At 44.5% G+C, this 72089-nt stretch overlaps 3 protein-coding genes across 3 annotated transcripts; 1 reads left to right on the top strand and 2 right to left on the bottom strand.

Moving 5' to 3' along the window:
* Window positions 1–27289: 27289 nt before the first annotated feature.
* LOC310779556 (E3 ubiquitin-protein ligase TRIM21-like) lies at window positions 27290–28936 on the top strand (the record flags this gene model as incomplete). The annotated part of the gene is made up of 1 exon (XM_083640080.1): window positions 27290–28936. One exon carries the CDS (start codon window positions 27290–27292, stop codon window positions 28934–28936), a length of 1647 nt encoding a protein of 548 aa, XP_083496206.1.
* Window positions 28937–32706: 3770 nt separating this feature from the next.
* On the bottom strand, window positions 32707–44634 carry LOC310779099 (carboxypeptidase Z-like). Its single transcript, XM_083639597.1, has 11 exons — window positions 44393–44634; window positions 43895–43924; window positions 42615–42989; window positions 37957–38184; window positions 37634–37863; window positions 37061–37222; window positions 36360–36518; window positions 35847–35979; window positions 34945–35084; window positions 34358–34457; window positions 32707–33409 (listed from the first exon to the last, which is right to left on the bottom strand). The coding sequence occupies exons 1-11, from the start codon at window positions 44505–44507 to the stop codon at window positions 33057–33059; spliced, it is 2025 nt and encodes a 674-aa protein (XP_083495723.1). The 5' UTR covers window positions 44508–44634; the 3' UTR covers window positions 32707–33056.
* Window positions 44635–52538: 7904 nt separating this feature from the next.
* On the bottom strand, window positions 52539–54880 carry gpr78b (G protein-coupled receptor 78b; the record flags this gene model as incomplete). The annotated part of the gene is made up of 3 exons (XM_083639889.1): window positions 52539–52776; window positions 53955–54068; window positions 54213–54880. The coding sequence occupies 3 exons, from the start codon at window positions 54878–54880 to the stop codon at window positions 52539–52541; spliced, it is 1020 nt and encodes a 339-aa protein (XP_083496015.1).
* Window positions 54881–72089: the final 17209 nt, after the last annotated feature.

Below are 72089 nucleotides of genomic sequence, written 5' to 3'. Positions count from 1 at the left end.
GCTGTCTTGAGGGATCCCCGTTCGGATCGATAGCGGGTTATTAGTTGCTCATTAATGACTTATAACATCAAGTAACTATTTTTTGCTTAGGGCCTGGATGACCTGTATGTGTTTGCAAATATTAAAATGTCCGAAACACTGCTTATGTGCAATGCGCAATGTTGCAGAAGATTATGAAAATCCTGTACGTTTATTGCTACTAAATGTATATTATAGATCTTGGTGCGATGTGTCAGATTAAAGTATGAATTGTATTGGCTTGGTATCCTGTGTGAGATTTTCAAACAGCCCCTACTGAAAAAATGGTGTAGCCTATAGAGTGATTCTGTATAGGGAATACCTGCATACTTTGCTGTCGTGATCATTTATATGTTTGCTTTAATTGAAATAGAAACACAAAGCTCGCATATTTGAGTTGATGCTTCACTAAGTCAGCAGTATACTGGTTCAATCAGCGTGTCATTTGTAGACACATGCATGACCTCAAAGACAAATCTCCCCTCAAACTCTACTACTACTACTACATCCAATCAAACAAATGTATGCCAGGTAGATGAATTAGCAATAAAAGAAAAGAAAAAGAGAGGAAATCTTCACTCAACTAAAAAAAAAACGCCAGGCTATGGTTTATTCCCTATGATGTAAACCTATACAAACTGCTGACTCAGTATGGGGTTGTAAGTGTGAAAGTGACAGTTAACTGACGGCTGGTGTGTTTCCTGTTGATTTACCCTCTTTGCTTCCAGACAATTGGCGACAGGACGGTAACCTGACCCACATCTCTCACCACGAAGACCCAATCATCTGTGCTGGAGCCATTTGGCTTCCCCTCTGAAATCGGCGGCGTGCGCTCGCTCTCCCCCCCGCCCCCGAGGGCCGCGCAGCTGTGCATCGCTCGCCTCATCCTGCGTGACAGCTTCAATAGCCCGTGGGATAGTCCTGGGAATTTATCATGGGGAAAAAATACATATCACTGAGCAATCAGTGGCTGAGTGGAACATCAACAGAGCTGTGTGGTTGATGCAGTGTAAAAAGGACAACTCCTACCCAAACAGGGAGCGTTGGATTGTGGGCTAACCGCCTCGGTGGCTGCCTGCCAGGTAGATGCACCTGCTGCCCCGAAGCCGGCTGCGTCATCGCAACACTAAAACCATTACATATGGCCAGAGCCGCGTATATAGAAGAGTCGTGACATCTCCATTCACTCCAATGGACCAGTTTTTTTTACTCTCAAGAGTTCCAGGAAGTAAGGTCCTGGATTAAGCAGCACTGTCGAGTTGCAGCAAAATGGACAGTTTGTGTTGTACTTTATGTTTTTTTTTAAATCAAATTGTACATTATCAGCTTTATTTTAGCATTCAAAAGTAGCGCGAGACCCGTTCCTGGCTGTTCATTGGCTAATGAGTCGCGCATTTTGGTCCTCCGCTGACGCCACTCTCTCTCTAGAGGACACTATGGCTACAAAGTACAGTAGCAAGGATCTCCATCTCCATCAACTCACAACTCCTGAGAAACAACCTGCACAAATGCAGGCTTTCTGAACGTCTTGATCTCTATTCCTACTGCATTTCATATCATAAACCTGCTTATTTTAGTAGTAGCAAAACAACAAAGTTTGTTATTAAACTACAGCTATCACTAAAGCGGCGTTTTACTTGACGTCATTGCAAAGGAGGGCCAACCACCCTGATTTATTCGAGTGTAAATAAATTGAATAGAATGATGGTTGTCCTGTTGTAACTGGAAGGTCACAGGTTTGAGTCCTGCTGCAAGTAACACCAACGTGTCCATCAACGCAGTGTCCAAAGTATCCCCCATTAAAAGTCTGGATAAGAGCATCAGCAACGACATGCCTAAAATATAATGTGAATCAAATGACAGCCACAACCAGTGATCATGGTATGGCACCGTGCCATATTGTTTGAAAACAAACTGTGATGAGAATGACTGTAGATTGTCGTCAGAGTCGGTTGAATTGGCGGCACGACGAACCAATGGGACGCTTTGCCCCCCGTTCCACTTGGCCTCTGAGGCGGGTCTGTGAAGCGGCGCCGGGCACATCAGCGCTAAAGAGCCACGTTGTTGCCTCTGTGCCGGGGCTTTGACCCGTTCACCAGCTCCGCGGCCCTCGCCGGAATCCCAAGTGAAACACAATTTACACTCCAGCTAGTTCTGCTCCAAGCACTCATCTGAAACAAATCCAATGGGGCCCGACTGATATGAAGATACAGATGGTGCAACAGAACTAACCACACATGACATTGCTTCACAACAGACACACTACTGGGCTATTATCGCGCTTCCAGAAAAGTGGACGCCGACCTGCCGTACTTGTGAAATGATTCCCATTGGAACATGCAGACAATATTATAAGTATTCTCATTTCAACAGAACCGGAGAAGTATTATTCCGTGTGACAGCTCGCACAGTGGGATTTATTTAGCGGGCTCATATATTATGTGGCTGCAACACACAATAGTCAGTTTGAGCTAAAGGATGCCCCTCGTGACGACGTGATACGTTGAAATTAAGTGGTTTCCAAATCCGTTTTGACGCCTCCTCGGTTTGCTAGACGCTAGACACACACACTGCCTTATTCAATCTGCCATCTGAAAAGAATACAACTTAGGGGGATTTCAACTAAGGAGGGAGTTTACACTAAGTCACGCACATTACGTCATGCAGCATCAGCCATAAGAAACCAGTTCAGATTGAGAATGTTGGTCTCATGGTGTGTGAAAAATGGCGGGAAGAGCTATTGCCTATAATTAGTGTAATCACAATCTACATAATATATTCTGTTTACTACAGATGTTTTGCTTTTTCTCCCATTTTCTCCCCAATTGTCCTTGGCCAATTCCCCCTGCTGTCCCGGTCGTGTCGTCGCTGCCGATCTGGGGAGAGCCGTAGACTAGCACATGCTTCCTCCGATACATGGGCAGTTGCCAGCCACTTCTTTTCACCTGACAGCGAGGATTTGTGGGAGCATGTGGGAAGATCACGCTATTCCCACACAGTTCCCCTCCCCCACCCAAACAGGCACCCCCCGACCGACCAGAGGAGACACTAGTGCAGCGTCCCGGACTCACACACCACCGGCTTCCCACCCGCAGACACGGCCAAATTGTGTCTGTAGGAACGTTTGACCAAGCCGGAAGTACCGCTGCGTGCCGGGATTTGAACCCGGGTCTACGTGGTGGTGGTGGTAGGATTTGAACCCGGGTCTACGTGGTGGTGGTGGTAGGCGAGTGCTTTACCTCTACACGACCCAGGTGCGTGTCCCGGTCATCGGTCCTGGTGAAGCTCTTAATTGAAAAAAATTAATCTAATTGAAGCACTTAATGTAATAGAGAGCCAAAGTGAACGTCACTTCCTGCTTCAGCGCTGTACCAGAGATTTTCATCTGCCATTTATTTTCCCATAGACATTTCATAAAATGCTTATAAAAATAGTTTTACTTGGTCAAACCAAACGGTTTCAGCTATATTTAGAATTGGGAGAGACCATAGAACAATTCACTCGGACCAAAACATTAAAAAAACAACATTGAACAAATATTTTCTTTAAATCCGCAATTTTTTAACGTTTTGGTATGAGTCAAATGTTATGTGGTCTCTCCTGTTTCTAAATATATCTGAAACGTTTGGTTTGAACAAGTAAACGTATTTCTATAAGCATTTTACGAAATGTCTATGGGAAAATTAATGGCGGATGAAAATCTCTGGTACAGTGCTGAAGCAGGAAGTGACGTTCACTTTGGCTCTCTATGATATGAACACAAACCAACAAAACAATGCTGCAGAGAACGGTGGGGAAGTCACAGAGATCCTCTCTCTCTCTCTCAACATTTCACTTGACAAGTGGAGCCTGGCTGACAGCAGCCTGAGGTTGAACTCTCCTCGACGTCACGATCTGCACCAGCAAGAGACGCTCCAAATGCGCTCATGCAATCTGTCATCTGCTATTCAAGCCACTATTAACGCGCCTGTCGACATCGCTCATCAGCTGAGGCGAGCGATGTGCCGCAAAGGTCAAAGTTCACGACTACTTTAGACGGTCCACAAACGTCTAAGTCTGAGTCATTTCACTTGGAGCGAGGAGAAATACCGGTTGATATAGACGGTTTTCACGGAATTGTGTTGTGCAATAGGAAGTAAACTGAGGGAAATATAGACCCCCCCCCCACCCCCCATTTTCTCCCCAATTGTACTTGGCCAATTTCCCCCTGCTGCCCTGGTCACTGCTCCACCCTCTGCCGATCTGGGGAGAGCCGTAGACTAGCACCATGCTTCCTCCGACACATGCGCAGTTGCCAGCCGCTTGAAATTTAGAATGTTTATGTCGTTGAGTTGAAACCGTCTACTCTATACAGCTTTCACTTTGACCATTTCTTTATTAATTTTTGGCGACTTTTGTTTTTGTGTTGTTGTTTAAACAAAACTCTTTTTGCAGTTGAAGCTCAAGAAGAGTAAGGTTCACAAAATAGTGGGTGATTATCATCAGTTCCAAGAATGCCAAGTCAGCGCTTGTGTCCTTGCGGAAAATGTTCTTCCCAAATTGTCTCGGAGAGAACAATCTTCTCATTGTCTCCTCTCAGTGTGCAGTCGATTAAGACACACCGCTGTTCAATGTCCCTGTCTGTGCCATCAATTATAGCACTGCTTGGACATGATGCATTCTTCCTCTGGGACTTTCCTTTTGTTGTAACTGGTCAAGTCAGTCATCGTTTGTTGGGAAGTAAACTTCCGGGATCTTTATCCATCCTCCATCTTTGTGTTGTATTTTTTGGAATGCTACTTCGGCAATTAGATATGACGTAAAACACATCAAAATAATATAAGAAAGAGCCCATGTCTCTGGGCAATCAGGCATTATTTCAAAGGTACATAAATGTACAGAAGCAAGATGTCACATTTAGCATTTGAGATTTCAGTGCTACTGTGCTAGATCTTCCAACATCTTAAAATAATTTTGTTGACATTTTGGTACTAGCCTAACTTCTAACTTATTAGAACACAATGCTTAATGCTTCATAGTTGAGATTTCAGTGGTAGATCTACGACATGGTGTCTTTGCACAGTGCAGTGCAGTTCTTTTCTTTTTTTGCTCCTGCAAACAATCAACTTTTTTTGGGGTATCTGCAAATGTCAACAAGAGAATGTGCAGTAGCTTCTATCACGTTTGATATGGAAGAAAATCACCACTTCTTCTGCTAGATGAACACCATAGAAATATTTACATTGAAAACGTTCTGAATATTTGCTAAGCTCTTCATTCCTATTGTACATCGCTCGATCTAATCCACAGTCCAAGACCCACAGACCTTTACTCAAGTATCTCAGTTGTGTTCCTAGGTTTGCCTCCTCACACGTACGACCTCACCTAGCCCCGTTTCAGCATCAATTAGTCACTCAAGTTTTTTGGACCATCTCCTATTCATGAGGCTATTAGAGATGGAAGGAACTTTCCTAAAATGCCTCGTCTACCTGGTGTTCTCCACAACGGGAGGGAGAGTTTCTCAGCAAGAGTTTAAGTGATAGCACATCTGTTTGTTCCCAAACCAAACACTTTATAAATATCGGCGCTTCCTTCCCCTAGTGTCCAAGAGAGGATGCAACTGAGGGAGAGGGATGCTTTTTCAGCCATGTATTATTCACCACTTTAATTCCACAACCATAGAAAAGAGAAAACAGAGTTTGTGTTTATTTTATATGTCTCTTAAATCCATAAATAGATGGAATGAATAAAAATGTTAAAAATGTACTTATCAGACGGGTAGTGAAGCTTTCCCTCTTAAAAGATTATGACCAATATTTCATCAAAAATCCCACAAACTCGGTCGTTGAGTTGCCAAAATAAGGCCTTGCAGTAATAAAGGACTTTTTCAGGGTAAAATGAACAGATTTCAAGTGATGGAAATCCCAGCATGAGCTTTCCACTCCATGTTTTCAGCCTTTCTTACAGCCCACAGCACATATGAGATTTACACGTCTCAATTGGCAATGGTGGATATCTTTTCATCTATTGTTGATTTATACTGTAGTTGGTATTGGGAAAGTTTGGTAGGATTTGTGACTGAGAAGAAAACGTTATAGGCTAGGGTAGTTATAGCCGCTGTAATAGTGCAAGTACATTTCTAAACAATAACATAAAAGATAACGCTGTTTTTTAATGCATTGTTTACCATCAACAAATCCTATGAAAATAACAGGTAGCGAGCTGGTGCCCAAACATTTCCCCCCATCTTCTTCCCAATTGTACTTTGCCAATTTTCCCCCTGCTGCCCATGTTGCTGCTCCACCCTCTGCCGATCTGGGGAGAGCCGTAGACTAGCACCATGCTTCCTCCGACACATGCGCAGTTGCCAGCCGCTTCTTTTCACCTGGAAGCGAGGAGCTTCACCGGCTTCCCACCCGCAGAGACAGCCAATCGTGCCTGTATGGACGCTCGACCAAGCCGGAGGTAACACGGGGGCGCGAACCTGCGACCCTCATGTTGGTAGGCAGGTAATGTACCGCTACACTATCCGGACGCCCTAGCTGCGACCACATCATGCGAATTTCTGAAATGCACTGCCCCCTTTTTAGCTAATTGGCATGAACACAAACATGCATTCCTTCCTTCACACACACACACACACACACACACACACACACACACACACACACACACACACACACACACACACAAACCTTCATGCCAAATTTCAACCCCTGCCATCCAGCATTTCAAAATCCCCTCCCACCCACTGCCCCCTTTTAGCTAATTGGCATGGAAACAAACGCACACCTTCACACACACAGACACACACACACACACACACACACACACTTGACCTCCATGTCAAATTTCAGCCTCCTAGGGCGAAAACTGTGGTCGTTAAATCGTGGTGAACTTTTTGTGGACCGACAAACCAACCAACTGACAGAGTGACTATAGAGGTGCTGGTCAACTGACAGAGTGACTATAGAGGTGCTGGTCAACTGATGGAGTGAGTATAGAGGTGCTGGTCAACTGACAGTGACTATAGAGGTGCTGGTCAACTGACATAGTGACTATAGAGATGCTGGTCAACTGACAGTGACTATAGAGGTGCTGGTCAATGGACAGAGTGACTGTAGAGGTGCTGGTCAACTGACATAGTGACTATAGAGGTGCTGGTCAACTGACAGAGTGACTGTAGAGGTGCTGGTCAACTGACATAGTGACTATAGAGGTGCTGGTCAACTGACAGAGTGACTATAGAGGTGCTGGTCAACTGACAGAGTGACTATAGAGGTGCTGGTCAACTGACAGAGTGACTATAGAGGTGCAGGTCAACTGACAGAGTGACTGTATATATGCTGGTCAACTGACAGAGTGACTGTAGATATGCTGGTCAACTGACAGAGTGACTGTAGAGGTGCTGGTCAACTGACATAGTGACTATAGAGGTGCTGGTCAACTGACAGAGTGACTGTAGAGGTGCTGGTCAACTGACATAGTGACTGTAGATATGCTGGTCAACTGACAGAGTGACTGTAGAGGTGCTGGTCAACTGACATAGTGACTATAGAGGTGCTGGTCAACTGACATAGTGACTAGAGTGCTGGTCAACTGACAGAGTGACTATAGAGGTGCAGGTCAACTGACAGAGTGACTGTAGATATGCAGGTCAACTGACAGAGTGACTATAGAGGTGCTGGTCAGTTGACAGAGTGACTATAGAGGTGCTGCTCAACTGACAGAGTGACTGTAGAGGTGCTGCTCGCAGCAAAAAAAAACATTAAAACACATCACAGAGCCATGCTGTTGCTCTGGGCAACATATTTCATCATTGCGATGCACCGGGCCAACCAAAATGAAGAATTTGTTTCCATTTGAATTTGATTCAATTCCGTGGTAAGGTAACAGTTAGCAAATTTAAAAATGGAAACTATGTCTTTGTGGGCTGTATTCCAAGGTTTGTAGCTTACAATTGGAGCCAATGACTTTTGGGTTGAAGGCTAAAACGGTACGTGGGAACTCAGAAAGTAACAGGGGTAGAGCCAATGCATTGTTATTCTCATTGCTGATTTTGTTACTGTATCTTCATAGGATTTGTAACACCAGCCTTAATCTTTAAAAAATGTTGCGTAATGTTTAATTTTTTTTTTATCCGGGTGGTTTAATATTTTGACCTGTAGCAATACTGTAAAAGAAAAAGGTATAATAATAAAAGCTATCATATGATAAGCTGGTCAAAGCCGTCTTTCAAATTCAAGTTTTGTTTGAATTCACTCACACCGAAAGATTCTCAAATCCAGCTCATCCTTTAGAAAGAACGACGCAGTCTCCAAAAACCCTTTGAGATTTGGGGGCGAAAGTGGCCGAACAGATTGTTATGTCACCATTAGTGGAGCTGTGATAAAGTCATATTTCTTTTGCATTTTGCATGACTGGAGGGCCTTCCACTCTCGCCTGTCTGCTCCTCTCACATCAGCCTGCTTTAAGTGGAGCAGTTCTGGGCTGCAGGTTTAGCCTCGCCGCCGCCAGAGAGTGTCTGTGCCAGATAGCGTTGCGTGATCACACTCGGCAGCGCAATCTTTTGTAGACAGCATCATAGCAGGAGAATCAAATCTCTTTCGGCCTCATTACACGTGACACACGCCCACACTTGGAAATTAGAAACCAGTTATTTTCATTGTAAGGGAAATAAATAATGGGAATATAAACATTTGGATCTTTGATAACAGGTTATAGACAAGCTACAAGGAAATTAACTGTTTAATAAAAAAACAAAATGCCAAATGCGGATGTTTGGATGTATCAGAAAATCCCGTCTTGATATTAGTGAGATCAGGTTATCACCACTGTGACCTAAGTGCTATCACCATGCCTTATCTTCTCTTGAGCGTTTGCCAGAGGTCTATTGATGTTCCATGAGAGTATAGGGACAACTTAACACGTTCACTGCCAATGACGTGTTAATACGTCAAAAAAAAATCCAACGGTTGACTGCCAATGACGTGTTAATACGTAAAAAAAAAAAAAAAAAAAAATTTGACGGTGGGACGTGGATCAACGCCCCCCACGTCTCTTATAAAAATATTGGAGCCACCGAACGTGTACAACCCATTCCACCGACCCACTAAGTGGCGACAGTGCTCTCCAGACTAGAAAAAGCAGAGCCAAAACTGCAGGGGAACGCGCGAGGAAACCATTCTCTCATACTGTAAAATGGATTGGCGAAAACGCTTTCGCTTTCGCGCATTATCGCGCTGGGAGCTGGCGGTGGGGGATTGCAAATTTGCATAATAGATTATGCGTGCAACACACTTTGAAACACCCGCAGAAAGCCCACAATCGCACGCAGCTTCATTCCAGCTGAGCTGCAACCGAAACGACTCATGCAGACTCGCCCAAAGAGCAGCCGCCAGCAGCCAGGCAGCACAGACAGGCAGAGCCTCGCTTGTGACAAACGCTGCAAAGCCACTAGAGACACACCCACGGAGGGAGGAGTTTGAATGAGAGGGGGGTTTCCTGCTGCTATGGAGGAAATTACTGTTCAAAACTATTGTTTAGATGTCTGACGTCTTACGCCAAAAATAAATGGTTAAAGTGACTGTTCTATCGAATTTCACAAAAAGCCATTTATCTCAGAATAAATTTTCAGACGCTGAAACCATGCTGTATTCTACTGCTAATGCCTACATAACTACTAACTCTACAAACTAACTCTTTTAGACAGAGAAAGCACACCTTCTATTAGTTCTTTTGAGATCATTTGTGTTCACAAAATCTTAGCAGAAAAGAATCCTCGGGTCTTGAAAGATGAGCCAGAATCCTCAAAAAAACCCTCTGGCAGAAGCTACCTACAGTAAAAAAAAAATGGCTGGCAGTGAATGTGTTAAGCAACGGCTCTGCGGTCTGTGTGGCGAAGGAGGGACGAGGGAAACCTGCCTGGAGCACAAACCCTAACCCAGACACCATGATGTTTTCCTGAAGAAGAACTGGGATTCGTTAACATTCTACTTTTTGCCAAAACACATGCTAACATCCACAGGTATGGAGTAATCAGTACATACTGTAGATATGCTACTTGAATTTACAAAAACCTACTAATTAAGGATTAGCAGTCGTTAAAATTAGGCCTGCCTTGGAGGTTTTGAGGATCATTTGCATAATATTGTTTGAAAGAGTATAAAAATGCTGTACTTTACTCAGATGTCTACAAATCTGTGACATTTTACTTCCACACTAGTTAGAATACCTATTTTAAAAATTGCCGAAGAAAACTGTAGATCACAAAAAAAGTAAACAAACTCTGCCCTTTCTTCAATTGAGGTTCTTGTACCTATTATAGGCCTACCTTATATCTGAACCTAAAGTGAAAATGCTCCTTTTCTTCATGCTAAATAAGTAGTCAGTTGACTTGCCCAGCCTCACTCTAACATATAGGCCTAATATATATGTGTGTGTGTGTGTGTGTGGGTGCGTGTGTGTGTGTTTGTGTGCGTGTGTGTGTGTGTGCGTGCGTGTGCGTGCGTGTGTGTGTGTGTGTGTGTGTGTGTGTGTGTGTGTGTGTATATACTGTATATATATGTGTGTGTGTGTGTGTGTGTGTGTGTGTGTGTGTGTGTGTGTCACTCTAACATATAGGCCTAATCTAACATATAATAATAATAATAATAATAATAATAATAACAACATATAATAATAATAATAATATAATAATAATAATCTAACATATAGGCCTAATCGCCCAACATTGTACATTAAATGGATGATTCCTAGCTAGCAGGCATCAGCTATTCTAACATTAGCGTGGCAGAACACGACCGTGTTTGACTGAACAGGCAGTCAGATTCATGGAAGTGACAGAGTAGCTTTACTTTGACCACAGAATCTGTCAGGTTTCCCATCGCTCTCGTCAGGAGAGCTGCCTTCATCTCTTCTATGGAGAAAATACATTAAGGGCACTCGCTTGCTAGTTAACGTTAGCAACTGAAGCATTAGCAAAAACAGAGCATTACATACAGTACATGCAGCACTGCTTATACAACATTGTGATTGAGCATGTGTTGTCTTATGCTCAAGAAATGATGTATTTTTTGGACGCATTGCCTTCATTATCTCATCTCCTTTAGCTACACTGCCATCGTACTGTGGACTCCTTTTTTTATTATTATTTGTTCTTCAGATTTCCCCCCATTTTCTCCCCACCACGTTCCTCTGATACATGCGCAGTTGCCAGCCGCTTCTTTTCACCTGACAGCGGGGAGCTTCACCGGCAGGACGTAGCACGTGGGAGGATCACGCAATTCCCGCCAGTTCCCTTCCGCCCCAAACAGGCACCCCGGCCGACCAGAGAAGGCGTTAGCGCAGCGAGCAGTACACATACCCTTCTCGGCTGTGGCTTCCCACCCGCAGACACGGCCAATCGTGCCTGTATGTATTGGACGCCCGACCAAGCCGGAGGTAACACGGGGGCGTGAACCTGCGACCCTCGTGTTGGTAGGCAGGGAATCTACCGCTACACTACCCAGTACCGGCCGGGACACCCGTACTGTGGACTCCTCGATAAATACAGTTACCAACGAAAATGAAAAGAGAGTGTCAGGCCGATCGATATCATCACGTTTATGATCCAAGCTGGACCTGTTAAGGGTTCTATTACCAACAGTTCTCAAGTTGGCACCGCTTCTACTTGGTTCTTCTTCGTCCCTATCTGGGTTTGATTTGAGCCAAAGAGCCACGGGATCCAACTTCCAAAGCATTAGCATTCGCAGCAGTCAGCCAGCAATATTTCAGATCACACTAGTTTAAAGTGACAGGCTGCTTAAACTACAGTGCGTGGAGTGTGAAACAAGCGCCTCGTGCTAACTACAAACATATTATGGAAGAAACAGTGATGGGCCCATGCCTTTTCATCTGCCCGGCGTCTGCTGTTTCAGACACTATTTCCCAACACTATAGAGTTACACCTCCCGGGTGAGGGCACGCTAATGCCATTTAAGTGCTTGTGATTCTCCGACACGGTTCTGTGCAACTGGGATCATGTGAATGTGAAATTGGGTAGGGACTCTAAAAATGGAAGCCAAAATCAAGAGCTTTTCCTGCGGCCGTCGTCGCCACCGGTGCGGTCTCCTTCCTACAGTAGTGCTCGGTGTTCACGGGGCACGTAATACTTCCAACTATTTCCTTTAAATGCCCTTTGAGGTGAAACGTTAGCTTGCGGAAACTGACCGCCATCGCTTTTATTTTGAAAGTCTCGAAAAGAACAACAAGAGCTCTCTGCCCTGCAGAAACAATTAGGCCTAATTACAGCATGGGGTGAACGCTTTGAAGAGCCAGTTCATCTTAAGGCAGCGAGGTTGATTAGACCTTGTTCACTTGTCAATAGCAATAAAGAGGGCAACCGCATTTAGAAAGCAGATCTCTGTACCAAGCACAAATACGCAGCCCGTATAAGATATTAGCTTTAACGCCCTATTTATAATGGGACAAGATCTTATTTCACTGATTATAAGATGATATAATAATTTAGGCTTATTTGGATATTTCCAACGGCCGGAATTATCTAAATGACAGACCGAGAGGACAATAAATTATGTAGATCGAATACAAGATTTACATTCTAGCTACAGGGGGGGGAAACAGCTTCCTATCACCTTTCAATGGCAAACGAAACAATATACTACAGGAGTTGACTGGAGGCTTGAAAGGCTACTGCTCGCGCCACATGATATAGATTACCTTTAGAGAAATCTGGCTCTCCCATTAGCACTACTGTTTGATCTCAATGGCACAAATTGATCCAAGGTGAAGAAATTGTTACGTAATTATGATTGATGATGACAAGAGGAGGAAATTATTTGTGCCTTTACATTCTCAGTGAGAGAAGCCGTCTTCATTTGAAAGTCTGCGGCGGCGGGGGCTTTTTCGTGGAGTCGTAATGAAATGTGAAGATGCATCTAACATGGGAAGAAATCGATAGCCAAAGCATTAGCTTAGACGACCTACAACGCAGCGTGTATCGCCGTTATCCACGCGTCCCGCTGGAACCTCATGGCACAAATAGTACTAGAAGCTGTGGAAAAAGCCGGTTGATTTCCCCCATTGGCACTCGTGCATTTTCTAGATGTTTAACAAAGCGTTTTTAATAGTTTTGGCTTACGGCCCTAAGGTCATAAAACAGTTTGTGCATATGGAGGACGATGTCGGCTTGTAAATCATGAAGAAACCGGGTAGTCCCACTGCACCGTTTTTGCAGGAATGTGACAAATGTGGAACACATTAAGACACAACATGTCCGGAACACATGAATACATGTACATTTAGGTTTATGGACAAGGCTCAAGGCCAAACAAGAGTGTGAACAAGAGCATGTAAAGGGTCCTGGCCAGTTAATGGACACATTTGTAACCGTCGCGCACATCGCTCGAGATGATGAACAGAACCACTCACCCCATTCACATGTCGCGTCAGGTGAAGAGTACAATATCGCAATCCAAACGATACATTTGGATGATTGTGACTAATGTTGTGCTTATCCACACTGATACTAATAGCTCACTGTCTCAGAAGGAATGTAAATGTCTGCAGACAGACTAATTCTGTGACCCATTTACACTAGGGATCTAACAGTTCACAAAATGCATGGTTTGGTTGGATACAACACAGCGGTGTCACAGGTTGGTACGTTTTCGACACAGCAAAAAGAAGAAAAAAGTGCCAGAGAAAATGTCCTTGATTTAATGTATGTATGTTGTTTTTCTCCTTCAAATTATATTATTATTGCTCTTGTGTGGTTTTGATCATATGCCATGTTTCATGTTGTGTTATTTTTTTGCTCATATGTATGTCCTGCGGAGCCTCTCGGCCTAAGAATTTCACACGAGTGTACTTGTGCAACCGGAGTGACAATAAACATCTTGAATCTTGTATTTATTTCCAGTTTAAATGTACTTTTCGGGTGTGTGTGTTTTTTTCCAACGTTATTTTTTATTATCGGGGTTGCAGATACAAATACAGTGTCCAGAAGAAACAAATATCTCCATATGACAATGTTTTCAACACTTTTCGTCTTTTTCGTCCCAGTTTTAGTTTTCCACTTGCACTATTCAGCAGTGAAAGATCTGTTCGGTTCGCAATGCGTATTGAACCTAAAGCCTCGTAGCTAAAGGGTTCAATACGAATACGCATATTTACACCCCTAATTTACACGTGTGAAAAAAAAAACATGTTCAAAAGACATGAAAAAGCAGGAATGCATTTTTTGTTACATTCCCGTAGAGACCGCGTGCCTTCCACGTTTTCTTCCAACAGCCTCAATGAAGCAGGGAGTGCTTTAGAGTGGGAGAGGGCATCTGTGTGACTCAGTGTCTAGAATAACTCTCTAAATAAAGAATAAAAGCAATCTGCTCTCCTTTCACTCAATGCACCTTTTCCTTCCCTGTTGCCAGGGGGATGACCACATGCATTTCATATGCAAGCGCGTGCGCTTCACTGCCCCTGAGCACGGAACAGAATCGTGTTCCACTTTAAAAAACGTTAATTTTACATTTTTAATGAGTGGCTGATGGCTTAAGTAAGTGAGTAGCACCAGTGCACCACTTACAGGGGGGGATGTAACGCTCTGGCAGCGCTCCTCTTCCTACACTTACAATTCCTCATCCTGGATTAAATTATCTATCTTGGCGAATAAACAATGGATCTGTGGCTCCCTTTGTGGTCACTGACTCCTATACACAAGCTAAATCCAAACCTCCCGCTAATGTCCAATATCATTTACATTTTAAGCCGTTTGAACCTACATTTTAAACGTAATACTTCCTACGTTATTGTTGCACACAATACGTGTGTTGACCTGCACTCTGTTTGTTCCAGTGGACTCCAAGCTAGTCAAGGAGATCTCTCAATTTCACGGCTGATTAGCCTGATGCCAGGATTATCTCTTGTTATTTTAAGGCAGATAATACATGATTATAACTTGAGGGGATCTGCGTGAAATCAGATGGAAGATACCGGGGGGCCTCTCTCAGAGAAATGTCTGCAAAAAGCAGTTCATACTAATATATTTCAAAATTGCAACTTGGTGGGGGTGATGTAGTTGACCGCTACTCTGTATCCAGAGGGACTGTTTGACACATAAAACATTTATGCACCACACATTAGGCGCTCAGATGAAACACCCTCCACCACAGCTACCGAATACACCCACTATAGCATGTTTTGTTAATAAAACGCCAACCCAGATAACGGCTTTAGAACCTATAGTCACACACAATTTTGCATTCTCGCCGCCCAACACCTTCATCTAAATTCTCCACATAGCAAGAGCTGCACTTTGTATGAAAGAGAGGTTCCAACGTGTCTCAGATATGAGCTAAGCGGTTTATTACAAACTCTGATTTTCTTTCTCTCTCTCCCTCTGAAGGTAATTAGCTTCTGCTCGCTGCTGTCATATCCATAAGTGCAGTTGCTTTTGAAAAAAACAGGGCAAGAAAACAAGAGGCCAGGTCCTCCCCAGGGTCAGTGCCCACCACGGCCTGGATTATGGCACCAAAGGAATCCTGGGAAGCGTGTATTGATTTGGCCTGACACTTGCTGCTACATTTAGCCTAGCCGCAGCTGACTCGCAGAGGCTTCAAGCGGTTATCTGCCATATTCTCTCCTATCTTTAAAGAGCACTGAGAAATTACCCCACGCCGTAGAAGATTTATCATCACATAATTAGCTCGATGCACCTAACGGCAGATCTCTTTCGACTACTAATACAAGCTTAAAGTTCATGTGCAGAGGATTATGCTTCGTTAACTTGTTAGCTTGAGCATGCTGTGATGAAAACATTCATAAACTGCATTGGTATTACAAGTTGCCCGGGTGTAGAGCTGGAGCACAGGCAATGATTTTGTGTAATAGGGGGAGCACTATGTGGCAAAGCAACTTGTTAGTCTTATTTTAATCATCACTGTCTCACTGTACATTCCCCCTTTAACATATTCCTTTTCCCATAATAACATAAACAATATTAGTGATAGACCGGGCCGATTATTGGCATTTTGAGATAATCAGCATCGGCCGATGCCTGCACTCACGAGGCCGATAAACAAAAAATGTCTGCTGGGTGCATTAACATTGTAAAAAAAAAAAATTACATGTAAGTTTACGTTGTGTCTCAAAAACAAGGAGATGCTGCTATCTGCTGATACATTCTGGAAGTGCACTAAAACTTTATTTTTCATTCATAAGTTTTTTTTTTTTTTTACAGTTTCTAAAGTCTGTCTCAAGAGATTAATCAAGGGGTAACCTCGGGTTCTGAAATTATTTTGAATGGCCAGCAGGGGGCGACTCCACTGGCTACAAAATGAAGTTTGATTCTATAGGAGTCAATGGGAAAATTACCCCTACTTCTCACTTGATTTATGAGCTTATGCAGCTCACCAATCGTGGACCAATAGCTGCCGCCGCTGTGGCTCTGGGGGAAACCCCTGGTCTCACGCCGTCACGGTGGCTACATCCATATTTTTATACTGTCTATGGTCCAGATCTAACAAAGCAAACAGAGACAATGCAGCCAATAACATTACATGTAGTGTTGTTCAATAAATGTTCATTTAAGTTCGTCAATTTAAGTAAATTGTTGTATTTTATCAGATGCAAAAAAAATCGACATGATCTCAGCATTATATATTGGCCATTGGAGGAGAAAAAAACATATTGGTCGATTGCTAAACAATATTTCAAACACAGTTCAAAAGTGCATCTAAAGCAAGAACGTGTTTGTAATGTCTGTAAAAAAGTATAGTGGTTGTTGTGTTTACAGAGGGAGACATTCACATGGAGGTAGCAGTGTTAACAGCAACTAAGGCTGACTTGGATTCAGCTTCTTACCTATCAGCATCAGCCAAACCCGAGGCCAAGCCATGCATGGGTTTAAGTTGTTGGGGTACAGTACATGTGTAAGAATACCGGTAAATCAAATTGAATAGTGATAGTACTGTATTACCCTATCCGCTCTCCCACATATTCTACAATTAAAGTAAAGGTAAGGTAAAGTCCCAATGATTGTCACACACGTGAGTGTGCGAAATTTGTTCTCCGCATTTGACCCATCCCCTGGGGGAGCGGTGAGCAGCAGCAGTGCCGCGCTCGGGAATCATATGGTGATCTAACCCCCCAATTCCAACCCCTTTGATGCTGAGTGCCAAGCAGGGAGGCAAATGGGTCAAATTTCTATAGTCTTTGGTATGACTCGGCCGGGGATCGAACTCACAACCTCCCAGTCTCAGGGCGGACACTCAAACCACAAGGCCACTGAGCTGGCTGCTGTTCACATCTCATAACTATGAGTGGATGAAAAGTAGCCAATTTCAAGCCCTCCATCTTTTTTCTGGAATCATACCATGAAGATCTAGTGGTAAGAAGGTCTCCAATAAGCTTGACTTTGTCAGCTCCAGATGGTTTGTTCCACAAACAGCCATATAAAGTCCAATACTCAAGTAATACTCCATTAGTAATTTCAGTGAATTCTTTGTCCAATGTCATGAGCAGATTTCTCCCCATGCCCAGTGTTCACGTCTCTATTCAATTGTAGACATCACAACATCTCATCACTCAAGTGTTTGTGGCTATGAATGATTCTGGGCAACAACTACTGCAATGTGCAAAGACGATCACATCTTGGCAATCTAGACAGGAATCATCCAACACTTTACCCCGTTGCCATCTTATTTTATTCATGTTACGGCACTTCTGCACCCTTGAGTCGAGCACTCAACAGCACAAGCCTCACCTGAATCCTTCTACAACTGTCGCCCAGATATATATTTTTTATCATAGTGTTTTCCATTTAATTTAATTCTCCGGGCAGCATTTGTAACATCATAAGGCATCTTCCTCCGCATTTCTGTCAGCTACAAAAGTACCGTAATTTCCGCACTATAAGCCGCACCGGAGTATAAGCCGCAGCAGCAAAATTGCCTGTTTGTTACATAGATAAGCCGCACCGGACTATAAGCCGCAGGTGTTTTAATGTTTTTTTTATTTTTTAATTGTGTTTTAATGTTTAATTACCATATGTAAGGGTTCATGCACAGAGGGGATTGTCGGGAAAGAGATGGCTGTTTGAGGAAGCTCCCATTTATTAACATTTCAACAAAACAACATAACACAACACCACCTGTGTTTTTTTTTACAGTGCACACAGTGTCCGCGGTGTGGTGAAAAGAGGGCAAGAGAGGAAATTAAAACAGAAGTGGATTTATAGTTAGAAAGAGTGCTAAAAAAGAGAGAATTCCGTTTTTTTTTCCGAAAAAATCCATAGATAAGCCGCACCGTTATATAAGCCGCAGGGCCAAAAAACGGGGGAAAAGCCGCGGCTTATAGTCCGAAATTTACGGTAGTTACGGGACCACGCCGGAATAGAATGTGCAAAGACGGCGTCACACCTCAGGGGTGTTATTCTAAAACGAGGCTGCAATCAGAAGTTTTGTCGGTTTCAGTTAACCAGGGCGCTGCTAAATGGCTTAAGCCAAGCATCAGTGCACCCCTGCAAAGGCACTGAGATCTTGCTGCATGACAGCTAAAGTAGCTGGGCGCATCATGGACATGTACCCAGCCTGAGGAGCCCTCCGGCTTCCTCTTCTTCATGAGTGACTTTGAAGTGTTTTTAGGCCCGGGACACGGCGATAATGTGCATTAAGATCAAGAACACTTATTTCAATTGAGCTGTATGTTTTATTCTAGCCTTTCAATTTGGCGGTGTCTAGACTGTGCTTTGCTGAGAATAGCGCACATGGGGAGAGCCCCTACTACTGCAAGAGAAGGGTTGTCTACTATGGCATGTGAGCTCCAGTATATTAGCGAGGGTCTTCCCTCTTTCTTAGTTTGTTGCCAAGAAGGCATTGGGAAATCTCATATTTAATGGCACAGGCATTGCAACGTGTCGATACGTTGATGGGATCAATACACATTAAACTATCAAAAATGACTTGCATTCATTACTTGCATGTGAGAAAAATTGCCAGTGTTTCGGTCAACAGCAAGGCCTGGTTAACGTTGCCAATAATTGCCAGTGTTGCAGTCAACAGCAAGGTTTGGCCGAAGTAGCAAAAGCACCAGTGTGCTCGTGTGTGCAAACTGTTTCATAAATGATGCACAATAAACTGTGATATTATTTTGTGTTCGATTGCCTACTGCATGTCTTAAACAGACTCTCTGTAGCTACTCTCTCTCTCTCTCAGTGGGTTTCTGATGGTGTGGGAGTGGGAGGATTTCTGACATGGTTTTGATCCACCTATGTGCTAAGGCGGGGCAAATGCTTACAAATGCTAGTAGCTATGTGGCTTCTGACCAATTATTTGGGCATTGAACTTTATGATGGGAGTGGAAAACAGTAACAGGGTTCTACGGTTTTGTTTATACTGGGCTACAGAAAAGGCATTGTAATACGGCTAAAACCATTACGCAGTTCAAACCATTTGATGTTACTTGCTGTTTGTGGATATATCGCTGTTGTGCTCCTGGAAGATTGTGGTCAGACTGTGTGAATGTGTTTGAGTGTTTTGAAATAACCACTGAACTTTCTTTAGGTTGTATTTTCTACTAAAATGTCTTCAATGAGTTTATAAAATAATTATTCCATCATATCATGCTTTTACTTTGTACTTTTGCCCCTCTAAATAACTTCTTGTCTTATCAAGATTGGCACAAAATATTGTAATTTCCAACATGGTGTACAAAGCATAATGTTCACAACCTTACACAGGGTTCTACATGTATGTAAGTGAGAGCTTCTGTGATCAAAAGGGCTGGAGCATTGCTGGCCTCAGGGCTGAGCAGCTAATCTGCATTAGCTTCATGCTAAAGACTTGCTGATGGACAGACCTGGTTAAATACTATTAAATATTATTATCATGGTGTATTAAATACTACACCACTGCTACAATAATAGCAGCAGTAACATTATTTGCCATTTTAAGGGACATAGTTACATTGATTTACACTTGGGTGGCTCAAGCGCTTGGTAACATTTTGCTTCTAAATGTCAACTCAAGTATTAGTGGTGTCTCTGCTGCACTGTATGCATAGTTGTATTTCACACACACACACACACACACACACACACACACAAACACACACACACACACACACACACACACACACACGCATGCACACAGACACACACACACACATACACACACACACACACACACACACACACACACACACACACACACACACACACACACACGGACGTCACATCACAGATGTGTATGGGAACCTGTAATTATTCCCTGCTATGTTTACATCCTTCTAAAAGCAGACATGTCAATTTCATTCCGCTCATCAGGCAAATGATCAAATTGTTCTTCGATATATTAATATTGTCTTTGTCCACTCTCTGCGTCCTCTAATGTTTCCATGGCTTTCAGAGTGCATCTTTACTGTCTGAACTTAAGTTATTTCCAGTGATATTCAACCTGGGAGAATTGGGTTTGATGGTGGAGGCATGTTAATAGAATTCAGACTTTGCACTATTTTTGACTTGCCTGCCTACTACTACTTCCAAAATCATGAGCTCTGATTAACCACAACTAATGGCGCTAGTGGCGCTGCGCACGCGGCGACCCGGCTGAGGGCAGCAGATGGTCTTTTGGAATCTGTACATAATGCAACAAATGTTTATGTATTGTATAATATTGAAGTGTGCCTTATTACTTTTTCAAACTAGTAATAATGTATCTCAATTCTGAAGTGTGCCTTCATTACTACTATCAAATTAGTAATGATGTTGTAATTTCCACTACTGTCTGATGTGAACCAAAGTGCCCTTCTGGGACATGTATTAAACTGATTGATTGATTGATTGATTAATAAATCACCTTGTCTACGAAGAAAATTTATCTTTCACACATAATCAAGGAATAGGGAAGATAATGTTTAACTTAACTTAACTTAACTTTTTCTGTTGCTTTATTTGGTATTTCTCCTTAAGTGTGACGGTCAGAGGTCAGAGGTCACTGTCCAGAAAGGCCACACAGACTAATTTGACTGACTGGGCTTTTTCCTATGAAGAATCAGTTTGATCCAGCCGCCATGTTTGTTGACACTCTGTTCCCGAGTCCGTTTGTGTTCGTTTGTTTTGTTTGGTTCTTGCAACGCTCTGCTACTTCCTGACACTGGCGGATCAAAGGGGAGATCACAACATAGAAAAACTATCTTGACTGAGCGAAGAGGGATGGCAGAGAGCTAGTATGGGTTTACGAAGTGGGCACTTCCAAATGTTCATCATGTGAAAATGGTTTCATTGAAACAAGAAGATAACTTTAGTTAAGGTTAGGCAACTAACTTTAGCCGAGAGAGTCTGTTCTTGTCATTGCAAGAGTGACTCCAACAGGTCGGATCCAACCTGTACAAGAATTATGTGAACCTCCACAACCACGAGGGTTACACCCTCCCAGAAAAAGTTGTGAGGGGGGTCGCGCAGTGTCAGGAAATTGGCAGCAACAAAATTGAGAGAAAATAGGGGGAAAAGAAAAAAAAGTTTGAGACGAAACTTACATGAGACATCGATTTTGAAAAAGGAGCTGATCTTTTTTTCGGATTTCCCCCCCATTTTCTCCCCAATTGTACTTGGCCAATTTCCCCCTGCTGCCCGGGTCGCTGCTCCACCCTCTGCTGATCTGGGCAGAGCCGTAGACTAGCACCATGCTTCCTCCGACACATGCACAATTGCCAGCCGCTTCTTTTCACCTGACAGCGGGGAGCTTCACCGGCAGGACGTAGCACATGGGAGGATCACGCTATTCCCACCAGTTCCCTTCCGCCCCGAACAAGCGCCCCGACCAACCAGAGGAGCCGCTAGTGCAGCGACCAGGACACATACCCCCAATTCGGCTTCCCAGGGAGTCTACCGCTACACTACCCGATCACTGACAATTATTATGAAGTATTCGTGTTTTAGAGCAGAGGGTGGGATCGCTCTGTGCTGCCCCTATGCCACGAGGCACCAGTCTGGGCGGGAATGAACGGAAACCATCCTCGTACAGATCTCCCCTTTGAGCCGCCAGTGTAAGGAAGTAGCAGACCGTTGCAAAAACGAATCAAAACAAGCGAACACAAATGGACGTTGGGAACAGTGTGTCAACAAACATGGCGGCCGGATCAAACTGATTCTTCATAGGGAACAGCCAGTCGGTCAAATTAGTCTGTGTGGCCTTTCTGTACAGTGACCTCTGACCTCTGACCGTCACGCTTAAGGAGAAACACCAAATAAAGCAACAGGGAAAAAAGCCACAAAGAAACCCACCAGCCCTCCATGTGCCGCCCAAGTTCATAAACACCGGTAGTCAATCAACCTACACGCAGCCGCTTATTTCACAAGGAAGTGACTTTGCAGCTGTATTTCCTATTGTTATATTCTATTGTGGTTCGGGGATCCCAACAACACTATTAAAGTGGAATCACCTTAACCCAGTTGGACCTGCCTTTGTCATAGTTGAGGGCTTTTCTACAAGGACGATTGGTGGCTCTTTGTGTACACTCACGCTCGACTTGTCGCATTATCTCTGCTTCACGTGCTCCGGCCGAGTTTGTTCAGGGTCCGTAACAAAGAAAGTGGCTTATTATCACCCGGCGGACGAGTTGTCTGCACATGTACCATTCGGTAATTGCTGCCGCTTAACGAGCAGACTGAATTGGACTTGACACTGAGCCATTATTAGGAAACGAAATGCTGTTTTTGCAATTATGCGAGTTTGGCAGGGCAGAGCGAATCACTCCTACGAGGCTCATGAAAAGTTAATCTAGTTGCGTTCGCAGACCTTCAGCAGTACATTGTCATGTTAGAGTTGTGTAGGGTATTGAAAGTATCAATGAAAGGAGATTAAGATGTCTATTGAAATGAACTTCTTTTGTGAATTGGTGGTATGTTTTCTTTCTCTTTCCGAGTCATCCCTCGTGTTCATTACTGACTCAAAATGAATTCAATTGAATTACTTGCTGTGATTCAAACAGAGCGTACTGAGAACCAATAATTATTGAGAACCAATGATAGCATTACGACTAGCAATCTTGTAACTTTTCAGAAAAAAGATATCCCAGTAGAAGCAGCTGATTGTTCCTGTGCCTGTAAGAACAGCCTAATCGGATCACTGAGGAGGCGGGACCCGGAAACCTCAGAGTAACGAATCGGAATCAGTACAGCCAATCACAGTGAGTGTGAATGAGTCAGTAGGAACAAGGTGGTAGGCACGCATCATCACAACACCCAGTTCATTCATTCATTTAGTATTATTGTGTCTACAAAACAGTTGACAAATACGACAACTTTTGCCAGCTTGGTTTGCTAGCAGTAAAGGGGAAATACTTTCAGATTAAAAGTTGACATTTAGTTCTCACAGTCTACAGCAGGGGTGTCAGACTCATATTAGGTAGAGGGCCGGATTTGTTCAACTGAGACCTCATGGGGGCCGGATTTTTTTTTTTACTAAAATCAATTCGACTCATTTACCCATTTACTTCACAAAAGAAATACTGCTCTTTCCATTTCTCTTGAAACTGCCTGCATTCCGTGTCAACCTTTCTCTTTTTCGACAGCATCTTGTTGATTCGTTTGTTTTTTGGTAGGTAGCCGAATGCGCGATTCAATTCCAGCGTGGCATCATGGCGGCTTTGTTTACACCTGATGACCTACTGACATACTTCCTTGTAGTGCAGGTTAATTAACTTATGAATGAACTCTTAGCTTGCTTATTAGCCACACGTAGTTCATGATAATGGGGTGCAAATTTAATAATAATAATAATATTCTTTTTATTTATTTTTAATATTCCAAAACATCTCGCGGGCCGGATGAAACCTGCGGGCCGTATCTCTGACATCCCTGGTCTACAGCAATTAGCATTTGTAAACATGGAAACCTCTTCCCAAAGCTCAGAAGCAGAGAGGGGACTCTAGTCAGTGATGTTCTATTGATGGAAAGCCTGGAGCTGCTCTGTTAACAATGAATACGTTTGTGCTCACATGAATTGCATCTACTACATGGTGTGTCATATAAAAACACTCCTCTCATTTCTGGATTTGGGATGAACATTCACTAATACAGACCAAACTGTTCCAGGGCACAGAAATAGCATAATAGAGAGCCAAAGTGGACGTCACTTCCTGCTTCAGCATGGTACCAGAGATTTTCACCCGCCATTTATTTTCTAGTTATATTTTCTATAGTTATAAAAATTGTTTTACTTGTTCAAACCAAACAGTTCAGCTATATTTAGAATCGGGAGAGACCACAGAACATTTCACTCGGACCAAAACTTAAAAAAAAAAAAAAACGGATTTAAAGATTTTTTTTTTTTAATGTTTTTGTTTTAACGTTTTGGTCTGAGTGAAATGTTCTGTGTTCTCTGCTGTTTCTAAATATAGCTGAACCGTTTGGTTTGAACAAGTAAAACTATTTTATAACCATTTTACGAAATGTCTATGGGAAAATAAATGGCGGATGAAAATCTCTGGTACCATGATGAAGCAGGAAGTGACGTTCACTTTGGCTCTCTATTGAAAATAAGACTCAGTGGTATTCCCATATAAACTGCTAGTATTAGTAAGAACAGAGTCAACCTTCGGGCAAATTGAGTAGTAGACTATTTTTGTGCATGTTAAGCATGGAGTGGGGTTGATACATACATTTTTCCATGGTGCATCAGGAGCCAAATTCAGGTCAGACAGGCAGTCAGTAGGAACGCTTAGTGAGGTGATGCGCTTCGTTAGATGGCCTCTAGAGGGAGCGCTGTGGGTCTGCACAGTATCTGGGCTTGTTTTCTCCTAGACAGGTAAATTGAGATGAAAATGGCTTCATTTAATTCTTCAGTTGAAAATTGTTTTCTACGGCACATTAGAAATAGAGACAGTCGGCATGTCTGGGAACGCCCATACAGGCTCTAGGAACGCCCACAATAGACGCTGGGTTAGCTGGCTCAGCCTGGCTGGGGCCGTGGTCAGGGTGGGGTAAAAACCCCCATTCTATCCATTCAGCAAAGTTAGAATTTAGCTGATAGCCCAGCCCAGGCAGACACGATCGGGGATTTAACCACCGCAGTAAACTCAAATCTGAGCAGACGTCTTGTGTTCTGCTCTAGAACCGCCAAACCTGTAGTTTAGAGCCGCAGCACCGTCTTTTGGTGAGTCAGCCCATGAGATATATCGGTGGTTTTACCCCACTCGCGCGCCAGCCGTTTAACATTTTGTGGGCGTTCCCACACATGCCGACTGTCTCTATACATGTTATTGTTTTATTGTGGAGAGACAGGTGAGATGGGGAGGAGGGTGTTACACAATTTGAATCTACACGTTTATGCACCACCAGGGCAGGTCGCCCTGCTTAGCTAACCCCTAAATGAAATGGCATTTTTGAAAGTGATAGCCATGGAAAATTATGTTTTACAGTGAAGCCACAATCCTGCAGTCTTCAGCAAATCAATTGTCAACCTACTTAGAGTCTTGGAGAGTAAGATTTGCTGAATGAAAATAATCTTTCATCTTAATTATTGTGCTGCAACTAATGATAGGGATACAGTGGATTCTTCCCTTGTGCTTACAAATAATACAATTGTCAAAACTTGACAGCCTCATGTGAGCTGTTGCATAATGTCAGTCATATTATGAGATCAGAGAAACTATGAAAGTTTAAAAATATCTGTGAAATAACCACAGGTGGACACTATATGCACATGCTGGCTTGAGCTTTTAAAACTCATGGTCACGTACTGATCTCGAAGAGGGACATAAGCACATTACAGCTTCTATGAGAACAGAGAGCAGGTTCACTGAACTGAAATGAGGCATTGCGTACCTACTTGACAGCAAGGAAATGCTAATACAACATGGCAGTTTAGGGCAGCTTTATGCTACTTTCTCAGCCTCCCCAGTGACCCAGCACCCCACCTCACATGGGTAGCTTGGGGATCAGGTCCCAGAGAAGCCAGGAGAGTCAAGCCCACAGAGGATTGTCCTATAGCTGAACAGCATGTGACAAGTCCAACAAGTCATTTGCTTAGGCAGAGAATGGCACAGGCCAGTCATGCCTGTTAAGAGTGTGATGCATGGTGCTCGGTTCAGGTTTGACCTCAGTCTGCAGTGGTCACTCCGTCTGTGACGGACTGTGGTGACCTCAGTCTGGTCACTCGGCCTGTGACGGACTTTGGTGACCTCAGTCTGGTCACTCGGCCTGTGACGGACTGTGGTGACCTCAGTCTGGTCACTCGGCATGTGACGGACTGTGGTGACCTCAGTCTGCAGTGGTCACTCCGCCTGTGACGGACTGTGGTGAGATTTTTGATCAATAATAATCAGTAATGTCGATAATAGCTTGCTTTATAGTAAATGAATGGCGATATACTCAATTGTAAACTGAGGATTGTACCTGCAAGCTGTGGGTTACAATCCTGTTTATAGATTAATTAGAACTGAGATCCCCCCTGCCATCACTTTTTTTAACACACACACACACACACACACACACACACACACACACACACTTCACAAACACTTCACAATTTTGAGGTTATGGTTTATGTATGATTTGTTTCGGCGGGGCATGCATTCACTGCAGAGTGACATAAATACAGCAGACCAAAGTCTCTTATTACAAAACAAACATTAACTTCCTTTTACAGCAGTACAGGCGGAGCAACACTGGAGAGACAGGAGCAAAGACTATTGAAGACAAGAATCAACAACCTCATGCCTTTTTTTTATAGCAGCTCTGGCACCATTTTGGCCTCAAAAAACACCTCCTTGGCCAATGGGACAACAGCAGAGAAACATGACAGCCAATCAGAGGCGTCTCCTCCAAAATGGCGGATTAACTGTGTTTTGAATGGAACATTAGTCGTCATTTCTTATCAATGTAAGTTCTTTGACTTTAGAAGCGTTTCAATGTCATATTCCTGAAGTGAAACTCAGTGACAGCACTGCTGCGGTCGTTAAGTCTTTCTTTCTCTCTCTCAAAAGATAAATTAATCTAAGTTCATCAGGCCTTCTCAACAATACAGCAGAGTCTTAAGACATACACAGGTGAGGACAGCAGATAATATATCCAGTTTTAAAAAGAGAGCAGATGGGATGTTTCCCTGTTTTCATTTTTGCAATACTTGGAAAATTACGTTTTCAGCTAAGTGCAATTTAACTACCGTACATAACTCTAAAGTAGTTTTGATAATATTCCAATAATCTTTCTTTGATATGTTTCAATATGAATATTCAAGAATTATGTGTTACAGTATTGTTATTTCACACTTTCACTTTTGGTCTGTGTCTAGATATGTCTGCTGCCAGCTGTCTCCTATCTGAAGATCAGTTTCTGTGCTCCATCTGTCTGGATGTGTTCACTAATCCAGTCTCCACACCATGTGGACACAACTTCTGCAAAAACTGTATCACTCAGCACTGGGATGTTAGTGCCCAGTGCCAGTGTCCCATGTGTAAAGAGGTTTTGGACAGAAGACCTAAGCTGCAGGTCAATACTTTCATATCTGAGATGGCTGCTCAGTTCAGAAAGTCAGCTCAGATGAAAGCCAGCAGCTGCTCAGACCAACCATGTGCCAAACCAGGAGAAGTTCCATGTGACATCTGCACTGGGACCAAACTGAAGGCCCTGAAGTCCTGCCTGGTGTGTCTGGTCTCCTACTGTGAGACTCACCTGGAGCCTCATCAGAGAATCAAAGGCCTCAAAACACATAATCTGATCGATCCTGTTGAGGACCTGGAAGGCAGGAGGTGTAAAGAGCATGATAGACCACTCCAGCTGTTCTGCAAGACTGACCAGATGTGTGTGTGTCTGCTCTGCACCGAGTCAGACCACCACAAGTCACATCACTTTGTTCCTCTGAAAGACGAATATGAAGGAAAGAAGGCTGAGATTTGGAAGACAGAGGCTGAAATCCGGCAGATGATCCAGGGGAGACGACTGAAGATTGAGGAGATCAAACAGTCAGTAGAGCTCAGCAAGGAAGATGCAGACAGAGAGATAGCAGACAGTGTGCGGGTCTTCACTGCTCTGATGGAGTCTGTGGAGAGAGGCCAGGCTGAGCTCATTAAGATGATCGAAGAGAAGCAGAAAACAACAGAGAAACAGGCCGAAGGCTTCATCAAAGAGCTGGAACAGGAGATCTCTGAGCTGATGAAGAGAACCGCTGAGGTGGAGCAGCTCTTACTAACTGAAGACCACCTCCACCTCCTCCAAAGCTTCCCCACCCACAACACTCCTCCACCCACCAAGGACTGGACAGAGGTCAGTGTCCATCGCTCATCATATGAGGGGACTGTGAGGAGAGCTGTGGCTCAGCTGGAGGACACTCTCAGGAAAGAGATGGAGAAGCTGTGTGCTGATGTTCAGTTGATGAGGGTCCAGCAGTATGCAGTGGATGTGACTCTGGATCCTGAAACAGCATTTCCCCAACTCATCCTGTCTGATGATGGGAAACAAGTGAAATATGGTGGTGTACACAAGAATCTCCCAGACAACCCAGAGAGATTTTCTGGTTGTGGCTGTGTTTTAGGAAGGCAGAGCTTCTCTTCAGAAAGGTTTTACTATGAGGTTCAGGTTAAAGGGAATACTCTGTGGGATTTAGGAGTAGCCAGAGAGTCGATTGAGAGGAAGGGACACATCACACTGGGCCCAGAGAATGGCTTCTGGGCTATGGTGTTGAGGGATGGAAATGAGTACACAGCTCATGCTGGTCCTCCTGTCCTCCTCTCTCTGAAGACGAAGCCTCAGAAGGTGGGGGTGTTTGTGGATTATGAGGAGGGTCTGGTCTCCTTTTATGACGTAGATGCTGCAGCTCTTATCTACTCCTTTACTGGCTGCACCTTCACTGAGAAACTCTACCCATACTTCAGTCCCGATCTTAACTATGATGGTAAAATCTCCACCCCTCTGACCATCTCTCCTGTCAATCAGACAGATTAGACCATTCATTTGTTTTTCTCGGGATTCATTGTCATTTAAGATAACAAAACATTGTCATTTAAGATAACAAAATTACACATGCTTTTTTCAGGTCTGTTATAGCCATTCTATATGTTAATTTTTTTATTATAAACAACAGGGGGGGGGAAACACTGAACAGTTTTAAGCACATCTGAAGATGAATTTGTTCTTTCAATGGAGCTCTCCACTGAGAGAAGAATTAGACAAACTCCCTATCGGTGGAGGGGGGGAAAAGAGAAAAAAAAGCCCAGTACCTATTAATGTAACTTGTGTCTTTACCTTTCTTCTTGGCAAAATTATTTAGTTTTATCATGAAAAGGGGCCTTTCTGTGTGGAGTTTGCATGTTCTCCCCGGGGAACACTATCCTCCAGATAGGAACCCCCCGCTAAAAAACGTTGATAATAGAACAGCTAGAAAAGTCTGGTAAGTTCAGAAAATTACATCACAGCCTTTAAAATCAGGAAAAGACAGCACTTATCACGATAAAAATATCTGTGAAATAACCACAGGTGGGCACTATATGCACATGCTGGCTTGAGCTTTTAAAACTCATGGTCACGTACTGATCTCGAAGAGGGACATAAGCACATTACAGCTTCTATGAGAACAGAGAGCAGGTTCACTGAACTGAAATGAGGCATTGCGTACCTACTTGACAGCAAGGAAATGCTAATACAACATGGCAGTTTAGGGCAGCTTTATGCTACTTTCTCAGCCTCCCCAGTGACCCAGCACCCCACCTCACATGGGTAGCTTGGGGAACAGGTCGCAGAGAAGCCAGGAGAGTCAAGCCCACAGAGGATTGTCCTATGCTAGCTGAACAGCATGTGACAAGTCCAACAAGTCATTTGCTTAGGCAGAGAATGGCACAGGCCAGTCATGCCTGTTAAGAGTGTGATGCATGGTGCTCGGTTCGGGTTTGACCTCAGTCTGCAGTGGTCACTCCGTCTGTGACGGACTGTGGTGACCTCAGTCTGGTCACTCCGTCTGTGACGGACTGTGGTGACCTCAGTCTGCAGTGGTCACTCGGCCTGTGACGGACTGTGGTGACCTCAGTCTGGTCACTCCGTCTGTGACGGACTGTGGTGACCTCAGTCTGCAGTGGTCACTCCGTCTGTGACGGACTGTGGTGACCTCAGTCTGGTCACTCCGTCTGTGACGGACTGTGGTGACCTCAGTCTGGTCACTCCGCCTGTGACGGACTGTGGTGACCTCAGTCTGGTCACTCCACCTGTGACGGACTGTGGCATTCCACATTTCTTTTGCATGTTTTTAGCGGGGGTTCCTATCTGGAGAAAACCCCAGGGGAGCACGGGGAGAACATGCAAACTCCACACAGAAAGGCCCTTTTGACGAGCCCACCTGGGCCGTAGGCACTGAGGACATGGGGATGGGGACACACCCTCAGCGCCCACAGCGTCCCAGGCAGGAATCGAACCCAGGACTTTCCGGCTGTGAGGTGACAGTGCTACCACTGCGCCACCGTGCCCCATGGTTAAACTTCTTTGGGGCGCCAAAAGTTTCTCTATGCAGGGAAAAGCCTGCAAGGCCTCTCCACTGTCTGTTGCACCTGACCCACAACATCCTGTGTTTAAGGGCTGAATATGCTTTCTCAATTGCTTCTTTAGGTCCACTTTCGCCCAGTTGTTAAACTAGACACTAAACTTGTTACTGTTGTGTCTTCATAATGTGGCGTCAGCTCCAATCTAACTGAACTACATTTTAATTCCCCTGTTAGGCTAGAGGTTGCTAAGACACTGAGGGGCTATTGGCATTTCCTAATGAAGAACATTGTCCTCCCTTATAATAATATATAATATAATATATAATATAATAATGTCCGCCCTGACAATTTCCACGTGCTGCCATGCCTTGCTAAATCCCACTATTGTGAAGCAGACATGTGGGTCTTAGAAATATATTAGACTTGAACCAGATTCTGTTTGTGCCTGTGTGTGTGTGCGTGTGTGTGTTGTTTGGTAGTCTAAAGAAATTGAAAGCTAACCATTGGGAGTTGTGTGGTACAGAGACAAATGTATTTCCCAGGTCTAGAGATACAATATGGTGGTCTCCATTCTGCGGTTTGTATTGTAAAATCTGAGAAGCCTGTTATTCATGATTTTTGCACTAACTTGTCATTTAGTCGTTCACCAAATTAACTTTTCTTTCTGTCCAAAAAATTCCTCCATCTTGATCAGGGGGTGCTTCTCCCTTGCGACTTTCACGGCCTTCCACAAAAATCTCAAGAGCTATTTATTTATCTATCAGCTTTGGTTCACTTGGATCCTGGGGTTGACTTTGTACTACAGTAGGCTACATACTTTCACATTGTGGTGCTTTAACATCCATTTGGTGCTCTGGCTCTTACATTGTTAGGATGTCTAGAGAAAGCTTAATCTAATCTCTCATCTATGGTTTTGTAACTTGTGTCTTTGTCATCTTCTTGAACATATCTCCATTACTTTAAAGTTGCAAGCTGCCTTCGCAATTGTCTGTCAATTTCATGCTGTTGCCTTCACTTCACTTGGTTCTGAGGCTACCTTCTTTTTAGTAGCCCACACTCCAAACCTTTCTACTCTGTGATAACACATTTTATTTTACACTTCATTCTCCAATGTTCATTTTGGCCTGTTTAGCGCTATTTAAATATACTTTTTTTTTTCATGATTAAAAATGATTCTTACCTCATTCAGTCCAATAAGTTGCCTGTTGGTTCCATTTCGGGCTGTGGCGTCATCATGAACCGTACAGGTCGATGCCCAACGAGCTTTCCACAGCAGGCAGTAAACTGGAGATTAGCTCGTCAAGAAAGCTGACAGCTGGAAATATACACAAACATAAATTAGGTTTGGATTTAAAGTTTACAAAACATAATTCTTGCTCAGATGTGTGGGAGGTAAAATTCATTGATGGCCCTGGATTAACCAGGCCATTAAATCACAATGGGCCTACTGTCAAATGCTATACATCTCTTTTGACTCAAATTTATGGTCAAATGATTAAATGTACTTGTACGTTGTACTTTAAATTTTTACATTTTGCATGTGCATTTTGGTTTCACCCTGCAGAGAAACATTTTCCAAAGGCGACTTAATATGGCATCGTTCTGCATAATGCAGCACCTTGATTCTAAATTCATCCCTCAATGTTAATAGTTACCCTCTTTATGCATATATCCTACTATATATTGTTTGTTGTAATTAATTTAATAATTAAAATTGTGCAAATTACTACTATGTGTAAGAATTACTGTGATCATTTCAATCTGTATTTTTTCACCATTAAAATGAACTCATTCTATGATGAATCACCTTGTTTTTGTTCATCTGCTTTAATCAGAGGCTGCTATACAGTAAGTAACCACTGAAAGCTGTCATTCCCACAGACCAGGGTTGGGAAACACTGTGACAGATAAGTGACAGAAAACCTTTTAAACCTATCAAAGCCTGACTCCGCACAATGTGTCATGACAGACCTGCACAGGAGTAGATCTGATCATAGTATAGGTCTGTTAAATAGATCCCATGGTTTCTAAAAGTAACTTGGACCAGAAGGATTAGCCTGCCCCTTAGTGGCCATTTTGCTACATTACCGCCTTCCAGCCGGCATTGAAAGTGGGTAATTTTGAATAAATAAAAAATATCTGAGTAAAGTTTTTCAGTTTAATTACAGGATATTTATAAGACAAGTGAGGTTAGATTTACCTTACAAGAAATTGTGACTATATATACCAATAACTGTATTGACAGTAAACACAAGTTCTTTATTTATGTTGAGTTGTAAGTACAAATATAAGTCTTTAACATCCTTGTATTTCATCAGGGTCATAAAGAGAAACAGTGATTGTCAAGGCAAAGGCTTGTAAGAAAAAAGGGTGGCTTAGTCAAGACTGGCTTACTGCAGCTGGCATGATGTTATCATGAACATGGCACAAAGCACAGCATATAATAGGAAAATATGCGAAAGCTAACTTGATGGCCAGCCAACTAGCTTTTCCACTTTTCTGCACCTTAACGCCAACAATAAACATTGTGTGATTTAAATGATAGCCTGGCTTGTGTTGTGTGTATACTGAGGGAAGAGTGGCCAAACTGCTCTCTAATAGTGTTTGAGCAGCCAGGTGGGGGTGCTGCCTCCCGAGCTGACAAAGTAGTTCCACCACCAGGGCTTCTCCGTCCTTTGCTCCTGGGTCTGGACCCCTTCGGCCGCGGCGTAGCGCTCAAACTGGTTGTAAGGGTCAAAGCGCTCGTAGGTGCCCATGGACGGGAGGGTGTAGTCGTCCTCTGCGTCGGGCTCCGGCACGGCTTTCTGCAACACAAAGTCCACTCGGCCGGCTCTGCTCATGCGAGCGGGCAGGTGGACCTTCTTCATAGCTCTGCTGTAGCCTGGGGCCGAGGCTGAGAGGATGTGGATGCCAGGAGTGAGAAGGCGCCAGTAGTCTCCGTTTTCCGCTGGGGAGGAAGGGAGAGGCTGTGTGTTGGACTTACAGGTCACAGGCCTATCATATTGAATTGGACCGCACTGTTTTTCCACTCAAAACAAAGTTCTCACATTGCCCATAGTGTACTGATACTGTATATGCCAGGACTTGGCAAAGAACCAGACTGTGGATTAGAAAAGCATTCCTCTGCAAAAATGGCACAATTTGTTGCTGGTGTTGTTACCTGTGGTAATGTTACCTGTGGTGTTGTTACCTGTGGTAATGTTACCGGTGGTGTTGTTACCTGTGGTAATGTTACCTGTAATGTTGTTACCTGTGGTAATGTTACCTGTGGTAATGTTACCTGTGGTGTTGTTACCGGTGGTGTTGTTACCGGTGGTGTTGTTACCTGTGGTGTTGTTACCTGTGGTAATGTTACCTGTAGTAATGTTACCTGTGGTGTTGTTACCTGTGGTAATGTTACCTGTGGTGTTGTTACCTGTGGTAATGTTACCGGTGGTGTTGTTACCTGTGGTAATGTTACCTGTGGTGTTGTTACCTGTGGTAATGTTACCGGTGGTGTTGTTACCTGTGGTAATGTTACCTGTGGTAATGCAACCTGTGGTGTTGTTACCTGTGGTGTTGTTACCTGTGGTAATGTTACCTGTGGTGTTGTTACCTGTGGTAATGTTACCTGTGGTAATGTTACCTGTGGTAATGTTACCTGTGGTGTTGTTACCTGTGGCGTTATTACCTGTGGTAATGTTACCTGTGGTGTTGTTACCTGTGGTGTTGTTACCTGTGGTGTTGTTACCTGTGGTGTTGTTACCTGTGGTGTTGTTACCTGTGGCGTTATTACCTGTGGTAATGTTACCTGTGGTAATGTTACCTGTGGTAATGTTACCTGTGGTGTTGTTACCTGTGGCGTTATTACCTGTGGTAATGTTACCTGTGGTGTTGTTACCTGTGGTGTTGTTACCTGTGGTAATGTCGTGTCTTATTCCTCTGACTGCTACTGTTGCACCTTTGATCCCATTTCCATCCTCGTCTTTTACTAAGCCTTTGATACCACGATGGGCCTGTGGAACAACACCACACAAGACAAATCATTTACAAACAAGTCATTTCATTTGCATATACTACAGTTATGAATTAAACAGACTTCACCATCTAATACCAACTCAAACTATTCTTGAATTATGATACAAGTCAATCAACTCCAGTAATGTATCATCCTCAGAATCAGCTTTATTGACCAGGTATCTAGACATACAAGGCATTTGACTCTGGTATATGTTGATCTAAATATACTTACAAGGGACAAAGAAAATGTATACATACAAGCACATACAAGCTAGAACAAACAAGGACAGTGAGCAGAGGTACATAAAACAAGTCAACTGCTCTTTACATTATATACAATAAGTGTGATGTAGAGTGACCGTTATAAAAAGTATTGTATAAGTATATGTAAACCACATATCCTATGCTTATGGTTGGGTAGCCTCCCAAACTGTGCAGGTTACAGCAAAATGCCTTGAACAGAATATGATCACTTGTTCTTACTGCCTCCAGAAATGTGAGTAACGCCTCCTTGTTTTCGTGCCAGCCTGAATACAGCTCCTCTTCAGCGGGGAACTTATCACAGCCCAGCTCCACAGTCACCTCAAAACAGTTGGTGTGGAGATAGTTGAAGTCCTGCATACCTGGCCAAAAAAAAGTATGCTTTACACCAGTGTTGGGCAAGTTACTTTCAAAGTGTAATATACTACATATTAATAGTTACCGGTACTCTCATTTGAAAGTAACAAGCTACTTACTGTCTGTGTCTGTGTAGACTAACTCGTTACTTATTACACTACTTTTGCATTACTTTCACCAAAATAACAGCAGTAGCAGAATGACATCGCTGCGCCAGAACCATCCCGAAAAAGAATTTCAACCGTCTTGAAGTCAGTGTAAACCGTCCAAAATTCTAAATGTTACCCTTTTCCTTTGTTATGGTCATCTATTGGTTATTTGCATAAAAACATACAATTTAATTAGGAAATTATTGTATCTTTATTTAAATGTGCTTTGATAAAATAAAAAATAAATTAAATTTGTAACTTGTGTATAATATTACTGAAATCCTATTATGTTACTATGTTATTATGTTCTTGTTATATTACCGAGTTACTGCTAAAAGTAATATATCACATGTAATATGCTACTTTTGTAATGTGTTACCCTCAACACTGCTTTACACAGGAATCCATGATTCTGACACTTCCCCTTGACTTCCCTTTGGCCCTTTACTACTCAGAGCTTGATCAAATTAAGAATAACTGGTCTTAGAGCAGCCTCTAGTGGCACCAGCTAACATTTCACTGGCGTTTTTGAGCCAGTCGGATTTGACAACACAGCAACACGAGTATACAACCCTTGTTGTGGCATGTTGTTGTTGTTGTTGTTTGTTTTTTACTTACCACCTGAAAAGCTGTACCACTGGGCTCCATTAATAATTCCTCCTTGACTGTCAAGAGATGTTCCACACCACTGACTGCCATTTGACATTGTTTCATGGGCATTTGCATAGGTTCTTGCGAGAAGTTTGAATACCTACGGAGTTCAAACCAATGGATTACTTTGCTGGTGAAGAACATTAAACCTGATACGCTACACATCGAGTTAACTCAGGTACTTACATTATCAGTTTAAAGCTATTGATTATGGTTTTCATGAGAGACGATCAAAGAAAGCATTCAGGAAGAGCTGCCTTTTGAAGGACAATCGAGATGAATTACTGATGGTGTGTCGTTCACAGTACATCATTTGTACAATTATTACTTGTTTTCATATCACCTAATTCCTGAATAGTAAATTGTTTTTGCTAACAAAGCCACACACACACAGCCATCAAATTCACACATTAGAAACAGACACCAGACTATTAATATTCTGTGAACATGAGTGTTATGTGATTGAAGGAGCCTGTTGACCTGATCGTCTGGAGTGGGGGAGAACATGATGCGTTGCAGAGGGTGCTTGGAGAGATCGTAGGGGTACGACACCACCAGGTCTCCACCGTGGAAGTTAGCGGAGAGCACGAACGGGATGGAGCGCATCCATTTCATGACAGCGTAGGTCTCTGGTGCGACCTGCAGTGCAGCATTCACACTCATTCAGACGCAAGTCCAGATGATGGAAATAAAACGACATACTGTATGTGACCTGCTCTGACCAAATCAGTCACATGCAGCACTGGCCCGTGGAAACGTGATTTTATTTTTTGGGCTGTTTCACCAGATTTTAACAAAATAAAGCCTTGGCTTTCATTCTGTGTAAAGATTGTTGTGAAATTCAAATGTTAAATATAGTTTTGAATAAATGTAGAGTTACGAGCAGAACTAGCCTATGTTGTCAATATTTGAGGTCGTTTTTCTCAAAAACAGTTTGGAAACAGTCATGAGTCATGACATAAAGCGGTCACTCAATCTTTGGAGTACAAACTCCTCTTTCCAACAGTGTATAAAACTCAAAATGTGTTTTGGGGGTCAATGTGACTGATTTTGATAGAGCAGGTCACATAATGGCTTCCTCAAGGATGTCACCCATTAGGCCAGGAAACATCATAACTGATAGAGGACATAGTGTACGTACTTATATGTATACGTATATGGGATAAGGATTCATACTGTACCTTACCAAACCAGTAATAGTCTGGGATTGGGATGTGGTCGGTGCGGTAGCCCTTGAGTCTGCGCCGGCCGTAAGCGACAGATGTCAAATCGGGAAAGTTTCTGTTCAGGTCGATGCTCTGGGCGTTGGTTCGGCCAATGTTCCAGCTATCATACCTGGGGCTCTGTGGAATTCACAGGTTTGATAGGTGAGATTAGGTGTGATAATTACATATATATGTTCATGAAATGATCAAAACATTTCGGACAATATTAATGGAGCAATATCATCAAAGCAATTTGATGGAATTTTCTTGTGGCTGCATCATAACAGCAAATTACATTTCATATTCTGAACAAACCTCGGTACATGTATTTCAAGGTATTCAATGTAAATGTGTTGCCGATATCCGTTTCAACATTCTCTTTAACTTGAATATTTCACAATGTATGTTTTGGATTATTAAGGTACTGAGAAGATTCTTCATTTTGGTTGGTTTTCCAATTTGCCAGTGTTTTAAAAATAAACAACAAAAATGAAAAAAGAAATATATATTTTATTTTTTTATGTGTACGTGTACGAGTGGAAATCGGACCTCCTCGTCATCAGCGTAGTTGCTGTCCTGGCCCCCGGAGGCAGCCATCACGTAGCCGTCGGGGTTCATGGAGGGCAGGATGTGGATGCGGGTGTTGTTGACGAGAGTCTGGATGCGCTTGTTCCCCAGAAGATACTCCGAACACAGGTACTGAACCAAGTAGATCAGCAGCTGGCGGCCCATGACTTCATTTCCATGGATGTTGCCAATGTACTTCACCTCGGGTTCAACTACAGAGGGACACATTCAACTGATTCTTATTAGAACGTCTCTTTCAATAGCCAAAAGGCTGCTGAATTCACCGTTTAAAAAGCATTACTTACGCAGCTCATGTTCACCGGGGTTGTTGGAGAACTCAATCACAAGGAGGTCCTTGCCCTCCAGACTGCGGCCGATGCTGTAGGTAGTGGCTATGTTGGAGCATCGAGCCTCCGTCTTCTTCATGATGTTGATCATCTGAGCGTTGGAGTGATAGGTGAACTGGATCATGGTAGAGGGCTGCTCAACAGGAACGTTAGCAGTGCTTTCAATGGCTTCCATCCCTTGCTCTGCTGTAAAGAAATATATGAGATGATTTATCCCTTTTGCAACAGTGTTATTTAGGCTCCTCCAACACTAACAGACAGCGGTCCACAAGATCATGCATCAATAAAGCGAGGAAGCTGTCTCCATTCTTGTAGGCTGGCCAGGCTATAAATAGGCTGATGTGAGAGTCTGGTATGTACAGAAGAAACCAATAAGAAAATGTGTGAAAAATATGTGGGACTTACTTCAGCTAATACAACCTAATGCCCCCATTTTTACATTCACACCCATTTTTACACCTGTAACAATCTTTAATAGCTCGAAAAAACCACATGGACCACATATTGAACCTTGGTACTACTTTAAACAACATACTGTATAAGATTGTATCCATCATATACCCTGGGAGATTAGTGTGGCTGCCATACTCCTTAGCTTCTTCTGAACCCCTTTTATGTGGTAATTGTAGAAAAATATGACTATAAAAATACCCATTTTTGACCAAAAGTAAATAGAAAAATATGTCTGGAGCCGCAAAAACATATTTGAGCCTTATAAATAATAATAATTACTAATAGGTCTAAGGGTGTATTCACACCTGTAGGTCGTTTGCTTTGTTCCGATTCAGGTACTTAATTGATACAATTGTTGCATTTGTGCCTTGGTTCGTTTGTGTTCACACAGCCACAAATCAAACGGTCCAAATAGTATTGCCAAGCCTCCTGGATTGGCAAGGAGACACTCCGGTAGGCTAATAGCCTCTCGGGATGGAAAAAATAATTCCCAGAGATTTTCCTATATGATTATAAGAATGCGTTTTGTTAGACCTACATTGCTACGTTGGGCGTGCCCCGTGTGAGGAGAGAGAGAGAGAGAGAGAAAGAAAGAGGGACGGATCGGGAGAGAGAGAGAGAGAGAGAGAGAGAGAGGGAGAAAGTTATTTATTTATGTATTTATGTAGGCTATGTAGCCTATGTAAGCCTATGTATTTATTTTGCCTATTTAGGCTATCTGGAATTTGGAGATAGAAGATCAAAGATTTAAAAAAAAACTTCGATCTGCTATTACTATCACGGAGACTTCAGAGGATTAGTCTACACATAGGCTATATGAACACCTGTCCTGTCAGGAATAAAATATTAATAAATAATTTAATAATAGCCTACGGACATTTCGAGGAAGACATGCAATCAGTCTGATTGTCTGATTGAACCAGACAATCTTATCACAAAGAAGGCTGGCTCTGATTACCATGACTTGTTTTCATTTATTGAATGGAGACCAGAGGTAAGTTGATTGAGTTCAAACTGCTCTGATCATGTGATGATCCAAAAATCCCCCAAAGTTTATCCATGCAAGTCACAAGTCGCCAAAACAGGATCTGAATGAAGATGTTTTTAAACGATAAAAATGCTCGTTCTTCAGGCCATTACGCACAGCGCAGCTGACTACGGCAGCTGGTTTATCCCAAAATGCGCACTGTTTCCTGCAGTTGTGGCGGATCACGTTCTCACCACAAACGAACCGCACCAGAGTTCGTTTAAAGCGGACCGAGACCACCCTTTCTTGGCGATCTCGCTCCGCTTGTTTTGTCCCGCATCCGAGTGCGATTGCTGTGTTCACACTCCCCCAAACGAACCACACCAAGGGGGAAAACGCTCTCTGTTTCGGAACAACTGCTCCAAACGAGATAGCTGTGAATACACCCTAAATGAGCATGTCTTTGACGGTCTTGGTGGAGAGAGGGGTATATCTTTAATTTTCTGAACTATCCAAATTTTGTTTTTGAAGTCTGAGAATACTAATGCTCTGATATTTTAATGACCCATTCTTTCATGTATTCACCCTACATGAACGGCTTTGCATTCCTTACAGTACTATCTCCTCGAGCTGCCACAAAACTAGCATTACACACATTTTAGTTGACTGAAATGTTGAAACTTTTTCTTTTTTAATTCAGTGTATACATTTTTACAATTGGAGAATGTAAGAATCAGTTTAGGCCTACATCAATTAGTTAATAAAAAAAACATGCATGATTCATTTTCATATATTCCATTTTTTGTAAAAGCCACAGGGAACCACTGGAACTAGCTGCTCCAGAGCCGCAGGTTGCCTACCCTACCCACATCTCACTAACTTCCCCAGTTAACATACATATTATAGGGCACCCCTGGGTATACAGTACTGTATGAATGTTTCTAGTTTCTTGGACTCCGATATCTAATTTGTCAACTTGAAATGTGTAGTTACCAGATAAGAAACAAAGGGGTTGAACTCAAATAAAGTCAAAACAGCAACAAGGCCATCCGTTTGAAATTAATATGAGTATGGGAATAATTATCCAGGCCCAAGGGGTTGCCAGACATCTGAACCAAATTCTGCTTGGAGAAAACAGTTTCACACAACACTAAAAGAGTGTCGCACTCTTACAGTGGAGCAGATCAAATCTACTTAATTTCATTGTCTGATTTTCAGTATCTGAGACACTTTTATGATCATTTTCTACGCTTAAATGACGAGGCGATGAGGTTCAAATCAGTTCCTTCTGTGGACAGCGGACATGCCATGTTTCTTCTCTCATATGGCTCACAGATGATGATGATGCCGTCAAAGTTATGAGGGGGGACAGAATAGCATTTTTTTGGTCTGTTTTGGAAAGCTAATGTTCACTCTTCAAGAGTTTATATAGCTTTTAGAGTTTCCGCCGTATATAATGACAAACAAGTACACTTTATGGGCAAACCTAAGACATTTTTTAAAAAGGTACTGGAGAAATGAAAACACATGAAAATAACCACATAAAATGAGGGTTTATGTGAGAAAGGAGGCATTCCCCATTCACCAATAACAATTTAAGTGCATTTTGAGGCGCACCACATGGGCATGTATACAAACCAGATGACTTGCTGACAATCTGCAAGGAGACAGAAGGCTCTCTTGAAACTCAAGACTGCCGACACCGAGTGATAATTTTATTCACAACACCCCATAATGTCCAAAGTCATGCAGGTCAGGTGAACAGAAGACTCTAAATTGCCCATACACTAGGCATTTCTGCGTAGTGCTGTAGATGTAGTATGTGTAAAGTAGAGCCAAACCGATATATCGGGGCCAATATTATCGGCTGATAACCAACTCGACTCCGCGCTAAGATGCCTCTCTTCTTGCGGTGAGAGAGGGCATCTGCTCGGACTATCTTCTTGCGGTGAGAGAGGGCATCTGCTCGGACTATCTTCTTGCGGTGAGAGAGGGCATCTGCTCGGACTATCTTCTTGCGGTGAGAGAGGGCATCTGCTCGGACTAGAATAGAGAATCCCCCCCCGTAGGGGATTCTTCAGGAGTCAAGACATTGGTGATGGCCTGGGGAGGTGGGTGGGTCGAAACGCAGCTTTCAGAGAATGGGATGCGATCAGCTTGGGTACCGCGACCAGAAGATCAGGGAAAGAGGACGATGACCCACAGAGCATGGCTATAAATACTGCTACGTCATAGCCTCGGCACTGACGACATTATCGGCGTCATATAGGCAAGTGCGTCACGCGGACGTCACACTGGGATTACACTTGTGCTCGTCACACTAGGATTACATGGTGAGGTGAGGTCACTAGGATTGCGCGTGGTGCGAGGCAGCGTGTCTGGTCTTCATCTTGAAACTAGGTCGAGACCACTTGTTCAATTTGTGTTTTTGTATTTCTAGTTTTTTATCATTATTAAATTCCCAGTGAAGTTTACCGTTTCATTGCATTGATGTCATTTTGGACAATGACGTTTATTGTTAAACTGTAAAATATCCTGCCTACATTACGTATCTCAAGTCATGTCAAGTCATATCTTTGTCAAGTGTGTAATATTTGAGGGATCATTGCAAAAAAGGTGTAATATAATGTGTTTATATAATATAGGAATATCGGCCGATATATCGATGTTGGATTTTTTTTACTCCCCAATATCGGTATCAGCCCCAAAAATCCAGTATCAGTCGGGCACTAGTATAAAGTATTGTAGTATTTATAATGAGGGGAGAGATTTCTCAAACATATGCGATGGTTTTAATGGTAAATGGTAAATGGACTGCATTTATATAGCGCTTTTATCCAAAGCGCTTTACAATGTGCCTACATTCACCCATTCACACACTGAAGGCGACCAGCTGCCACGCAGGGTGCTGGCACAACCATTGGGAGAATTTGGGGTTCAGTGTCTTGCCCAAGGACACTTCGACATGCGGACTGGAGGAGCCGGGGATCGAACCATCAACCTTCCGATTAGTGGACGACCTGCTCTACAGCCGCCCCATTTTATGGTTGTAATTTATATTTACGCCTACTGGTGCAGCACGAGGTCACCATTAAATATACACAGTTTTCCAGGAAATAAAAGTAATGGCAGTTCATTTCATGGGGACTTTAAGGACAGGGTCACCATACCAGTGATAAGCACCTGCAGTCCTTACCTCTGAGGCCCTCTAGGGGGTTGTAACAGCCCTCCTGGTCACTGACGAAGAAGCGATCGCAGTCCAGGAAGTAGGGCCAGGCCATGTCTATTCCATCAAAAGCGTGGGCGCAGCTCTTGCGCACCGAGTCGCAGGTGCTGCGGCAGGGCCTGAGCGCGCGGCCCTTCTCGCAGCGCGGGGCCAGCACCGAGCAGCCCAGCATGCGGATGTCCGGGGTGCACTCTCCGCCCAGCAGAGACTCCACCACGCTCAGCAGGAGGTACTCTGTGCCCAGCTCCACCTCTTCACGCGTCCTGTGGCCGACGATGTTGGGGAACATGATCTGGTTGTAAGCCATGTCATCACAGTAGGACAGCAACATTTCTGTGCATTTGGCTGGGGGTAAAAAAAAAGGCAGTTCAGAGAGATTGCGCCGTAAGCTAAGTCAGTGGTTCTCAAAGTTTCCATGTCAATCTTGCCCCAGGGTCCCCCATCTGATACGATTTTTGCTTTTAAATGTTTTATTACAGAAAGTTTAGGAAACCCATGACCAAAATAGTCATACATTGTCACTGTACTACTTCTCGATGGAATTATAGTGAAAATAAATTATCCTCCTTTTTGCTGGGGACCCCCCCCCCCCCCCCCAAAAAAAGAAACAAGGTTTATACTACCAAGCCATTTTGTAAATTATCCTCATCTGCTCCTCTAGCTTAAACTGACTCCACCGCAGGCTTAAGTGCAGTGAAGATTAAGAAACAGTTATTTACTGTACTTTTAAATAACAACTAATATCAATTCAAAATGTATCAATCACATTTTCAGGGATCAAAGTATGTTTCACCATCTCTCGAGCATAATCATGTACCTTGCTGTACTGTCTTCAATCGCCGAGTGCGAAATATCTCTATTATCTCTGGAAATTAGAATTTTAATATTTCATACTGCCATTGATCATCTATAAATACACCTGATGGGTTTATGGCGTTATGCCAGATCCCATTAAGACTATTTAATGGAAGTGTGACTTATGATCCATACCAGCAAGGGCTAATGCATCAGTGTTAAAAGTCAGATTTTATAGTCAGTGATTTACAACCGTCATCAAAACATAATTCGTCATGGGCTCGAAATGTCACAGGTGAGGAGACCTAAGACAGTAATTTGTATCATTCAAAAGAGTTAGGCCTAACAGAGAAGAAGTAGTCAGCTAACGTTACATTATGATGCCAAACAGTACACCACTCTTCCTGTAGTCTCGCTTGCCAGACTCCTCTTCCTGCAAACGGAAGAATACTCACGTTTTTCTTCAGCTGTTGGCTTGCATCGCCCTGCAGCACACATCGGTATGTTAGTAACTGTCATGTGGCAGACACTAGATGGCACTAATAGCTTCTGTAACGGTTTTACTGCATACAAGAAAATGTGCTGATAAACCTCTAGCTCCAACAGCTGAAATGCCTGTCTGTCACTAAAGTCTCATTAAATCCCAAAATGTTTGGGATTTTTCACTGGATTATACTGTAACATTTATGAAGTGAAGGCTGAAAAGCATGCGTTTCATCTAAAAGGCATGCAGGCTGGTACATCTATCCATCTATCTGTTATTTTATCATCAAGTTTTTCTACAAGGTGGATTGATTACACACCAACTTTCTTCAGTAACCTTACTGTATGAAGGCTGTTGTATCCGGAAAAGTTATGTAGCCTCAGCCTGCAAATCAAATGATGTCTCGTCTAATTTCTGCAGCAGGTCCATATTATGCACGTTGTATTCATATGAAGCCTGATAACTTTACCTAGGAATTCGGATTCTGGGTCGCATCGCGGAGGAGCGCACCAAACAAGAGTCGGCAACTGCAGCAGGACCAGCAAAATAGTGCTCCTTTTCCGCGATGTATGTCCCATTTTCATGTGGCACCTCACACGGTCACACACCCTCTGGCTGCGTTGAATTTCCCAAGCCTGCCGAAACTCCCCAGAACTTCCCCAAAAGCGACTTCATTACAGGCATTACGGCCAACGATCAAATTACAGAGGAAACAACTCCGAGGTCAGCAGAATGTGCATGCAGATTTGAGTGAAAACGACGACGATTTATTACGCAGCATTTTGCACAGGCACACACATCTACCCCTCTCTCTCTCATGCATTGTAGGCCTATATAATAATAATAATAATAATAATAATAATAATAATAATAATAATAATAATAATAATAATAATAATAATAATAATAATAATAAACGTCAGTTCACTGTTGGACCATGACCTTGTTCGAACTAGCGCTAGATGCTGAAGGATAAACACGTGGACAACTTTGTATGAGTAGCTGATTTTAAGCGATTTTACTTTTTAACGAAGTTAACACACTAACCTTCGTTTAGCCAAACAAACTTTCGAGTCAACATATTAGCATGCTACTGTAGCACTAGTAGCTACAAATCTTGCTAGCTAACGCTAGCTATGTGGGCTAGGTACAGGTAGGCTGTGTAGAGCTTCTTTTATGTTGCCCAATGCCAGGCAGCGTAGTGAAGATATATAACAGCTATATCCTATATTATATTTATTATGTAGCTAGCAATCTTTCAGAGGTGTTTCTCTAGCTAAAGTAAGCCTTACTTGTTGAATGTTCTGTGGATAAAAAAGCTAATTTGGAAAACGTTACACCTGCTTCAAAATACTCACCAGTCACCAGATATGAATGAACCTGCATTAAGTGTCCTTTGCTGTCTTTGTAGCTTTCCTTTCCTTTTCTATGCTTTGTTAGAACACTAAGTACACAACAAAATGTGGCCATTGTGTTTGCAATGTTGACAGAAGTCGGACGCAGGAAATGCGCTGGAGCTAAGTGGAGGTCTTCCAACATGGCCTCTAGGGGGCCCACAACATGGAGGTAATACAAAAGGGCCCACTAGCTTGTCAGAAAAGAAAAAAAAATCACTGATGACATCACAATTGCTTAAGTGACATCACTGATGTAATGACATAGTATAAGACATCACTGATGATGTCATAATGTCTATGATATCCCTGATGATGTCACAATGTCTTTGATATATCATCAGTGGAACATCATCAGTGGGTATGTGTTACTGGCCGCCACTCAACGATTGTGGGACATGACATCATCAGTCACATCACTCAACGGGTATGACATCATCAGTCGGGGGCGTTTGCATGCTCAGTTGATGGATTGTGTTTGTTTACATTAATATGACATCATCAGTCACCTGGCCACCACTTATAGAAGTGGCTGCATAACGAAATCCCGTGCTATAACGGACATCCTGTGCCATAACGGACGGATGGACACAGTCATTTATAGAAGCAGTGCAGCACTTAAAAATGTGCTATTACAAATGTCTTGCCATGCAGGCAGGCAAGACACGTGTTTGAACCCATGTGGTGTCTTGAAAGCAAGCTCGGTCCTCTGGCTGGTTTATCGGTGGGTGGTGGGAGCAGGAGCTTAAGTCTCATGATCATCAGGTAGAAATCATGTAGAAATAGGAGTGGTTACAGTATTATGCTGATAGGCTGTTGTTGTGCACCATAGAGATTGGATGGGCAAGCTTCATGTCCTAGGAGAGACCCCCTGTGAGAGACATCCATGGACAAATACTTACAGAGACCGACTGTGAATTCACATACAGATCTTCCTGTATGGTACAGAAGAATAGACCTTTTCACAGCAGCCATTTTGATGTCTCATAGCAGGGTAAACAGAGGTGTAATTAATAACATTAATGATGGTTCCATTCCATTTAGGGTTCCATTGCCAAGGCCGTTGTATTGTGCATGCTGACTCATTGGAATGGCACTGGAAAACCTAATGGAGTGGAACCATCATTAATGTTATTAGTTACACCTGTGGTTACTTTACTATGACACGTCAAAATGGTTGCTGTGAAAAGGTCTAGGCCCTAGACTCTGGGTGTCTAGGCCCCAACTCAACAATTTGTAGAAGACATTTATTCACCTCCTCGTTTCCACCTTTACTCTTGGATGAGAAATATTTTCCATTAGCCTTCTCATAGTGAATTAAAGTGCTTGAAGGGTTGAAGGTGGATACCTAGCTACAGTATAATGGCAAACTAACGTATCTTTAATTCCTCCTCAGGCTGAACCAGAAATCTCTAAGTCAACCTGCATGTCGGAGGAGTCGGGAGCCACTGGAGGGTTCATGGTGCACTGGAGGTTTGTAGCGGATCAACACCATATGACAGGGGTCTTAATACATAAATTATATTATCATCCCACAACAATTATCCAGTTGTAGTACTTATCAGGTTATAACTCTCTAGTTTACAGTGAGCTCTCCAGTTAGGAGGAGTCTGTAAACTGCACAACAACACATGGTGGCCTACTTATGGTTTCAAAACTGGGTTGACTCTCAGTACAAGAGGAAGCTATTGTCCTAACGCACCTGTAAAATAAGTGTCAGAAATGCATTTTCCATTTGGAGCTATTTTAATCACCGATTTCTCCTTTAATGTTTTAGCATGAAGTGCTTAATGGGTGTTGGGGTAGGGGTTAGCAAAAAAAATAAAAAATTTTTTTTTTTCCTTATGCTGCAGATAATTGCTATTCTATGCAGCACATTAAGAATGAAAGATTTTTGGGTCAGAATAAATCTGAACCACTAACTTGCTGAAATGATCTTTGACCCATCACTTTAATTGCACTTGGCAATAATATTGGCAACAATATTTCTGAAACAGAAATTGTTCTGGCTGCTGTCAGTTTTCATGTGTCACATCATCTGCAGGGTAATGTGCACGCACGCTGGGCAGGTGGAAGGAAAAGGATGTGATGCAGTAACAAGTGTATAGCTGGAGGTGAAAGGAGCTCGAATGTCAAGTCAAGTCAATTTGATTTGTATAGCACTTTTCATACACATGTCAGTTCAATGTGCTTCACATAAAAAGGCAAATTAGTAACAATGAACAGATAAGGAGATAAAATACATACTCAAACCACAAGGCCACTGAGCTGGCACGCACGCATGGGTGTAGCAGATCAGGAGAGGCATAGCCTACAGCAGACCACTTTTTCCATCGTGTTTTCTCTTTAGACTACCTCACATTTATTTGGGGAACGAGATTAATTACCTCGTTTTAGGGTTTGACTGGTGTCTCGCAATGTTTTAATCACATCAATCAATGCGCCTCCTCTTCAACCAACTCTGGCATTACGTGCATAACGTAATGGCTGGAAACTCGCATAATTCAGCATTTTCTTTTGCCGAATTTCTGAATACCATGATGATTTCATGATACCTTTGGATCACAGAAGGCAAATGAGGGAGAAGACTCATCTCGCTGTCACCACAATTGCAGATTAAACGTCCAAACAGCAGCATCATTGTGGATGTGAGTGGATCTACGTTTACTAGTTTCTTATTATTCATTGCCTGGCCTCCCAGGATACCTTGTAATGTTGCATTTACACCCATGCACATCGTTTGACCATGTTTTCTACTTATAACTGTATGAAACACCATAAAACCAGAGGAGAATCCCGATTTCTTCTGCTTCTCTATGCTTCTCTATGGAGCTCTCGGCTCCGGTTGTCCGAGTGTATTGCGGAGCTACACGCGCTGTGATTGGTTCGTCTGCGTTCGGGGCGTGGCTTAGCGATAGGTCAATTACAACATTGCAAGTGCAGTCCAATATATACATGAGTAGGAGTGTTCAGTAGGCATTACAATTTGAATTTACAGTCCAAGTTAAATACTGTAGGCATTCAATTAAATAGGAATTACAGTCTAAGCGGTGCTTGATGTAGTTAACAAGAGTAATCTAATGGAGTAGAAGTTCTGGTAGGAGAAGCAGCTATAATGTAAAGTAACGAGTGAAGTCCAGCTGCTGTAGCTGTAAAGTGACTTGGGGGGGGAGTTCAGATGAGTTCAGGAGGGGGTAGTGGGGTTTGTTGGGGGTTGGTAGGGTCCTTGGTAGAGGGGGCTTTTGGGCCTTGTTGATGAGGCCGATGGCAGTTGGGAAGAAGCCATTCTTGTGGCGAGAGGTTCTGGTTCTGGTCCAGACAGACATCAGAGTTTGTGGCCGGGGGGGAAGGGGTCAGCCATGATCTTACGAGTGCACACAGCCAGTGTCCTGGCTGTGTGCAGGCCCTGAAGCGATGGCAGGTTGCATCCGATCACCTTCTCACCACAGCGGATGATGCGCTGCAGTCTGGTAATGTCCTTGAGAGTGGCAGCAGTGTACCAGACGGTGATGTAAGGATGGACTCCACGATGGATGTGTCGACGTGCACCATTTGAATAGAGGGTATGCATGTGATGTCACAGAGGCAGAAGTCACTGTGGGGTCACGCCCACTGAGTCACAGCAAGACTGAGCTTGAATGCAGTAATCAGCCTAGATAAGTGACACCTGCTGCTCAGGGAGGAACTTGACACTCATTTTGACACTCATTCCCGATTGAGGGGGCGTGTTCCAGTGGGTGTGCATACCCTCTATTATTTCAGCAGTCGCACAAAGTACGTCCTCTGCTGTGGCTTCTTGGTGACGGTGTTGACTGGGGAGTCACCCAGGGTGATGGGGGAAGGTGGGGCTGTGTTCCTCCTGTAATCCACAATCCTAGTCCCAGTTAGCACTCTGGCTGCAGTATTGTGGAAGAGCTTGAGCCTACTTTTGGGAAGTCCTGCAAAAAGGGCATTACAGTAGGGCTGCTCGATTATGGCAGAAATCGTAATCCTGATTTTTTTAAACTGATATTGAGATCATAATTATTTAACGCAATTACTCATTGACTTTGGCAACACCATGCTTTTATTGAACTTGTAAAAACTGGCCTTTTGCACGCTTCGCACGCTCATTTCTAGGGTGGCGATTCAGGAAACGTTTTGGGGGGTGTGCCAAACTCATGCCAACTCATGCGCTTAACGCGTTGGGGCTTTGCACGCCTTTGTCCTGTCTGCAGTCTTCCGCACGTGCAGCAGGAAATAACTGTGCCCTGGTCCAGGGGCTGGTTTCACAAAGATATTTTAGACTGGTCTGTGTTAGGCCAGTCTTAATTTTGCTCCATAGATTAGTCTAATGCAAGTTAGACCCTTTCACAAAAATAAAGAGTGACACATTTTAAGCCCAATATCATTTATCATTTTAGAGATGTAATACTGCCTTGCAATTAAGATTTGTTTGTTATAGCAGTTAAGTATCGTTTTATAGATTTCATACAACTTGTTCTTTCATGCTTTACGTTCTGCCCTTCGGGAGGATCTTTTTAGCATCCTCACTCTTTCCCCATTTCTCCAAGGAGCTGTATGGTTTTCCAGTGTTAGCTCTAATTGGAGCAATGCTGGCGATGATCTGACTTACAACAGAGAGTTGAAGTTGTCTATCATGTCATGATGACATGGTGGGTCATGTATACTTTGTGTGTTCACAAATAGACATATCAGGTGTATCTGAGTTAGTGGGATTGTCAATAATGAATCTTTACCAATTTTTTTAATGGGGTATCTTTCTGTTCAGGTACACCCTCTTTCAAAAATGATCGAATTCATCTTCTTCAGCGTTCTCTTTAACTTTCTTAATATGTTTTGCATCATTTAAATGGAAGACCTGCTACTAGTTTAGTCTCCAACTTTTACCGTACCCTCTTCTCTTTAGCTGAATTTAGTCTATAAACTTAGAAATTTAGTCATGGAATGAAATATGATATTATCTAATTATGTTATCTCAATTCAGTGGCATTAAGGTGAAGCTGAAAACAAATATTTTTAATGCTTTTTATCATTGACAGGTTTTATTGCACATATTCCACTATTAGCTAATCACACTGCCAAAGAACAGCAAGTGGCTTACAGGAAGAAAAATACATGTGCGTAAAGTACATCTAAAGAAACAGGTTTATTAAAAAGCAGCTATCTCGATTATTATAGTATTGAACAGCCGAAAAAGTCACATATTTAAATCTGGCACAAACACAAAACAGTGAGGCCATTTACACCTGGCATTAACATGTGTTTTCTGTCATCAGATTGCAATCAGATTGTGCTTGACCACTTGAAAGTACAGGCGTAAACACCCCCAAGACACATTGACGACGCATTGCAATCTGATCGGCCAAACCACCTCCGGAGGTGGTCAGGGATGCATTGTGTACACATTGAACAGAAGTGTAAATGCAATGTGTCCTCTCAATCTGGATACAGCAACTTTATGCAGATTGAGAGGACACCCATTTCTGATGGCAGAAAACGCATGTTAACGCCAGGTGTAAAAGGAATTAGGCTAATGTGGTCAAGCACAGTCAGATTGCAATCTGATGGCAGAAAACGCATGTTAACGCCAGGTGTAAAGGGAATTAGGCTAATGTGGTCAAGCACAGTCTGATTGCAATCTGATGGCAGAAAACGCATGTTAATGCCAGGTGTAAATGGCCTCAGTGTGTTTAAAGCACTTTGAAAACATTCGTATGCTACATCACATTGCTCCCATTTGAGGAAAAGTATCTAAATCAACAAATCAGTTGTTCCTGTACAGTGCAAAATATAGGACATCATGTCAATATCCATACAAACGTTTTCTTCAGTCAACTGGCAAAATAAAGTACAGTTGTACAAATGCGTTTCGGGGTCAAAAGTGGGCTATCTCTAGCACATTCAGTAACAACTCGTGCTTTAATAACATAAATGTTATTAGCCTTTGGCTCCTGTAACTAAAGTAGCTCTGAGAGAATTAGCCTATACAAAGTGCATCAATATTCAGTGATTGACATGACATTGTGAGCTGCAAATTACTGTAGTCTAACACAATGATTCTCAACCTTTTTCATATCGAGGAGGACCCCTAATCTAGTCCACATTAGAGCCATGGACCCCCATTCGACGAGATTGTCTCTCTCAGACCCAAATGTGAGAATATTATTTTTTGGCAGTCTATGGCAGATATGATTTTTTTGTCCAGAATTCCAGAAGGCAGACAGATAACAGAGAAACTAGGACCAAAGCAGTCATTCTGCTACATGTTGTAATTGTGTTACCTCCAATTCTCTGGGGACCACCAAGAACCCCCTCAGGAACGTCTGGTGTGGTGGTCCACCAAGAACCCCCTCAGGAACGTCTGGTGTGGCGGTCCCCGGACCCCACGTTGAGAACCACCCGTCTAACCCGGTCAATACAGGAGCATGGTGGTCATTCCACACCCCCATTCACTGTAAGTACGTTATCCGGATGTGACCCGAAGTGCGGCGGCATCATCCGATGACTGACAGCCGGCTCGACCAATACATTTTCACATCGTCGCCTCTCCGCCTAATCCTCCCGCTCTGCCCTCGAAAGGTCACTACATGTGGATTTGTCGATATCGTTATAAAGTGGTTGGTACAGTACAAAAGACTAGTATACATGGATGGGGCGGGGGGGGGGGGGGGTACAGTACGGTCTCCAGCGGTGGTGTGTGGTCCTCCGATTCATCTGAGCCATAACTCATTCGATGACATTAGATTCATTTGATCTAGGCTGTGTATGGGTGTGTACCATCACCAATAAATCATGGATCTCTTGTTTACCAATACTGTCTTGAGGCCAGCGTCTCAGCATTGTCCCCGTCACTCCCCATCTGTCTCGCCCAGCGTCTCAGCATTGTCCCCGTCACTCCCCATCTGTCTCGCCCTCCCTCTCCTCATTCACTCTCTCCCTTATTACCGTCTTCTCATTCGTCTCCACTCCACCCACCATCTTTCCTGCTCTCGCTTCCACTCCCTCCGCCCCCACAATCTGTCCCCCTATCTACTCTTTTTTCCTCCTAACAACATCCTGTCCTCACCGTCTCTTTCTCTCTCTCTCTTCTTTCTACCCATCTCATTCTGTTTCTCCTTCCTTCCCTCCTCCCACCCTCTTCCAGAGAGAGAGAGAGAGGCAACCTTTATTTTTGGCCCGTAGTAATGTATCTGTCATGTCCGTGCGCACTCGCCATTACTAACTGATCCTCTGGAGGCAGTAGTCGTTCTCGGTGTCTAAGGAGCTGTTGTGGCCGGACGAGGGGTAGAGGTCGCGGCGGAGCAGCCGGTTGACGACGGCGACCAGGACCTTCTTGTACTGCTGCCGTAGGAGGGAGTAGGCGAAGGGGTCCGACGCCGCCTTGCTGTAGGTCAGGCACTTACTGATGATTCCCCAGTGGCGCTTGATGCCCACGGAGGGGAGGAGCTCGGCCAACCTGGAGGGGGCGGGAGAGAGGCGGCAGGGTGCTTTACATAATATACACACAGCTCATTGGCTGTGGCTGTCATGTGATTCTAATCACCCGTGAATTGATTGCAATCACCGACCAAGATGGCTATATGGTGATGTAACAGAATAGGTTACGATGAATATAATATGCAATGCAAGCAAAATGCACACAAAGTTGACCACAGGGATTTCTATAAGAGTAATGGGAAGACTGTTAGAGTTTCACCATAAGTAAATGCTAATTAAAACTAGAACAGAGAGCATATGAGCAGAAATCCTCATAATTAGATGTTTTGGGATTTCGTCACTTGGGTTGCTTGCAGTGGGCAGGCTGGTCAGGAGGTTATTCCAATTACAGAGACACTTTTCCTTGTTAATGTGTTTCCTCTCCTGTCCATACATATACATACATACATACATACATACATACATACATACATACATACATACATATACAGTACATGCACCACATGTCAAGATGATGGATGATCACCGCCGCAGTGCTGAAACACCTGGCTGACAACAGTTTTGCAGGCCCTAAAGCATCCCTCTTTACTCTGGAAGCAAGCCTTTGTTGTCTGTAGTATTGCCCCTATCATGTTTGTGTGCCAGCCACCTGTTCACTGTGATGCTGGTGTGTGTGTGTGTGTGTGTGTGTGTGTGTGTGTGTGTGTGTGTGTGTGTGTGTGTGTGTGTGTGTGGGTGCGTGTGCGTGTGCGTGTGCGTGTGCGTGGGTGTGTGTGCGTGTGCGTATGCGTGTGCGTGTGTGTGTGCGTGCGTGCGTTCGTGTGCGCGCGTGATTAGAGTCATCTCACAGTTCACCAAAAAGATGAGAAACATAAGTTTGTTTGGTGAAGGCTGTTTAAAATGAAGATCAGAATAAGGACATACTGTAATGTGATTAATGCACTTCACTAGGCTTGCATTTCCCCTTATTCCCTTGACCTATTTCTTTTGGTTCTTTACAACACTATAGGCTATAGGGCAGGCTATATATGGCTACGAGTCTGGATCCTAAGATTAATAAGAGTTTGCTTCCCAGACTGAAAAGGTTGGAAAAACATCAGCATTTTTATATATAGTCTATTTTAACCTATTTCACAAGGCATGTGGTTGCAGTAAATAAAGTCCTTATTTGCTGAGTAGCCTATCACTTTGACTTACCTTGTGATAACATAAGGAGCAAAGCAGATGATGAATGAGCCGATGAAGATGCTGATCTTTTTTGTGGCTCTCTGCTTTCTCCTCTTTTGCTCAGCCAAACATCTTTGTTTCACGCTGAAAACAGCAAAGGATCTTTTAGTGTTTTGCACAACACTGGCAATACCACAAATTATTTTTGTTATTTTTGTTTAAGTGGATATAAATTGCAATATGGCAAAAGGTGAGGAATTAATGAATTAACTGTAAAGTGCGCTATACCTTGGGTGAATATCGACCAGCAGGAAAATAGTCTGCATTGTGATAATGTCAATCCTCTTGCAGTGAAACCTTGCCACTTTTAACACCTTCAAATAAGTGAAACACAAGATGAGCAGGGAGAGCATGAAACTGGAGGCATGGAAAACAACGGTGAAGACTGTAAACTTGAGCCGGTCGCCCTCCCCGCTCAGCTGCAGGGTGCAGGACGCGTAAACGTGGCTGTAGCCGACCCAGGAGAAGAGCAGCGCCGTGAGGGAGAAGGTGAGCGAGTGGAGCCAGGAGTAGCACACCATGATCACCGCGTCCTTATAGCGCATCTTAGTGGAGTAGCTGAGCGGGAACACCACCGCTATCCACCGGTCTATGCTGAGCGCGGCCATGCTCAGCATGGTGTTGGCGGTCAGAAAGGTCTCCAGAAAGCCCACCGTGTGGCAAAAGCAATCCCCGAAGGGCTGCTGCTTTCTGAGAATCCCCACCAAGGTGGTCGGCATGTTCAGAACCGTGATGAGTATGTTGCAGAAAGACAAGTTCATGGTGAAGACACCCGGCACCTGCCGGCGTATCTCGGCGCTGTGGACGAAACATATCAGCACCAACAAGTTTGACAACAGCGAGACGACCGCGACCACGACGATGAACAACACGCAAATAATTTCAGCAAAGTCCATGTCTCAGTTGAGAAAGTCCGCTCTCGGGTTACCTGCGCCTGCTGTTGATAATAAGCACTTAAAATCCACCATGGTTGGTTACATGTCGCTCATTTCCTCCCCAAGCTCCCAAATTCAATTACATCCTGGCTGTGCGCGTCCCGCCGTCCTCTCCAACTTCCCGGAGTGAGCGCTGTCCAGCGTGCTGAAGTGAACCATCTCTCTCTCTCCCCTCAAACTCGCGGATTTAATTATCCCATCAGCATCCGACAAGTGCAGCAGCTTGCTCGCAAAGTGAAATTTGGCGAGTGTGGCATCTCTTTCCGTGGCTACGACCATACAGCGTGCAGGTGGCCCACTCGCGTAGCAAACACAGACAGGGCAGCAGGGGAATGGAGAGGACCTGGGTGCCGCATGCCTTAAAATGAATGCGCGCTTTTACATAGCACAATAAGTCACTGTCAGTGTGGCATGGACACAACTTAATATATTCACAAAAATACCTATTTTTGTTGCTTCTATTTTGCGGCAGCCGTATAGGGCCTACACCTTTCTCTATTTTTGATTTGCCGCGCCTCTGTCTGATCGTTTAATTCAATTGCGCAAACTTACGGAAAAATACAATAGCCTACAAATCAATCACCCCATAAGTTATTCACACGCGAGTTTCACGCGTCGTCTGCATTGATTCACGCCTCGCTCAAATCAATGTGGTCCGGAGGCAAAGGGCGCAGGGAAATGCGTGGGGATGTGCGTGACGTGGCCAAACGGCACCATGGGTGCACACAGACAGACAGGGAGCATGAGCAAATAGATACTAGACCCTTTCCCCCAAATTAATTGTAGCCCCGCGGCTAGATAAGCGTGTCTGCTAATTTGTGTCTGCAAGAAATATACAGGCCTACTATGTGTTGAGGTGGAGCTGCAGGTAGAGGCAGACAAGATTAACTAAAATCATTGTTAGATCTCCAGTGAGAAGCAGACGAGTCTATATCAAAGATTATCTGTCAGGTGGAGTTTACCAAGACCAATTAAATTCTTAAATCCTTGGTAAACATGCTTAAGAAGACTTGATGTTAAATCTATCTGAATTAGAGAAAACAGGGATGAAGAAAGGAATCTGTGTCTATATGTGAATGGTTACCGCAGTGTGCAGTTTGCATGAAATTACAGCCACTAAAAACAAGGTAGCCTATAGGAATTTAACCTGCACTATCACACGTTTGATATGAAACAGGCTACTAAGCAATACAATGGTGTCTATTCCAAATTAGACATAGCCTAATGAAATGTTAGTGCTTGATATTTTTGAGTCATGCTCAGGATAAGCTTGTGTAGACAGTGACTCACATGGGGGTCAGACGCAGCCTCCAGTGGTTTTGTATAATTTTCTGCACTCACTTCTACTCCCACTGTTATGAGCCTTGTTTTGGGCTGGTTAGCCTGAATTCACTTCAATTCAAACCATTGATTTATAGCCATATCAAGAGGATTCAGGGCACGCAGGACCTCGCCTTCCGAGCTCATAGCCGGCCTCACGTTGAATATTCAGCATGATTGCGTGAGTCAGTGTAGTTTAGGGTAACCCCGAGGCTATATTACTATGAAGTGATTCATCTTATAAGGAATAAATTAACGCTCATGAAAAACGCATTCTCACATATTCCAGCACTAATGAACAGTGTTGGGAGTAACTCATTACAAAAGTATAACATATTACATGTAGTATATTACTTTTAGCAGTAACTCAGTAATATAACTCATTACAATAGGATTTCTGTAATATTATACCAGTTACTCTGTCAAGTAACACAAGTTACAAATTGAGTTACTTTTTTTTTTAATTCAAAGCACATATTTAAACGATACAATCATTTCCTAATCAAATTGTGTGTCTTTATGCAAATAACCACTATAGATGACAATAACAAACGAAAAGGGTAACATTTGAATTTCAGATGGTTTACACTTAGCCTGGGTAAACCCAGCCTGGGTAAACCCAACCTCTATAGGCCTATGTGCTATCAGTCACGAAGTCTTTGTGACTGATAGCACATAGAGGTCACGTGGAGGCTGGGTTTCCCCAGGCTAGTTTACACTGACTTGAAGACGGTATAAATTATTTTTCGGGGAGGTTCTGGAGCGACGATGTCATTCTGCTACTGCAGTTATTTTGGTGAAAGTAATGCAAAAGTAGTGTAATATGTAATGAGTTACTCTACACATACAGTAATATTGTAAAGTACCGGTAACTTATTACTTTCAAATGAAAGTAACTAGTAATATGTAGTAAATTACATTTTTAAAGTAACTTGCCCAACACTGCTAATGAAACAGTACTATAGTGCAGTCAGTGTGTGTGTGTGTGTGTGTGTGTGTGTGTGTGTGTGTGTTTTTGTGTGTGCGTGCGTGTGTGTGTGTGTTGTGCATGTGTGTGTGTGCGTGCATGCGTGTGCGTGTGTGTGTGTGTGTGTGTGTTGTGGATGTGTGTGTGTGTGTGTGCGTGCATGCGTGTGTGTGTGTGTGTGTGTGTGTGTGTGTGTGTGTGTGTGCGTGCATGCGTGTGTGTGTGTGTGTGTGTGTGTGTGTGTGTGTTGTGTCTGTGTGTGTGTGTCTGTGTGTGTATCGTGCATGTGTGCGTGTGCGTGCGTGTGTGTGTGTGTGTGTGTGTGGCAGTCAGAAAGTCAGGAAGACAAAGCAGCAGTGGGTGATGTCAGCCCCCCACAAACAACTGATCAAATGCCTGGGAGAAAGCTACAGCTGGGCTCCTTCCTGGGGGAGAAGTGCGCCGCTATTTATAGGCCTGATGGGGTGTCACCTCCAATATCACTCTCAGTGCCGGTGGATTACCTAACCGAGGTACAGAGCAAAGCACAGAACACGGCATTAGGACCACAAATGAGATTGCTTTTAGACAATTCTTTTACCCGGCTTGAATAATCAGCCATTAGGCTTTCAGGTATACTCTCAAATGCCTGAAGGACCTGGAGCAGAGGTAACCGAATTCATTCAAAACACTGCAAGAGCGCCGCTGTTTGAGTCTGAGGGACTGGAAAACGGTTGTCTCTTTGTTTCAACTGCCCGCCATCATTGTAATGGTCAGGGGCCGCAAGACAATTAATGTCAGTTTTACATAATAAGCAAAGGAGCAGGAGCATTACGCTGATCTCCAGCTCTGAGTTTGGGGGAAATAGTGTTATTGGCAAATTGATTGTGAGGGAAGCTGAGGGGAAGATTTGATTTGATTTATTTATTTGGATCCCCATTAGCTTATGCAAGCACAAGCTACTCTTCCTGGGGTCCACATAGAACATGAAACATTATACATTTACAAACAAGACAATCAAATAGGCAAAAATAATACAACACAAAAAAAAAAATAGAGAGTTCCGCTCTATCTCTAAGAGAGTTGGGCTCTATACATGCGACAGTACAACAGTAATCACCTGTGTTCAAAACAGTCTCATAACATAATTTCCCATTCTCAAATACACTGCTACCGCATGCGCTAGGACGTGTCATCAGTGATGTTATCTGGGGTCGTTAGGTGTTTCGGGTCTGTCAACATCATACACCCTCGCCCAGTAGACCCAGCCGAGGCCAATTAAGACCCCGACTCACGTCCCAGAAGCCGCTACGGATCAGCCTTACTACTCTATCTGCAACGTTGCCCGCGGGAGGGGTAAAAAGAACCCAATCCGCTGCAATAGAGCTAGTGCTACGCCGCAGTATTGGGCCTTCGGTGCATGGAGGATCTAGGCTCTGTGGGTTTCTCCCGGCCGTGCTCCTCCTTCGTCTCACCAGACCCCCCTTATGTCAAAGGCAATCCAGAGGCTGAAGGGATGCCTCAAGGACGCCCCAAGAGGGCCTGTGCGCTGCACGTCATTTACCTGCGCCGAGCACCTTGCTCTAGCCTGGAGGACCCCAGGCCGCGCCGATCTTGCGCAGATTTTCAGGAGGCTAATCCGTAGCGTTTGTGGATTTCTCCCTCACGAGAGAGCCAAGATGGGGTGCTAATCCCATCCCGTACCGGGTTGCCGTCTCTCCGGCCGTCAACTGTCTCTCCAGCTCGTCACCAAACTATACTTGGTTGTCACCTAGTCTTTCCTAAGTGTCACCGGCCAGAGGCAAGCCAGGATTCTACATTCTCAAATACACTGCTACCGCATGCGCTAGGACGTGTCATCAGTGATGTTATCTGGGGTCGTTAGGTGTTTCGGGTCTGTCAACATCATACACCCTCGCCCAGTAGACCCAGCCGAGGCCAATTAAGACCCCGACTCACGTCCCAGAAGCCGCTACGGATCAGCCTTACTACTCTATCTGCAACGTTGCCCGCGGGAGGGGTAAAAAGAACCCAATCCGCTGCAATAGAGCTAGTGCTACGCCGCAGTATTGGGCCTTCGGTGCATGGAGGATCTAGGCTCTGTGGGTTTCTCCCGGCCGTGCTCCTCCTTCGTCTCACCAGACCCCCCTTATGTCAAAGGCAATCCAGAGGCTGAAGGGATGCCTCAAGGACGCCCCAAGAGGGCCTGTGCGCTGCACGTCATTTACCTGCGCCGAGCACCTTGCTCTAGCCTGGAGGACCCCAGGCCGCGCCGATCTTGCGCAGATTTTCAGGAGGCTAATCCGTAGCGTTTGTGGATTTCTCCCTCACGAGAGAGCCAAGATGGGGTGCTAATCCCATCCCGTACCGGGTTGCCGTCTCTCCGGCCGTCAACTGTCTCTCCAGCTCGTCACCAAACTATACTTGGTTGTCACCTAGTCTTTCCTAAGTGTCACCGGCCAGAGGCAAGCCAGGATTCTACATTCTCAAATACACTGCTACCGCATGCGCTAGGACGTGTCATCAGTGATGTTATCTGGGGTCGTTAGGTGTTTCGGGTCTGTCAACATCATACACCCTCGCCCAGTAGACCCAGCCGAGGCCAATTAAGACCCCGACTCACGTCCCAGAAGCCGCTACGGATCAGCCTTACTACTCTATCTGCAACGTTGCCCGCGGGAGGGGTAAAAAGAACCCAATCCGCTGCAATAGAGCTAGTGCTACGCCGCAGTATTGGGCCTTCGGTGCATGGAGGATCTAGGCTCTGTGGGTTTCTCCCGGCCGTGCTCCTCCTTCGTCTCACCAGACCCCCCTTATGTCAAAGGCAATCCAGAGGCTGAAGGGATGCCTCAAGGACGCCCCAAGAGGGCCTGTGCGCTGCACGTCATTTACCTGCGCCGAGCACCTTGCTCTAGCCTGGAGGACCCCAGGCCGCGCCGATCTTGCGCAGATTTTCAGGAGGCTAATCCGTAGCGTTTGTGGATTTCTCCCTCACGAGAGAGCCAAGATGGGGTGCTAATCCCATCCCGTACCGGGTTGCCGTCTCTCCGGCCGTCAACTGTCTCTCCAGCTCGTCACCAAACTATACTTGGTTGTCACCTAGTCTTTCCTAAGTGTCACCGGCCAGAGGCAAGCCAGGATTCTACATTCTCAAATACACTGCTACCGCATGCGCTAGGACGTGTCATCAGTGATGTTATCTGGGGTCGTTAGGTGTTTCGGGTCTGTCAACATCATACACCCTCGCCCAGTAGACCCAGCCGAGGCCAATTAAGACCCCGACTCACGTCCCAGAAGCCGCTACGGATCAGCCTTACTACTCTATCTGCAACGTTGCCCGCGGGAGGGGTAAAAAGAACCCAATCCGCTGCAATAGAGCTAGTGCTACGCCGCAGTATTGGGCCTTCGGTGCATGGAGGATCTAGGCTCTGTGGGTTTCTCCCGGCCGTGCTCCTCCTTCGTCTCACCAGACCCCCCTTATGTCAAAGGCAATCCAGAGGCTGAAGGGATGCCTCAAGGACGCCCCAAGAGGGCCTGTGCGCTGCACGTCATTTACCTGCGCCGAGCACCTTGCTCTAGCCTGGAGGACCCCAGGCCGCGCCGATCTTGCGCAGATTTTCAGGAGGCTAATCCGTAGCGTTTGTGGATTTCTCCCTCACGAGAGAGCCAAGATGGGGTGCTAATCCCATCCCGTACCGGGTTGCCGTCTCTCCGGCCGTCAACTGTCTCTCCAGCTCGTCACCAAACTATACTTGGTTGTCACCTAGTCTTTCCTAAGTGTCACCGGCCAGAGGCAAGCCAGGATTCTACATTCTCAAATACACTGCTACCGCATGCGCTAGGACGTGTCATCAGTGATGTTATCTGGGGTCGTTAGGTGTTTCGGGTCTGTCAACATCATACACCCTCGCCCAGTAGACCCAGCCGAGGCCAATTAAGACCCCGACTCACGTCCCAGAAGCCGCTACGGATCAGCCTTACTACTCTATCTGCAACGTTGCCCGCGGGAGGGGTAAAAAGAACCCAATCCGCTGCAATAGAGCTAGTGCTACGCCGCAGTATTGGGCCTTCGGTGCATGGAGGATCTAGGCTCTGTGGGTTTCTCCCGGCCGTGCTCCTCCTTCGTCTCACCAGACCCCCCTTATGTCAAAGGCAATCCAGAGGCTGAAGGGATGCCTCAAGGACGCCCCAAGAGGGCCTGTGCGCTGCACGTCATTTACCTGCGCCGAGCACCTTGCTCTAGCCTGGAGGACCCCAGGCCGCGCCGATCTTGCGCAGATTTTCAGGAGGCTAATCCGTAGCGTTTGTGGATTTCTCCCTCACGAGAGAGCCAAGATGGGGTGCTAATCCCATCCCGTACCGGGTTGCCGTCTCTCCGGCCGTCAACTGTCTCTCCCAGACATACACTGAATAGATAATAACAAAAAGAAGATCACTATTGGCTGGAATAATCAACAATAATGGTAAATGGATGGTAATGGACTGTATTCATAATGGTTACATACGTACACACATACAAAAGTTAAGGCAGCGGAGATAAAGGAGATGAAATAAATGTGCAGGACTTGTCGGTACTGTGGGAATAGATGCTCTTACTGCAACTCTAAGATGTGCCGTGACCCCTGGTATTCCTACATATTCACATAATTGACAGCAGTCAGTCAATAAACCAGTCACAAGGATGAGGTGTTGGTCAGCTAATCCATTCGATTAACTGGGGCGTCTGGGTAGTGTCGAGGTAAAAGCACTCGCCTACCACCTATCCACTAAGGTACTGGTACTGGAACTACTGGTTCGATAGACCCATTTCATGGGGGCCATTTTGTGCCGAAAAGGCAGGGTAAACACAGGCGGTGCAAGCAACACACTAATGAGGGTTTCCAAATTCCAATCATTGGAAGTTGGAAACCCTCATTAGTGTTTTGCTTGCACCGCCTGTGTTTACCCTGCCTTTTCGGCACAAAATGGCCCCCGTGAAAAGGGTCCATTCCCGGTAGCGGTACTTCCGGCGGGGTCAGACGTTCCTACAGACACAATTGGCCGTGTCTGCGGGTGGGAAGCCGGTGGGGTGTGAGCCCTGGTCGCTGCACTAGTGCCTCCTCTGGTCGGTCAGGGGGCCTGTTCGGGGGGAGGGGAACTGGGGGGGGGGGGGGGGGGGCGTTATCCTACCACATGCTGCATCCTGCCAGTGAACCTTCTTGCTGTCAGATGAAAAGAAGACTGCACATGTATCGGAGGAAGCACGTGCTAGTCTACGACAATTGGGGAGAGAATGGGAGAAAAATCCAACTCAACTCATAGCAGATTGGTATTGTATGAGACAAAAGCACAAGGCGTTTTCAGTGCGGACAAAGAGCTCAGACTGAATCCTATAGTGTGACAGAATGAGACCGGAGCGGAGCACCCGGGGACCTAAATGGGTCTTTGGGGACCCTTCGTGACCTCCATGCCGTAACAAAGCCACACTCATGGATTTCTCTGAAAGCTGTCAACTTTTCAATCTCACCAACCCGGAGCTACTGATGATCTTATGCAACAGCCTTTGACCTTCACACAAACCATCCTCGATCACCTACAGAAACCCCCTCGATCACCTACAGAAACCCCCTCCTGAAAGTGCTTTTAGATGATCAGAGCGAGTGTGATCTCAGCACAGCGGCGCCGTTTCCCCGCAGCCTCCCAGAAACCTGGAATGTCAGTCGGAGTGTGTGCTGTATGTGCAATGGCTTTTATATTTGTGGCTTTTATAGTGGCGCGCAGAGAGAGTATACAGTAGCGCGTTAAAGGGATAGTTCTGTTTGTTTGAAGTTGGGTCCTATGAGGTACTCTCATACAGTCAGTGCACTGGGTAAAGCACTCTGGATGCATCGCGCACCGAGATAGGAGAACTGCACTCCAGCTGCGGCAGGCACAGAGAGCTGTCTGCTGAGTGTGAAGGGGGCCATGAGCAAAAACATAAAAAACAACAGAAAGAATACATAAAGGGCTTCCATACTGCTCACCTGGCATAATGCAAGTCTCCACAAGCCCCGAGATGCTAAGTTGACTTGAAAATATGTAATTTACACCCTGTTTTTAGCTAAAATCGTCAGTATAGCAAGGTTGTACCCTAGTTGTTGTAATTTCAGCTGCTAGCTCCAGTGACGATTTCAGCTAAAAACAGGGTGTACATGACATCTTTTCAAGTCAACTTGGCATCTCAGGGCTTGTGGAGACTTGGATTATGCCAGGTGAGCAGTATGGAAGCATTTAATGTATTTTTTCTGTTGTTTTTTATGTTTTTGCTCATGGCCCCCTTCACACTCAGCAGACAGCTCTCTGTGCCTGCCACAGCTGGAGTGCAGTTCTCCTATCTCGGTGGGCGATGCGTCCAGAGTGCTTTACCCAGTGCACTGACTGTATGAGAGTACCTCATAGGACCCAACTTAAAACAAACAGAACTATCCCTTTAAGGCCAGGAGGGAGCAGGTATCCCAAGTTGGGGCATAGGCTAACTGTCCTGTCTCTAGATACAATATTGTGTAGGCTAACTGTATGATTGTGGAGTGAGGAGTCTCCAGCAGTGCACAGATCCACAGCGCTCTGTATGGTAACGCTGTTCAGCTAGGTTTGCATTAGATTTGTATCACTTAAGTGTTCCCTTATCTAACTTCTTCTTTGTCTATGAGCCTCTCAGATGGCCTCGGCGGTTAGACTAAAAGGCTCTATGGGTCAATTCATTTTGTGCTGTTGTTTGGGTTTGTTTCAGAATTGATTTTATGATTTCACTGATCACATTTAAGGCATCGATAGATCTGGCACCAAGCTATAGGCAGCACATACCTTTTAAACCCCAGATGAACCATTTAGATTATTTTTTAATGATTTTATGACTTTAATGTATGTCTTGTTTCTACTTTTATTTTTTATAGATTTTGCAGTTGATTTTCTGTTATGGCTATATTTTATTAACCTGATGCTGCCAGATGGACGGTTTAGCTTCACATTACGTTTCACTATTACGTCGAGAGAATCTCTTTTGATCTCGCGAGGTTATCCATCTTGCAAGCAAGGTTAATATTTTATGTAACTGTATCGAAAAGTGCTGTATAAATACTACTACTACTACCAACAACAAGAACAAGAATAAGAATAATTAATATAGCTTTGAAATCTCCAATTCGCATTTTTATATGTGCTAACAGTAACAGTAGACACACAGTATATAAAAGCTGTACTTGCTACTCTAGTTTCTCCACACAACCCGCACAAAACGCGTGCGTGCACACGCGCACACGCGCACACACACACACACACACACACACACACACACACACACACACACACACACACACACACACACACACACACACACACAGAGCACTGAAAATAAATAGCCTAGTCTACTCGCAGTTGTCAAAAATACAGTGTGAGATCAGGTTTTATCGATTGCATTTATGGACCCAATTTAACCGCTTATTTGAAAATTGTGCTCATGCTAGCCGCAGGTCAGCTCATATTGAGTCGATATGAGGATGGCGATACAAATAGGGTTAGAGACGAGGTCAGAAGTCATTAACCTTTAAAGGCTCTCCGCACTGAGACTCCGAGTCACACGATCCATCATATACGAATCAATATCTGCTCTTAAGGTTAAGGATACTTTGACAATCAGTCTCCACCACTAACGCATCCATCTTATAAACAAGCCTATTTGCAGCCAAGACTGTCACCTTATGCATCATAGCGCTGTTAGCGTGAAAACCTCTCAAAACGGATATTTCCTGCATACTGTGTGTAGGCTATGATGTTTTGGTTCATATTTGGTCATATTTTGTATTTATTGCTCATTGTATATTACCCCCACACGTATAGGAAGGAAAGCAGCCACGACGGGGAGGTAATGAGGGGAGGATGTCAGATAATGAGAGGAGCAGGGATGTTGTGAATGACAGCTCAGGATTGTGTTTACACTGGGTTAGTAGTACTGTGACAGATGGGCAGCTCCTCCACGCTTCCCAGTGCGGTGTGTGACACATACCTGAAACACCACACAGAAACAAAACGCACTCACGGATGCAACACCTGCCACGCAAACCCCCAACCTCCGGTTCTGAAGGATGAAGCCAATGCGGAAGTACCCGAAGCTGTGGTTCCTCGAATGGCTGCTTGAGGCTGGCTGCATGTTTACATCCTGTTTCAAAAGACTGTCTTGGGCTCTATAGAGACACTGCGTAACGCGTCATCATTCAGAAGCCATGCCCAAGACGGGGGAAAACAGAACCCCCCCCCCTCCAATCCTGGCGTTCTCCTATGTCGCGTGCATGGTTGCGTGTTGCACAAAAAGATAGTATATACGGAAGATGAACACTCCAACTTACTTCCTTGACAGCTAGATCCACATTTTTCTTCTCGCCAATTCTCAATGGCTTCCTTGTTTTGCTCAGGAGTACACAAAAACTTTAATTGGCGATTTTTTACATTTGTTGTCTGTGCAGCCCACCGCACAACAGCTTTTAGCTATGTTTAATTCAAGGAAAATGACGCTGGTGTGTGGAAATGAACGGAGCTTTTCCCCCGTGATGGGCGTGGCCTATTTCATGCAGTGTCTCTATAGCTAATTTCACTATTCATAACAACTGTACAGGGAGTGAATTCTTACATAACTCCCCCGTTTAGTCTATGGCTGCAAAAAGAAGTCTGACTGTATGGAAGCGAATGGGAAAATTACCCGACGTTTCACTTGATTTATGACCTCAGTAAACACTTTCCTAATGAGTTGATGGTCTCAATCCCTAGTTTCATGTCTTCTCCAATACAGCATGGTGTTCATTTTGTAAACTATATGGTCCCATTTCCAGTAGAATAGACGATAAAGGGGGTCTATGTTTTGTTTGAGAGGTCGCCTGTCCAGTGATCACGGACCATTAGCGGACCATCCACTGCAGCTCTTCTCGTCCAAATATGGTCACTTCCGAAAAGTCCACCAAGATGGCGACGGACGGTCACAATGCGAAACTCTAGGCTTCAAATCGGGAGTCCAAAAACCAATGGGAGGATGACGTCGCGGTGACTACGTCCATATTTTTTATACAGTCTATGACAAAAACGTGACATAAAAAGAGTCCACAATTTTAGCATCTGTGTGTTTTACTAGTCATCTGATATGATGTTATGTGTAAGAGTGAGCACTCGGTTGGTTGGCAAACAAATAAGCATGAAATAGCTTCCATGAGTACTCTGCAGCTGCCACAGGTAAAGCAGGAAGACTTGTTGTGATGAGTCTCCATGTTTCCATAGCAACACCCCAGGCTGGGAATTTATCGCACCATCTCTGGCACCACATGTGCTTGATGTGGATGTAAATATCATTTACATGGGGGTGTTATTGCCGTCTACGAAGCCTCCGTTTTCCACGGCTTTTGTTTTGAATGACCAAATTTCCATCACAATGTGGAGACGAGTCGACCAAACGAAATGTCAAATGTTATTCTTTTTATGGCCTCCGATCAACTGGAGGGCAGTTGTGACATCAGAGGCTGAAATACACGTAGATGCTATGACTGAGCCGTGAGCCTGTGCAGGCCTTACTCCCCCCTTACTTAGGCCCAACCCCCCCCCTCCCCTCACGACAGAATGGTGTGTCCCACTTTATCGAACCTGAGCGGACGGAATGGTTCGGTCCGCTGCAGGTGTCCAAAGCTCTGTCAAACCTTTGCTTTGTTCACAATGAGCCCTCTTTTATCTGCAGGGCCAAAGGGGCGGACAGGGAGATAGCAGGGGTGAGGAGGAAGCATCAATAGATTGCTTTGACCTAATAAGGAGGACAGCCCGCATAAGGCCACATTTGAAAGGACGCCTTTTATGGTTTTATTTAACGATCCGGGATTATTGATTTCCTCATCAATCCCTTCGTATATTTAAAGATTTTATTCGTGAGGCTTCGCAATGCACAACAGAGGCCTCCTGCATGGCTGTCCCAAAGAGAGGGAAGGGGGGATCGTTAGTTGTACTATTGCAGTAGTTCAAATGGTATTTGTATTGGATTTGAGGAGCATTCCTTTGATTTGGACCACAGGCCAGGGTCAGAGGATCATTGTCATTGCGGAGGGTTCATGAGCGCCTTTAGGGCAGCTGACAGCAGATAAACGGCTGAGGAAAGCTGGCAGTGGACTGTGCTGACGGTGAAAGCAGAGCAGTAACAGAGTGTAACCTGAGACTGAGTGGGGAACAGATTGACAGTGAGCCATCCAGGCACAGCAACAAGCAGACACACTGCATTCATTATCATTAGGCGACAGGAGCGCTTTGAAGCCGGCCGAGGCTCCAGGAGACCCTTTTCACAACAGCCGTTTTGGAGGTGGTAAAGCAGGAGGTAAAGCAGGTTTAACCAATACCATTCGTGATGGTTCCATTCCATTGAGGTGTTCCAGTGCCTGGGCCCTCATTAATGTTATTGGCCACACCCGCTTTACCTCCTGCTTTACCACCTCACAACGGTGGCTGTGAAAAGGGTCAAATGGGCAGACGGGACGGGATGGGACGGGCCGTGCTGGCGGGCACGTGGCGCTGCACTAATAGCTTCAGCAGCTATGAAAAGGGCCTTGTAAAACGCACTGGCACACTGAAGTGCCACTGAACAAGCTTTTTACAGGGACACTGTCATGAGCTCAGCTACTTAAAACTGATGTTGTGCAGCGATCACAACCGCATCATAAGGTGCATTAACCACTGGGCTGGGAGGGAGGAGTGTTGCCCCTCTGCTGGGCACAGACACCCAGGCCAGCCACCCCCACCCCCAGGCTGCCACTACCCAGGCTAAGAGCCCCTCTGCTGGGCACAGACACCCAGGCCAGCCACCCCCACCCCCAGGCTGCCACTACCCAGGCTAAGAGCCCCTCTGCTGGGCACAGACACCCAGGCCAGCCACCCCCACCCCCAGGCTGCCACTACCCAGGCTAAGAGCCCCGCTGCTGGGCACAGACACCCAGGCCAGCCACCCCCACCCCCAGGCTGCCACTACCCAGGCTAAGAGCCCCTCTGCTGGGCACAGACACCCAGGCCAGCCACCCCCACCCCCAGGCTGCCACTACCCAGGCTAAGAGCCCCTCTGCTGGGCACAGACACCCAGGCCAGCCACCCCCACCTCCAGGCTGGTTGAAACATATTACTCAAGTAAAAGTACTGTAGCTACTTATATTTACTGTAAGGCTAATTTAATGTAGGTCACTGTACACATACTGTAGGTTGCAGCAGGAGTACAATTGTCTAGATTGGTGTCTGGGTAGTGCAGCAGTAGATTCCCTGCCGGTTCGCGCCCCGTGTTGCCTGCGCCGTGGTTCGGGCTGTCCATACAGACACAATTGGCCGTGTTTGTGGGTGGGAAGGCAGATTAAGGGTATGTGTCCTGGTCGCTGCACTAGTGGGGGGGGGGGGTGTACACTTGGGGCAGGGAGATTAGACCCAGTTGGATCTGAGAATATACCAAAAATAGCAATTGTAGAAGGATGGCACAATATTACAGGCATAAGACTTGGAAATGGCGTTTAAAAAAAGGGTGACCAAAAAGGGTCACGTTTTGGGCAGGAACAAAACATAATGGTAGATGGTTGCTGGGGTCTGTTTACATCTGTCACATATAGGGGCTTATATTTGGGAATATTTTTTACAAGATTAGCTTTAGAAAAGTGTAAAAAAAAAAAAAAACTCTCTCGTAACGGACAAGCCCATCTTTTATTGTCACACGAACACCACAATACATGCATGCGGCCACAACACACTCATGCTGACGGTGGCCGGTGAAGAGTGTCCTCTGCATTTAACCCATCCAGGCATGTCCTTTCCTCCGAGGGGCAGGCCAGGAGCAGTGGTCGCTTTCTCGTACAGCGCCCGGGGACCAACTTCGGATGTTGTCGTCACTGGTCGGATGACGATGACGATCTGATCTTCTGCATGTTTTTAGTGGGGGGGTCATATACGGAGGAACCCCCTGGGGGAGCACGGGGAGAACATGCAAACTCCACACAGAGAGAAAGGCCCTTACGACGAGATAACCCACCTGGGCAGTAGGCACTGAAGATATGGGGGGGAACACAACCACAGCGCCCACAGTGTCCCAGGCGAGAATCGAACTCAGGACCTTCTAACTGTGAGGCGACAGCGCTACCGACTGCGCCACCGTACCCCCTAGCCGACTGTATTAAAAGCATGTCTGGATAGAGGAGGAATGGACCCTAGAGAGAGCCATATCTCATTCGTCATCTGACAGCGAGACCCCTAGATCATTTTCCCAACTGTTCTCGAATATGAGATGTAGAGGGATTATATCTATCCATGATTCAATGAGATGTCTACCCTTATTTAGCATAATTTGACCCTTAGGGAATTCAAGCAGGATAACGAGGGATCACTGGAAAATTGAAAGTAGAGTGTGTAGTAGTGATGAGAGTAGAGTGTGTAGCAGTGATGAGAGTAGAGTGTGTAGCAGTGATGAGAGTAGAGTGTGTAGCAGTGATGAGAGTAGAGTGTGTAGTAGTGATGAGAGTAGAGTGTGTAGCAGTGATGAGAGTAGAGTGTGTAGCAGTGATGAGAGTAGAGTGTGTAGTAGTGATGAGAGTAGAGTGTGTAGCAGTGATGAGAGTAGAGTGTGTAGCAGTGATGAGAGTAGAGTGTGTAGCAGTGATGAGAGTAGAGTGTGTAGCAGTGATGAGAGTAGAGTGTGTAGCAGTGATGAGAGTAGAGTGTGTAGCAGTGATGAGAGTAGAGTGTGTAGCAGTGATGAGAGTAGAGTGTGTAGCAGTGATGAGAGTAGAGTGTGTAGTAGTGATGAGAGTAGAGTGTGTAGCAGTGATGAGAGTAGAGTGTGTAGTAGTGATGAGAGTAGAGTGTGTAGCAGTGATGAGAGTAGAGTGTGTAGTAGTGATGAGAGTAGAGTGTGTAGCAGTGATGAGAGTAGAGTGTGTAGCAGTGATGAGAGTAGAGTGTGTAGTAGTGATGAGAGTAGAGTGTGTAGCAGTGATGAGAGTAGAGTGTGAGAGTAGAGTGTGTAGTATGAGAGTAGAGTGTGTAGCAGTGATGAGAGTAGAGTGTGTAGCAGTGATGAGAGTAGAGTGTGTAGCAGTGATGAGAGTAGAGTGTGTAGCAGTGATGAGAGTAGAGTGTGTAGCAGTGATGAGAGTAGAGTGTGTAGCAGTGATGAGAGTAAAGTGTGAGAGTAGAGTGTGTAGTAGTGATGAGGGTAGAGTGTGTAGCAGTGATGAGAGTAGAGTGTGTAGTAGTGATGAGAGTAGAGTGTGTAGCAGTGATGAGAGTAGAGTGTGTAGCAGTGATGAGAGTAGAGTGTGTAGCAGTGATGAGAGTAGAGTGTGTAGCAGTGATGAGAGTAGAGTGTGTAGCAGTGATGAGAGTAGAGTGTGAGAGTAGAGTGTGTAGTATGAGAGTAGAGTGTGTAGCAGTGATGAGAGTAGAGTGTGTAGCAGTGATGAGAGTAGAGTGTGTAGCAGTGATGAGAGTAGAGTGTGTAGTATGAGAGTAGAGTGTGTAGTAGTGATGAGAGTAGAGTGTGTAGCAGTGATGAGAGTAGAGTGTGTAGCAGTGATGAGAGTAGAGTGTGTAGCAGTGATGAGAGTAGAGTGTGTAGCAGTGATGAGAGTAGAGTGTGTAGCAGTGATGAGAGTAGAGTGTGTAGCAGTGATGAGAGTAGAGTGTGTAGCAGTGATGAGAGTAGAGTGTGTAGTAGTGATGAGAGTAGAGTGTGTAGCAGTGATGAGAGTAGAGTGTGTAGCAGTGATGAGAGTAGAGTGTGTAGCAGTGATGAGAGTAGAGTGTGAGAGTAGAGTGTGTAGTATGAGAGTAGAGTGTGTAGTAGTGATGAGAGTAGAGTGTGTAGTAGTGATGAGAGTAGAGTGTGTAGCAGTGATGAGAGTAGAGTGTGTAGCAGTGATGAGAGTAGAGTGTGTAGCAGTGATGAGAGTAGAGTGTGTAGCAGTGATGAGAGTAGAGTGTGTAGCAGTGATGAGAGTAGAGTGTGTAGCAGTGATGAGAGTAGAGTGTGTAGCAGTGTACAGTACAGCTCGCCACATTATCCATCACTCTGTCCAATAATAAGCCCATCACTGTCATCCATTACAAAATCACACCGTTTAATGACCCTCCGCAATTACACGCAGCCATTACACCATTATAGTGTGACGCAGATGGATTTCATGGTGTGCATTTTACTAAAGGGATAAATGTTAATTGTTATTCATCGCTGCCGCATATCTCCCAGCTGTCAACTTTATAGGTAAATGAGGACAAAAATCGCCAAGTTTCCTCGTGAATTTTGAGATTACAAAATGGGTTTTGGATGGGTTTTATAAGTCCAACAGTAATGAAAAAAAAATATATATATATATTCCCCCGATTTCTTTATCCCATTTCTATCCCCCATTAGTGCTAATTAAATTTATTTATCCTGGTTGCTGCTCCACCCTCTGCCGATCTGGGAGGAGGCGAAACTGTCTCCATGCTTCCTCCGAGACATGGGCAGTAGCCAGCCGCTTCTTTTCACCTGACAGGGGAAGCTTCACCGGTATAGCACGTGGGAGGATCACGCTATTCCAACGAGTTCCCCTCCCTCCGAACAGGCGCCCCGAACGACCAGAGGAGGCACCACTTCAGCGACCAGGATATTGCATGTTTTGGTGAGGGGTTCCTATATGAAGGAAACCCCCAGGGGGCACGGGGAGAACATGCAAACTCCACACAGAAAGGACAGTAATGAAACTTACTCAACACATAAACAACGGATGAAGAAGATGTCTCCTCCCGGCGTGTCCTTGGCTAAGATACATACCATTTTTTCCCCATGTCTCCTCACTGTCAACTATGAAATACAGCCTAAAAGATATTCTTTAAAAAATCCCGGGCAGTAAGAATGATGTT

Source organism: Poromitra crassiceps (assembly GCF_964638095.1).
Source record: "Poromitra crassiceps genome assembly, chromosome: 7".
Classification (NCBI taxonomy): Eukaryota; Metazoa; Chordata; class Actinopteri; order Beryciformes; family Melamphaidae; genus Poromitra; species Poromitra crassiceps.
This window is presented reverse-complemented; position numbering and strand designations above follow the sequence as displayed.

Coding starts and splice junctions, on each gene's coding strand:
- LOC310779099 (XM_083639597.1), bottom strand. CDS start 44,507: ATGAAAATGGGACATACATCGCGGAAAAGGAGCACTATTTTGCTGGTC. Junction 37,223..37,633: donor ACTACGCTGATGACGAGGAG/GTCCGATTTCCA, acceptor TGAATTCCACAG/AGCCCCAGGTATGATAGCTG. Junction 35,085..35,846: donor GTGGTACAGCTTTTCAGGTG/GTAAGTAAAAAA, acceptor TTTTTTGGCCAG/GTATGCAGGACTTCAACTAT.